The sequence below is a fragment of the Miniopterus natalensis genome, chromosome 12, assembly GCF_054644295.1.
Source record: "Miniopterus natalensis isolate mMinNat1 chromosome 12, mMinNat1.hap1, whole genome shotgun sequence".
NCBI lineage: Eukaryota > Metazoa > Chordata > Mammalia > Chiroptera > Miniopteridae > Miniopterus > Miniopterus natalensis.
The window spans coordinates 46,446,424-46,507,371 of record NC_142092.1 but is presented as its reverse complement, the minus strand read 5'-3'; the positions used below and the strand labels follow the sequence as shown (position 1 = coordinate 46,507,371).

General features: G+C 43.8%; 4 protein-coding genes across 4 annotated transcripts; 2 read left to right on the top strand and 2 right to left on the bottom strand.

The window, feature by feature from the left end:
* Window positions 1-982: 982 nt before the first annotated feature.
* On the bottom strand, window positions 983-15,508 carry CHMP5 (charged multivesicular body protein 5). Its single transcript, XM_016223030.2, has 8 exons — window positions 15,381-15,508; window positions 14,417-14,521; window positions 13,874-13,920; window positions 11,242-11,335; window positions 11,041-11,112; window positions 6,724-6,832; window positions 4,673-4,785; window positions 983-1,344 (listed from the first exon to the last, which is right to left on the bottom strand). The coding sequence occupies exons 1-8, from the start codon at window positions 15,447-15,449 to the stop codon at window positions 1,294-1,296; spliced, it is 660 nt and encodes a 219-aa protein (XP_016078516.1). The 5' UTR covers window positions 15,450-15,508; the 3' UTR covers window positions 983-1,293.
* On the top strand, window positions 6,971-7,464 carry LOC148091837 (proteasome maturation protein). Its single transcript, XM_087822744.1, has one exon. The coding sequence runs from the start codon at window positions 7,019-7,021 to the stop codon at window positions 7,442-7,444; it is 426 nt and encodes a 141-aa protein (XP_087678870.1). The 5' UTR covers window positions 6,971-7,018; the 3' UTR covers window positions 7,445-7,464.
* A 534-nt stretch (window positions 15,509-16,042) lies between the features above and the next one.
* On the top strand, window positions 16,043-27,939 carry BAG1 (BAG cochaperone 1). The gene is made up of 7 exons (XM_016222788.2): window positions 16,043-16,386; window positions 17,775-17,903; window positions 19,717-19,799; window positions 21,937-22,050; window positions 24,006-24,113; window positions 24,936-24,998; window positions 25,516-27,939. Exons 1-7 carry the CDS (start codon window positions 16,122-16,124, stop codon window positions 25,603-25,605), a joined length of 852 nt encoding a protein of 283 aa, XP_016078274.2. The 5' UTR covers window positions 16,043-16,121; the 3' UTR covers window positions 25,606-27,939.
* A 1,046-nt stretch (window positions 27,940-28,985) lies between these two features.
* On the bottom strand, window positions 28,986-35,377 carry SPINK4 (serine peptidase inhibitor Kazal type 4). Its single transcript, XM_087822547.1, has 4 exons — window positions 35,317-35,377; window positions 32,323-32,411; window positions 30,459-30,571; window positions 28,986-29,076 (listed from the first exon to the last, which is right to left on the bottom strand). Exons 1-4 carry the CDS (start codon window positions 35,375-35,377, stop codon window positions 29,031-29,033), a joined length of 309 nt encoding a protein of 102 aa, XP_087678673.1. The 3' UTR covers window positions 28,986-29,030.
* Window positions 35,378-60,948: the final 25,571 nt, after the last annotated feature.

Sequence of the window (60,948 nt, the reverse complement as noted above, 5' to 3'; positions counted from 1 at the left end):
ATTAAAGACCCTGAAATCAGGCAGGAATTTGGACTTGCTGTAGCACTCCCAAGAAAAGAAAGAAGCCCTTGCTTTTTTATTGTTAATAATCCCTCATATGAAAATAGCATGTTGCAGTTAACAAAGTACTCATGACAATTACCTCAATTATTCCTCACAAGAGCCTTGTGAGGTAAGCACAATTTTACTAATAATAAAGAAATAGAAGTAAGCCTGTTCAGTGTGACTCAGCAGTTAAGCATCGACCTATGATCCAGGAGATCGCAGTTCAATTCCCAGTCAGGGCACATGCCCGGGTTTCGGCCTTGATTCCCAATAGGGGATATGCACGAGGCAGCCAATCAATGACTCTCTCTCATCACTGATGTTTCTATCTCTCTCCCTTCCTCTCTCGGAAATCAATAAAATATATTAAAAAAAAAAAAAAGAATAGATAGAAGTGAGGAGGCTACTTAGTAATTAGATGGCAGACCCAGGGCGCAAGCCTGGATTATTCCTCGCTCTTTCCTCTATACCACAATGCCACCGGGTAAATTCAATTCTTATAGTGGAGTTTTTAGGCTGAATCGACATTAAAATTGTGTTCAATTTGGTTTCTGCAGTGGAGGTTTTAGGCAGAAGTGATAGTGTTAAAGTTATATCCTTTTGAAAAATATTTATTGAATATAAATAAATGTCCTATACATTAAATATCAAGAAATATTCATTATTGATTACAAGTCAGGCTGTAATACTGAGGGAACGATACAATAAAAAAATCCACCCATGACATAGTGATAATTCCATTCCAATATTGGACACGGTAATGATTTACTCACAAGACACACAAAAACCCATCAAAAAAAGGCCATCACTTTAACCACCTATAATACCACAATAGAAAATGATTTTGAATCATAATATGAACAGTCCCAGTAATGCTATCTGCCTTATCAATATATCAGGTTGATTTGAGATTGTGGAGTTATACTATCATAAAATCTAAAGAGTCCCATTTCCTTAGTTTTATTTCAAATTATTATTAAGTAATGAAATCATACATACCCATCGATACTTTTAAGTAAGTTAGTTTTCATAAGAGAAAAGGAATAAAAATTTAGTACAAAGAAAGCATTCCCCAAACGTTGAGTCTTTAACGGAAAAACAAAACAAAACAAAAAGAGCAATGTAATTAGCTTTTCCTTCAAAGAAAGGAAATAAACCATAATCTTTTATGGTAAATTTGGAAAGATAAATATTTCCTAGTCCCAGAATATGTGTTTATTTTACATGATGTACTTGAATGATGCATGTCTATGAAGCAGGGATCTGTGGCAATCCAAATTCATCCACCAGGACTCCATCCTATAAAAAAAGAAGTAATGTTTAGTGCCACTGTTTTGTTTTTTAATTTTTATTAAATATATTGGGGTAACACTGGTTAATAGTATCATATAGGTTTCAAGTGTACATTTCTGTAATACAAGATCTGTATACTGCACTATGTGCCCACTACCCAAAGTTAAACCATCTTCCGTCACCATGTATTAGGCCTTCTCCAGCCCCCACCACCTCCCCACCCTCTTCCCTCTGGTAACCACCACACTGCTGTCTGTGTCCACAAGTTTCAGTTTTATATCCCACACATCAGTGAAACCATGTGGTTCTTAGCTTTTTCTGATTTATTTCACTCAGCATAATATTCCCATAGTGCCACTATTTCTCAACTGATAAAAAAAAGATTACAAATATTTAGTAGTTAAAACTCATCTCCAAGTGTTTAATCAATGAAAATCAAAATCCCACTCAGAAGACGAGAATGACTTTTATGAAAGGTAAAGAAGAAAGTGATGAACCTGGAAAAGAACTGGAAGAGATCAAAATGGGATATTTGCAGGGTAAAGGAAGAGTAAGAGAGAAAGAAAACCTTAAGTATAAATCTAGAAAGTGGAAAACGGGGCTGGGAGGGTCCAGGAGGAAAGACTGAGGAGTTAGTCCTTGCTTTCAGATTCCCATTTTCACTCTGATCCCTAAAGTGAACAATCAACTTTTACAAGCCTCCCAAATCTTTGATGAAGCAGTGCCCTAGAACAGGCAGTTACTGCTACATCACACTGTCCTACAAACTTATAGGCAGTGATACCACTATCAATTAAGAAACCATATCCCAACAGCACTTCAACTCAGGAACCTGTAAACTTCTAGAAGTGGACATAGCATACATGCTCCTGGGAATTTAAAAGGTGGGCTATGGTGATATTAATAAAGATGATTTCACATGTGCTGAGAAAAACCAACCTATGCACCTGGAACCTTGAAGTGGCCTGAGGTGTGGAGGTGGTGTGGGGTACAGAAAAGTAAGACTACCTCAGGCTCAAAGTAAACAGGAGGGGTACAGTGGGGGAAGACAAACATTCATAGAAATCAGCTATAAGGGGTCTGAAAAATTACCTCCTCACCACTTTTTGCTGCCCACATTTTACAGGTGGAAAAACACTGATGAGATTCTGAGAGAAGACACAAATTGCTAATTTGCTCAATGTTACACAATGAATAAAGGCAGAGCTGAGACTGGTTCCCACTGAAGGGTTCTGTCAACTACATTATGCATACTCAATGTGCATGTTGGGAGATAAGGCAAACACCAGGACTGTAAATGTCCAGTGGTAACAAAAATTAAAATAAAATAAAATAAATTTAAAAAATAATAAATAAAATAAGGTAAAATAAAAATAATAAAATCAAATAAATAAAATAATAAAATGAAATAAAATAGATTAAAAATAAAATTAAAAAATAAAAAACAAAATAAAATAAAATATAAAATAAAATGACACATTACACCAGGAACCAAGATGGCGTGAACAGGATTTCATATGCAGCAAAATTTCTTCTATTTACAGTGATAACCATGTTGCTTTGGACAGGGCCTTAAGCTTGCCAAGCCCTTTTATTTATTTTATTATTGTTGTTTTTAATCCTCACCTGAGGATATTTTTTCCATTGCTTTTCAGAGAATGGAAGGGAGGAAGTGGGGATAGAGAAACATCGATATGAGACAGACCCATTGACTGGTTGCCTCCCATTCGCACCCCAACAGGGAGCGGGGGAATAGGGGAAACAAACCTGAAACCCAGTTACATGCCCTTGACCGGGAATCGAACCCAAGACCCTTCAGTGCATGGGCAGGCCTCTAACCACTGAACCACACCTGCCAGGGCTCACAAGCCCTTTCACATACAAGATCTAATTTGATTGTACTTGTATTTTATAGAAACAAGGGACAGAAAAGTTCAAAACAGCTAAGTGACTTGCCAAGGTCTCACGGTCAGAGGCAGAGACTTAAACCCAGGTGTCCTGTTTCTTTTACTGTATTGAATTAGTCTTTCTTTGTTAAGTTTTATACTTAAATTAGTAATCCCTAGTTCAAAAACTTCCACCCTCTAATTAACCAGTGTGCCTGGAGAGTAGAATTTTTACACTGCTGCCTAGCACGGTTCATGTATGTGTTGCTGATACTTTTCCAGGAAATGTCTAAAACCTATAAATGGCACTTAGTGCAAGTTCACAACAAGGGTAATTTGTAATATTACACAAATTGTCATTGTATGAAAACATTCCTGGCATACAAATGGCTAAGAGACATATGAAAAAATGCTCAACGTCGCTAATCATCAGAGAGATGCAAATTAAAACCACAATGAGGTATCACTTCACACCTGTCAGAATGGCTGCCATCAACAAGTCAACGAACTACAAGTTCTGGTGAGGGTGTGGAGAAAAGGGCACCCTAGTACACTGCTGGTGGGAATGCAGACTGGTGCAGCCACTATGGAAAGAGGTATAGAGTTTCCTCAAAAGATTAAAAATTGACCTGCCATTTGACCCAATGATCCCACTTCTGTGAATATATCCTAAGAAACCCAAACACCAATCGCAAAGAACTTATGCACCCCTATGTTCATAGCAGCGCAATCCACAATAGCTAAGATTTGGAAACAGCCCAAGTGCCCATGAGTAGATAGATAAGTAGATAAAAAAGCTGTGGCACATTTACACCACGGAGTACTATGCAGCTGTGAAGAGGAAGGACCTTTTGGCCTTTGGCATAGCATGGAGGGAACTAGAGAGTATTATGCTAAGTGAAATAAGCCAGTCGGAGAAGGACAAGTACCAAATGATCTCACTTATATGTGGAATATAATAAACAAAATAAACTGATGAACAAAGTGGATCCAGTAACATAGAAGCTTGGAACTGAGGGATTTCAGAGGGAAGGCGGGGAGGGAGGTGTGGGTGAGGAGGGATTAATCAGGGAACTTGTATGTTTATGGGCATGGCCCATGGATGGGGACATTGGTATGGGGAGGGCCTGGGGGTGGGATGGATGTGGGGTGGAGGGGAATCAGTGGGGTTAAAAGGGGGACATCTGTAATGGTCTCAACAATAAAGATTTAAAATTTTAAATTAAAAAAAAAAAACAACACACAAAAAAACCCATTCCTGGGTTTCCGTGACACTAAGCCTGTCCATCGTCCAATGTAGGAAAACTGGGCTTTCAAGGGTACCCAAAATAATGACCGAGACAGTCTTTCTTTGTTCTAACTTAAGGGTACCTTTTAGATTCCCAGACTGGTGATCAAGCATAAAGCTTTATATTTGCATAGAAAATATAAACAGAAAAAGCTGTCACCTTATTCTTTGTGTCTGTGGGAACGCCTTCTGGAATTGCAGGTGCAGATGCTGCTTCATCCAAGTAAGAACTGTCTTCATCAGCCAGAAGCTCATCACCCAGTGCATCCAACTCTGAAATTGAAATAGTCAACATTTCAAAACTATGTAATGAAGAAAACTGGGAGCTAATGTTGAGAAAGCCCAATTATTTATAAGAGGAACATTTAAAAACTAAGGGAAAGGGATTACTAATTTCTATTTTCAAAATCAAAGATTAGCATTGTAAGAAACTTTCAAGAGAAATGATGTGGTAAAATCTATGAAAAACCAAAATAAAAATAAAACAAACAGCCCGGCGGGGCATGGCTCAGAGGTTGAGCGTCAACCTAGGATCCAGGCGATCGGGGTTCGATTCCCGGTCAGGGCACATGCCTGGGTTGTGGGCTCAATCCCCAATGACTCTCTCATCATTGATGTGTCTGTCTGTCTGTCTCTCTCTCCTTTCCTCTCTCTGAAATCAATAAAGATATATTTTTAAAAAATAAATAAATAAAAATAAAACAAACAAAACCACCATTCCCTATGGGTTTAAAAGGCCCCCAGTCTTCACGAGAAGACTCTCTAGTTATCAACTGGCCAATTCAAATTATAAATTCCTGATAATTACAAATGCAAAAAATTCTCTCTCATTTATTGATGAACCTGAAAGAGGATAATGAACATAAGTAGAAATTGTTGTATACTGAGTGATCATTACATGAGTCAGGCTTTTAAAAAAAGTCTATGGCAAAATGAGTAGAAAGTGACCAGGAGGAATGGCAATAGCAGGCAGAGACTCATAGAAGAAACTCTAGATGGGAAGTAAGAAAATAAAGAAATGAATGGAGGAGGGGGAGGTTCCAGGCAAAAACAGGACATGGAGGGGACAGGGAGAAGGAAGCAGTTGTAATGTTTTACAGGGACATCACGTGACAGAAAATCCAGTGTAGGGTGGTTCTGCCATCTACCCAGTTACTCATGCTAGAAACTGACAGACATCCTTAATACCTCCCTCTCCCTCCATATCCAATCAATTATTAAGTCTTGTCCATTCAGTCTCCTAAAATTTCTTCAATCTGTTCACTTCTCTCTGTTTCTGCTACCACAACCCATAGTTTCTGCTACCCATAGTCTCAGACACCATCTCTTAAAGATTACAGCAATAGTTTTAATGTTTTTATTAATTTGAGAGAGAGAGAAAGGGAGAGGGAGAGAGAGAGAAACACTGATGTGATACTGATGGGCTGCCTCCTGCACACCCCCTACTGGAGTTCTAGCGGGCAACCTGGGCATGTGCCCTGACAGGAAATGGAACCTGTGTGCGAACTTTTGGTACATGGGATGATGCTCAACCGAGCCACACTAGCCAGGGCACAGAAATAGTTTTTAAACTACTCTCCCTAAGGCCATGCAACAACCCTTCTCATTTTTCCTACTAACTCCTACTTGTCCTTCCGGTCCCATGCCTGTCCCCCACTCCCAAATGTTAGATTCCCTAGTTATGTGCTTCATGGTACCCCATACTTCTCCAACCATTTGTGCTCTTGTAATTAACTACTTGAAAGAAGCAGTTTCTTACCCCTGCTCAAGGGGTCATATTTGTTTTTTCCAATGCTGAATCCCCAGCACCTAACACAGTGTCTGGTATATAGGAGATACACAATAAGTATTTGCCAACTACTATTTCTTGATCTATTTTGCTGTTCCGAGAGAGAGGAGTCCAAGTAGCAAAACAGGGAGAACAAAATCAAAAGGAAAACAGCAGGGAAAGGCAGTATTTAGATACCAAGCACTGGGTTAGAAAAGGCCTTTGAGTGGACCTCCCTTCAGAGCCTGTCCATTCCGGAGTTGTTGGTGTAGTATGCAAGTCCAATGTGGCTGCCTCACAAGTTCTCTTCCCACAGACTGTACCATAAACTGTCTCTTAAGGAACCCTCACAGGAATTTTCTCTAGCACTTGGGAGAAGGTCCCAGGCAATTGCTCCTTTCAAACTCAAAAGCTACATATGCACTGCTTTTTCCATAACTTACCTGCTTCTAGGTCATCTTCATCTAACTCTGGGGTGCCATAACTACGACTCAGTGCTTCTTGGATTTCATTTGCATCTTCCATCATATCCTCTAGCTGGTCTTGTAAATCCTATAAGAAGATCAGACAAGATTTTTACTCATTTCTTACCATTTTCCTATACCCCTAGCTTGTACTCTCTCCCTGAATCTTAAAAAGGAGCAATTTTTAAAAAGATGATGTACAGGGAAACGGAAGTGAGCAGCGGGGCTAGCTGACCGTAACAGGTTGAGGGGCTCTTCGCAGAGTGAGCTGAAGATGAATACCAGAGGACTTGGATCTCAGCTAAAGGACAGTATTCCAGTTACTGAGCTGTCAGCAAGTGGACCTTTTGAAAGTCATGATCTTCTTCAGAAAGGTTTTTCTTGTGTGAAAAATGAACTTTTGCCCAGTCATCCTCTTGAATTATCAGAAAAAAATTTCCAGCTCAACCAAGATAAAATGAATTTTTCTACACTGAGAAACATCCAGGGTCTGTTTGCTCCTCTAAAATTGCAAATGGAATTCAAGGCAGTGCAACAGGTTCAGCGTCTTCCATTTCTTCCAAGCTCAAACCTTTCACTTGATATTTTGAGGGGTAATGATGAGACTATTGGGTTTGAAGACATTCTTAATGACCCATCACAAAGTGAACTAATGGGAGAACCACATTTAATGGTGGAATATAAACTTGGTTTACTGTAATGCAGTGAGCTGACCATGGAAATGGAGGGGCTTTATCTTGTTTACAATCGTCTTTTTACTATAATTTTATGTATACAACATTATAAGTACTGACACATGAAAAAAATAAAAAATTAAAAAAATAAAAAAATAAAAAGATGATGTACAAAAAAATGCAGAGAACATAACAAATTCTCAACAACTGTTACTCCGGTCCTTGGCTAGTGACTATTTTTAGTCAACACCTGAGTAGGTGCTCCTCTAAAGGACAGGTTTGAGTAACTCCTGAATGTTCCTTCTAATTAAAAGTATAAGAAAGTGAGCTTACAGAATTATTTAAAGATCACAAGTTTGAAGATTTTCCCTAACAATAACTATAAATATCACCAACCCATATAATCCTCCTCCTGTTTTTGGTGGTGAAAATGTAAACTTCAAAATAAAGAGGAACAAAATTGGTGATCTTGCATTTGAATTTAAGATATCTCATGGAAATTCAAAGTCCTATTGCAAGACTAGATACCCATCATCTCTCTGTCATTACAGATGTTTACCTGAAACATTACATCAAGCAACAGCTACACTATCAACATTTTTCTAATTAATGGAGAAAAAGAGGTAATTGAGACAAGCAAATCACACTTCTTGAGTTAGCCAAACACTGACTACACTGTGTAAGGAGGCAGTAGCAGAAACTAGATGGTATAAAAAGTTATACCGGGTCCACCATGGTTGGGGAAACAGAAATGGAAAAAGGAAAGGCTTGAGATCTGAGACCAGGCTGATGAAAATCATTGACTGAGGGCATAAATCATCTGTGAATAATCTACTTGTACTTAACTGGAAGACTAATGCAAAGCCAGAAAGAATGTACAACAAATCTGAGAAGGAGTGTAGCATAATTAAGGGCAGTTAGCATAATGGTTTAGAGATCTAACTCTGGAGTCAAAGCCAAAATTTTGTCATTACTCCATGAAAAGTAATGTCTCTAAGCCTTAATTTCTTCATCTGTAAAATGGTATTATTTATTTTATTTTTTAAAAATATGTCTTTATTAATCTCAGAGAGAGGAAAGGAGAGGGAGAGAGAGAGAGAAACATCAATGATGAGAGTCATTGATGGGCTGCCTCCTACACGCCCCCCACTGGGGATCGAGCCCACAACCCAGGCATGTGCCCTGACCAGGAATTGAACCCCGACCTCCTGGATCCTAGGTTGATGCTCAACTGCTGAGCCACGCCCAGACAGGCTAAAATGGTATTATTAATAGCCATACCTCATAGGGTTATGTAAGGATTTATTGCAATAATGTATGTCAAACACTAAGCACTTAATATTATGTGTCTTCTACTATGTTAATAATGCGCAGAACAATATACTCGTCACATACTGAAAATTCTATATAACAGGGTAGTGCTGATACTGCAAAAGGCTCAAATTAGCATCACTTATCCTTCAGAACTTCTAGAGCAACGCAAAATATTTGAAAAGTCCTTCCTGGTCCCCAAATCAGAAGTTTGTTTTTCCAAATAAAGGGTAGAAAGTAAAACGGAAAAAACACTAAAAAGAAAAAAGAAAACGCTCTGCTTTCCTGCATTTGCAAGTGTCAAACTACTACATTGTATATATGTAACATTTTGCTAAACAGAGAAACACTGGCTGAAACAATAATTAAAAGAGTGAAAATAACATAAATTAATCAAGTTAAATTTATACTATGCTACTACTACATATGAAGACAAGACATTCTCTCAAAATTGTCTATGAATAGGGTTCCTAGCAATAGACTCTATGATACAGGGGAAAAAAATCTTCACACAAAGAACTGGTAGATTCAGTACTAGATAAACAAACAAAAGCAATATAAACAAGTACAAGCACTTGATGTGCAGAAACTAAAAAATAAAAAAGGCAGAGCTACACACATACAAACAGAAGCAAAATTTAAAAATGAAAGCTATAAAACAATGAAAATATTTTACAAGTATTTTAGGAAAACAAATTAAATTCAAAACATATAACCCGACCAAAGAGACACACACACCCCCTAAAAGAATTAGAAAGAGACTCTCCTCCTGTCATGTGGGCAAGCCTATTAAGGGACAGAAAAAGGGTAATTAGGTAGACAAACAGCCAGCCACAGGTGAAAGATGGAGAGACATACTAAAAAACCCAGAAAGAGCAAAGTTTCTATTTTGTTTTTTACATAGCTCTAATTAAAACACATGGAACCCTAAAAGCAGAAAATAAAATTCAATTTCATTATATATATATTTTAAATATGTTTTTATTGATTTTTTTTTTTTTTTTTTTTTTTTAGGGAGAGTGAGGAAAGGAGAGGGGGAGAGAGAGAGAAACATCAATGAGAGAAAAACATGGATCGGCTGCCTCCTGCACGCCCCCTACCAGGGATCAAGCCCCAAACTTGGGCACATGTCCTGTACAGGAATCAAACGGGCCACCTCTTAGTGCAAGGACATTGCTCAACCAACTGAGCCACACTGGCCAGGGCAATTTTATCATCAAATAGTATTATATAAATAAGACAAGCATACACAGAACATTTTTCTCAGTAAATCTGGAAGATATCACTAAGTTTAACTCCTTATAAGTAGAGACTAGTGAAGAATTTGATAGATGGCCAGAATTTGAAGAATTTGAAGAATCTGATATAGGCAGTCTAAGGAGGAATGCTCAAAAAAAGCAAGATGGAGGAATGCTGTCACTCCTCACTCTTATGCAATACTGGGACTCCCAGAGAATACCTCTGCAGAGAAAGTAAAATGCTGGGTACCTACTAAGCACTCAACTAACAAATACTTCTTGAATTGGACAGAGTTACTTTATGTGTTTTAATAGCCTTTCATTCGTTTGTTCATCAATCATCAAATACTTTGTGAGCACCAACTATGGCTAGGCATCGTTCAAGGCACTGGGGATACAACAGTGAACAAAATCAAGTCCCTGCTCTCATAGAAAGAGACATTCTACTCAGGATGTAGGTGTAAAGGGCTCCATCATATTTTCAGAAAAGAAGTCTCTTCAACTCTGGACAGTCACCACTCCCTCCCTCTGCTATCCCTGCTTGCCATCTGGGCTGTTCACATGATGGAGGTGAGAGGAGTTCACCTCCCACCCAAAACATGATCTCAAACGAACTGCTAATTTTAAGGACCCAATGACATTATTAAAAATATAGAGAGAATTACTAGAAAAAGGAACCAACTCCATCCCAGGAACTGTTTTAAGCACTCGTGACAATCCTAGGAGATAGGCAGCAAACAACAGTACTTTACAATTGAGAAAACAGACTCAAAAATCATTGAATTAGAAGTAACAGGAAACTGCGTATTTATTTATTAGTGCTTATTATGTACCAGTCATTGTGCGTGTAGATACACCAGCTCATTTATTTCATTTTCATAACCATATGTGGTATTAGGAGTCTTGCATTAACAAGGAAAGTGAGACCTTTGGTACTCTTTCCCAAAGTTACTTATTAGTAAATGGCAGGCCTAAGATTCAATCCCTCTTCTGTGCCCTTCCCATCACATACACATTCATTTGGATTCTTTCAGAAACCAGGGCATTCTTACAGAAACCAGTACACATCTCACCTCAATCTGGTCAATTTTTACTTGCTTGTATGCTTTCTTCATTTCCTTCACTCCCAGTTTCATAGCATCAACCTAAAAAAAGATTAAGAGAAAACACAATGTCTTAAGAAGCCATGCTGGTTAAGCTGTCTTTTAAAAACCATAGGAAAAGAGCACAAGAGTACAAAAATAAAATCATGGGAAAAGGTGCTATGGAAGTACCGTGGTCTTGGTGTCCTTCAATGACTGGATAGTGTAATTGGCTTGTTCCATGTTAAATGACTGTTGGGCGAGATTGTCCCGCTGCTGCTCATACCTTTTTAGAGTGAATTGAGAATGGCAAATGTGAGCCAGATATAAATCCTCAGGAAGAAAGTATCTCTAATACTAAATAAGAGAATTTTCTTTCAAAATTTGTTAAAAAATTAAATATACAAAAAAAAAAAAAAATTGGCCAAAATAATCACTCTAACCCAGCTGTTTTCAACCTTTTTCATCAATGGCACACATAAACTAATTACTAAAATTCTGTGGCACACCAAAAAAAAATACATTTTTTTTGGTCAACTTTACACAAAAAAAAAATAGGTGTAATTTTGATTCATTCACACCAGATGGCTATTGTTGTGTTGGCTATTGTCATTTTTTTGACAATCTAAGGGAAAAGAGGTCAGTGCCCTTGACTAGTCAGGTATTGCATATTTTAAAAATTCTTGGAGCACACCTTTTGAAAATCGCTGCTCTAACCAAATACCATTTGATGTACCCCCTCCAGTCTTCTTCTTTTGTATGTATTTTAGTTATAACACTATTTTCCATTTAATATCATAACATTTTTGCTACAAAGTCATAATATATATGTCTTTATGTTTTACATTATTTCCTATGCTAAATTCCCAGAAGTGGAATTCTGGGGCAAAGGGTAAGACAATTTTTTTTTTAACATATTTTTATTGATTTCAGGGAGAGAGAGGGAGAGAGAGATAGAAACATCAATGATGAGAGAGAAGGGTAAGACTATTTTTAAGGCTGCTCATACATAAAGTGAAACTATTTTTCCAGTAGACTAAACTCCTTGAGGACAAGTATTATATTTTATTAATCGTGTATCCATAATTAGGTAACCAATCTGACCTAACATAATGCCTGGCACTCTCAAAATATGTTTTTTTAAATAAAGTTTTATATCAAAGTGTAATACTATCCCAAAGACTTATGTCATTATATTCTTTATACAATATTTGGAAACCATCTAACTGTCCAACCAGGAGAAAAATGGTCAATTCATGGTATAGGCAAACAGTGGTGGAATATTAAAAAGTATAAAGTTTCCAAAGAATATTTAAAAGGACAAAGAAATGGTCACGATATAACGTTAAATGGGAAGGAATACCTATATACACACCATTTGTTTTCTTCTAAATTATGTGCCCATACACCACGTATGCTCAAGCACAGAAAAGAAACTGTAAAAAGTAAGCATTTTAAATGGGTTTTTTTAAGTTGATTTCTCAGAGAGAGGAAGGGGGAGAGAGAGAGAAACATCAATGATGAGTCATTGATCTGCTGCCTCCTGCAAGGCCCCTACTGGGGATGGAGCCTACAACCTGGGCATGGGCCCTGACTGGGAATTGAACCGAGATATCCTGGATTATAGGTCAATGCTCAACCACTGAGCCATGCTGGTTATGCAAGAAATCAGCATTTTAAAGATGGTTATTTATAATAGTAGGAATCTAGGTGGCTTTTCTTTTTTCTACTTATGTTTATATATTTTCCAAGTTTCTACAATGAACATATATCCTTTTATTTAAAAAAAGTTACTTAAGCCCTGGCTAGCATGGCTCAGTGTTTAGAAGGCTGAAGGTTGATCCCCAGCCGTGGTTGGGGCCTGTGTGGGAGGCAACCAATAGCTGTGTCCCTCTCACATCAATGTTTCTCTCTCTCTTTTTCTCCTCCCTTCCCTTCCACTCTCTCTAATGAAAATCAATGAAGATAATATCCTCGGGTGAGGATTAACAAACAAAAAAGTTGCTTAAAACTTGCAGCGCTACCAATTAAGGAGGCAATGGTTTTACCACATTATCACCACTCTAGCGCATTACATTTTCTTTTTCCAATTTTGTCTAATCTAAAAGGAGTAAGATGGTATCTGATGTCTTATAAAAAGTTATTTTATAAATAGGAAAAGAGTATCAGCAATCTTCCTGGTTTCTTATTAGTTGATTCCATCTGACCTCTACAACCCTGCAGAAAGTCTCTTTAGCTGGACAGCCTACAAGGGTAAGCAACAAAGATACTATTTGGCTTCTGCTTAAACACTGGAATATTGCCACCTAAAACAAACTAAGGACCCTTAAATCTTCCAGTGGGAGAGAACAAATAGTCAAGATTCCCAATTTTACAAACAAAAATTAAAAAGGCACACTCTAATTAAATAAGTAATGAGAGAACCAAACCCTATAGATCTGGGCAGTCCAATACAGAAGTCACCAGCCACATATGGTTACTTAAACTTAAATTGTTAAAATTAAATAAAATTAAAGCTTCAGTTCCTAATCATACTAGTCACATTTCAAATGCTCAATAGCCACCCATGGCTAAGAGATTCTGAACTATACAGCATAAATACAGAACATCACTATCATAGCAAAAAGTTCTATTTAAATGGATGGTGCTATAAAAGGTGTTGCTGAATACACAGTAGGGGAAAAACCAGCTAACTACATATGTAAATGAAATTTGTAATTAAATGAATAATGCTTATAAAACGGTATAAAAACCTAAAGGAATGGAAGATCATTTCTCTTTTGGTCAAACCTGTGGAAGAAAGGAGATTATGCCTATAACTTACATCCGCTTTTGCTTTAAAACCCGCAAGGCTTTCTGCTTGACCATATTCTGACGAGAAAAAACAGATTTTAATAAGTAGAAAATATACATATGTAAAAGAAATCTCCCATATCCACAAATATACATATCTACTTACTTAATTTGAAGAAATTCTTTAAGTTAGCAGATATAGTGGCTCCTGGATTGTTCTTCACCTCCCAAGCACAGTCTTTAAGACTCAGTTCATCTCTGCCTTTGCATCTCACATCTCAGTGTATTAACTGCATGTCTCTTCCCTACTGCATATTAATTCCACCCCCAGCCCCAAAGGTGCTGATTTTTTACATTCAGTTGCCTTAGGAGATCTCCAACTTGGGCATCCTGCTATCCACTCAAACTCAACATGCACAAAGTCCTCAATCTGCTCTCTCCTTGGAAACGACTAACAGCCCCACATAGGTTTTTCTCCTTATCAGACTGTGAGCATACCTTTTGTATCTCTCACCAGCCCCTACTTCCACAGGTGCTTAAGTTAGGCTGTCACAGAAACTGCAGCCTATCTTACCTTTGCCGGACTCTCTCTCATCTTCTTCATCTGATCCTTATACTTTGCTAGCTCAGCATCCAGTCGAGAAATCTTCTTGTCAATAGATTCTGCTCTGCTGTCCACCTTGAGGGGGGAAAAAAATCAAAGGCACTGGTAGCTATTATAATATACTTACATGAGAAGGAGCAGGAGAGGAAAGAATATGGAGGAAGAAAAGAAAAATAAAGAGGATCATATGGTGAGGGGTGGAAAACTGTGGTTCCCAAAGGGGGGGGGGGGGAATTCCCAGTCAGAAACGTTGAGGGGCTTTTATAAACTATATTCCACCCTCCAGATTCTGATATTCCAGGGTCTCCCTCAAGTGCGTTTGGGCAGAAAAATAATTTGAGACTCCCTTGGGTAAGTTGCAATTTCCCTAGAATCAGAAACTAATCAGGCTTGGGACTCAACCAGGAGGTCTGTGAAATGAGCTAGTGCCCCGTGGACCCTGGATAGGACTAAAGATCTAATGCTGTTCTCTAGATAAGAGGGTGGTGGCTTAATGTGCAGGACCAGGGTTCTGAATTTTGTTACTGAGATCCAGGATCTAGTATAGACATGTTGAGCTAGGATATCAAGCTGAGGGTCCTGACGTGGAAGAGGGATGAGGGATGAAAGAGGGGTAATGGACAAGGTTCGAAGGGTGTATGGGCCTACGTTTACTTGAGATGAAGGGATAAGGAAAGAGCGAGTGGACGCGGCAGTGCGCATCAAGGGTCCGGTGCCAGTTAGGGGAGAGAGTGATGGGTTAGGGGTCGGGTCCTGGTTTGTGGCGTCAGGAATGACCTGGGTAACAGGAACAGAGGTGGAGTGGAAAGGGCCGAGGTGTAATGGGCCCGGAACCGGGAATGAGGTGGAGGAGTAGAAACCGGGAGGAGGCGGGGTGGGTGGGGTGAGGGGTTTCAGAGGCCCCGAGCCTAGTTATGTGCGGTCGAGCGCCCACCGTGCCAATGCAGTCCGTCAGGTTGGGCGGCGGAGCCTTGGGTTTCGCTTTTCCGAAGAATCGGTTCATCTCGGACGGCCGCGAAGAACACCCAAACACTGGAGCAAAACCAGAAACGGAAGCAGAGACACCACCCCCTCAGCCCTGACTTCCGGCTCCCCGTGCGCAAGCGCAATGTGCCTATTGGAGTTTCCCTATCCTTTTTCCGGGTTTTCAGCTCGGCCTTCAGGCGAAGGAGAGCTCTGGGAGATTGGAGGTGCTGGATAGAAAGTCAGCAGGGGGCGTGGCCACGCTGGGTGATGTGAGGGTGTGACTTCAGATCAGCAAGGCGGGGCCTCACCTGAGTGGGTGGGACTCGGGCGGCTTCCGGGGTGTAGGGCGGGGTAGGAGCGGAGTTTGCCCTGAGGGGCGTGGCCGGTTGGCCTGGGCGGGGCGGAGCGGGACGGGAGAGTAGCCCTGCGGGGTTGCACCGAGCGGAGCTTAGCTCCCCCCGCTGGGCCGCCAACAGGTGCGGGTCTGGCGGAGCGCGGTGGCGCGCGGAGACCGAGAGGCGACCGGAAGCGGCTGGGCTCCCGGCGGCGCGCCCCTCGGCCAAGCCGGGAGTCGCGTCAGTCGGTGCCCCCGGCCGAGTGCGGTCCGCCTCCCTCTCAGCGATCATCCCTCCGGAGTGCGGCCAGAAGGCATGGCGCATCCAACAGGGGCGCCGCCGCCGGTGCTCGCAGGCCGCGGGTGAAGAAGAAAATGCGAGCTCACTCGACCCGGAGCGAAGAAGTGGCCAGGAGCGAGGAAGTGGCCCGGAGCGAAGAAGTGGTCGGGAGCGAAGAAGTGGTCCGAAGCGAAGAGGTGACCGAGAGCGAAGAGGTGGTCCGGAGCGAAGAGGTGACCGAGAGCGAAGAGGTGGTCCGGAGCGAAGAGGTGACCGAGAGCGAAGAGGTAGCCCTAAGCGAAGAGGTGGCCCAGAGTGAGGAAATGGCGGCGGCTGGACTCAGCGTGACCGTCACCCACAGTGAGCACGGGTGGCCGGGTGGGTTCCGTGCCGGACCGTGAAAATCTGGCACGGTCTGTAGGTTTGGCCACATGTCCTCCGGAAGCGCGTGCCCTTGTGTTTGTCCTGACGTCCGGAAGTGTGGGTTCTAGTTTGTGTCCATGAGGCCGGTTTTTGTGCGGGTCTTGTGTCAGCACACCTTTTTCTGTGGCCGCAGTATTCTGTTTCAGGTCATTGTTTAATCTTCGATGCCGTGCTTCATGTCATGATCCTAGTTGTAGGTGTTAGTGTGTGCCTGCACAGTTATTGTGAGTCTTTGTGTCAGGCTTGTATTTGGCCATGTGTATGACTGCTGTGTGTCTGAATACCTGTGTGTGTATCCAGTCTGAACTCATGTACACAGTTTGAGTGGGCCATGGGTCCAAGCATACACTCTGGGCACCTTTTGACTCTGCCTACTGTTGGAGTTGACACAGAACTAAACAGTCAGTTCACCGGAGAGCTGAGTCCATGAGGTTTCCTCAGGACCAACAGTGGGTGATTTCAGGGCTTGGGATCTGGAGACCAGGAATCTAGATCCTGTAATTTTGAATGACTTTGAGATGTTTCCTGTCTAGGCATCTGGTTTGTTCTCTGTGAAGTAGAGTTGTTAACATCTGTCCCATTGACTTCACGTCTGTTGAGCAGGCTCAAGGCTTGGCCTAATGCATGGTAAACAGGCTATCTCCTTATTGCCCACATACTTGGAAAAGAAGGGGCACCTCTGCTCCAAAAAGAAATTTTCTGCTCTTTTGAGTTTATTCACTCATTTGTCTCTTTACTGAGCACCAACCATGTATGTGTCCAGATGTGACCAGTGGGAGAGACTTGGAGGAAAAACAGTTCCTTGCCCATTATAGCAAAGAAGACAAAGGCCAGTACTATACAGAGTACAGGGCAGTCAGGCCATAGCAGGCAGATGGCTTCTGATAAAAAGCATGGGCTTTGGAATCAGATCTGAGGTCAAGTTCTGACCCCACAGTTGGGTCTCCATAGGCAGGTCTTAAACTGGACTGAACTCAGTTTGCTTATCTGTGAATGGGGAATAATAGGTGGTACCTGCTTAATAGAGTTGTTCTGAGGATTAAATAAGATAATGCATAAAATGATCCTAGTCAGCCCCTTGTGCATGTTAAGTGCTTAAATATTAGCTGATATCACTAATATTGTCAGTTATAATAAAGGAAACAAAATCCTTGAGCAGGTCACCAGAAGAAAGCTAGACAGGTGTGGGGGGATGCTGTTTGGAGTAAGTGGCATATGAATTGGGCCTTGAAGGCTGAAGGCTGGGTACATAAATATGATAAAGTATCAGCCTATATTGGTTTATGTGGAAGAGTTTTCCTAATTGAATGCTTTTCTCTCCCCAGGCAATGAGAAGCACGACCTTCATGTTACCCCGCAAGAGGGCTGTAGTGAACCAATTGTCCAAGATTTGGCCCAGGTTGTTGAAAAGGCCACAGGGGTCCCGCTACCTTTTCAAAAACTCATATTTAAGGGTAGGCATTTCTCTTCCAACTTTGAGCTCTTATGGCTAAAGGACCTATTTTAAACTGTTTAACCCTACCTAATAGTAACTCTTAGCTTTCAAAATTGGACAATTCTTATTTGCTATTTATTTCTTCAGCAAATATTTATTGAGAACCTGCTATGTACTGCACACTTCCAAACATTTGGACAGGTATTAGAGTTGATGTCACATGAGGGCGGCAGAAATCATACCATTTCTGATGAAGCACGTGAGCAGTCTTCCCTGGCTAAGTTAGGTTCCTTTTCCTATTGTATGTTCACATGACACTCCCTACCACTTCAGCATAACTTGTATTGAAATTACTATTAGATAATTGTTTTCATAGTTGCTGATTATCTGATTTCTCTGTTAGAATAACAAACTTTGTGAGGGCAGAGATACTGCTATGTGTTCATGCTCAGCATAGTGCTGACGCAGAGGGTGTTGAATGAACAAACTTACCAGGAGCCTGACTGTGGCAGGCCCAGTGGATGATGCTGATTTCTGCCAGGACCTACCCCCTCCAAACCCCCATTCTCTGTCTTCCCATTCCCATGGGAACCCATTATTTTGGTATCTGATGGGGCCAGATTTATCTCACCTTGTGCCAGTCATAAAGAATTTAGTGATGGGAAGTATTTTTATTTGTACTTCACAGTGTAACTCCTTGTTTTTTCATTAAAAAAACAACAACACATTTTACTTTAGAATTATAAAGGCAGTACAAATTCATGTTTCAAAATAGAGAAAGCACAAAGAAGGAATGTTCTCCTGGGTAAAACCCCTCATAACATTTCAGCATATTTCTCTTCAGCCTTTTATTTTGTTTGTTCTGGCATCTAGGAGTGTGGGTTCTTGTCTGTGGGTTGTTGTTCCTTTTTAGTTGGCAAAACCAAGACCATATTGATTATATAGTAGTTGTGTTTTTAAAAAAATTTTTAATTGATTTTTATTTTATCTTTTATTTATTTATTTTAAATATATCTTCATTGATTTCCGAGAGAGGAAGGGAGAGGGAGAGAGAGATAGAAACATCAATGATGAGAGTCATTGATTGGCTGTCTCCTGCACGACCCTGACTAGGGAATCGAGCCCGCAACCCAGGCATGTGACCTCACTGGGAATCGAACCCCAGTCACCTGGATCCTAGGTTGACGCTCAACCACTGAGCCACGCCCGGCCAGGCTTTATTGATTTTTAGAGAGAAGAAGGGAGAGAGAGAGAAACATCAATGTGTGAGAGAAACATTGATCAGTTGCCTTCTGTACACACCCTGACCAGGAATTGAACCCGCAACTTGGGTATGTGCCCTGACTGGGAATCGAATCTGCCAGTTTTCGGTGTGCAGGACAATGCTCCAACCACCTGAGCCACACCAGTCAGGGCTGATTATATAGTTTTTATAACATTTTTTTCTTATAATACTGGTTCATCAACATTTATTGTGACTTTGAAGTTACTTGAAAAAATGAGCTTTAATGCCTACAAAGTCTTCTGTTGTAATGATGTATAGTTCATCAGCTCCCTATTCCTGAATTTTTGTCTCTTTCCTGTTTCTCACTATTGTGAATAAAGTTGCACTGAAAATTATTGTATAACAGTCAGTGTGCAAGCACATGTCCAGTTATTTGTTTTGGTTAATAGCTGAGTGAAATTACTGAGTCAAGACACTTCTAAAAAGGTTACACCTACTTATACTCTTCTCATTAGTGAACACACTTGTCTGTCTCCTGTACCCTTGCTGAAATCTGTTTTTAGTGTTGTGCAGTTGTTACAACTTGGCATAACTTTCTTCTCTTCAGGAAAATCTCTGAAGGAAATGGAGAAGCCATTGTCTGCACTTGGAATACAAAATGGTTGCCGGGTCATGTTAATTGGGAAGAAGGTAAATTGCTTTTTCCACCAGAATACAACCGAAACAAACAACTAAGGTCTTTTATGCGTATTTCTGTGTAGTAGGCAAAATTGGGGATCTAGATTCTGCACTGGTGAAGCACTCTCTAAACAAATGTAGTCTCCATTTGTTTGATGGGGTTGCCAGTTTTGTTGTTCTTATGCCCTCTGGCTTCTGTTGGGTAGGTCTCTCACTGTGAAAGTTAGGAGCAGTTGTGCTGCCTCAGTAACACTGCTTTTGCGTTGGTGGTGGAATCTCAGTCTGGTTAAAAGGTGCCTAAGATAGGCCTTACTCACTTGGAGGGGATTTGCAACAGAACATTGTTAAAATAAACTTGTAGATTTAAAAAAGAAATACTCTACAAGTTTTAGGCTCTCTCCCTTTAACCGCCATTTTTACTAGAATCTCCCACAAAGGAGAAAACTCTGGCTGGAAAGAAAGGTTGAGACTAAAGAAAAAGAGCCAGTTGGTGACGGGTGAAAACAATAATAGCCTCTTGGGTGATGAGAGAGGGCCATAACCAGCCCTGCATTGTGACACAGTAGAATTGTTGTTCATATGAAGTTCCCTTACTTTGAGTGGGGTGGCTGACTCAGAGTGGAGAGAGGGTGAGATTAGAGGCAAAGAAAATCTAGTCCAGACTTGGAACTGCCAGGAGACTGGCACTCAGGATTTCACCACAAAGGACAATAATTGGGAATAGTGTAAAAGCAGGAAGATGCTGGCTTTGGCTACCAATTGTTTAGGTGAGAGAAGGGAAATACTCTGGATTTCTTGCTCAAGGGTCAGGAAGAATGATGATGGGCAATGGGCAGAACCCAAAAGTTGAGGTTGAAGAAGCTGTAGGACCCCGGGTTAGAGCTGTCCTGGGGTGTGTGGAGCCAAGTCTGATTCAGGTCTCAGCTCTACTTCTTTTGGGCTGTGTGACCTTAGGTTACAATAACCTCAATTTCACCAGTTGATTGGGCATCATCCCACCACCATAGGGTTGCCAGTTCAATTCCCAGTCAGGGCACATGTCTAGTTTGCTGGCTCGATCCCCATTGGGGGCATGCAGGAAGTGGTTGATTGATGTTTCACTCTCACCTTGATGTTTCTCTGTGTCCCTCTCCCTTCCTTTCTCTCTAAAAGTCAATAGGAAAATAGCCCTGCCAGGCGTGGCTCAGTGGTTGAGTGTCGACATAGGATCCAGGTGATCGGGGTTCAATTCCTGGTCAGGGCACATGCCCTGTTTGTGGGCTCGATCCCAATGACTCTCTCATCATTGATGTTTCTGTCTATCTCTCTCCCTCTTTTCCTCTCTCTGAAATCAATAAAAATATATTTTTAAAAAATAAATAAATAAATAAAAATAAAAGTCAATAGGAAAATAAATAAATAAAACAGTGCCTACCTCATTGGGTTTTGGTAAAGCTTAAAACAGTAATACAGGTGCCTGGATGATGTGGCTCAGTAGTTGAGCATCAACGTGTGATCCAGGAGATTGCGGTTTGATTCCCAGTCAGGGCACATGCCCAGGCTGCGGGCTCAATCAGTGAGGGACGTGTAGGAGGCAGCTGATCAATAACTCTCTCATTATTGATGTTTCTCTCTCTCCCTCTCCCTTCCTCTCTCTGAAATCAGTAAAGACGTATTTAAGAAAAAAGAAAAAGCAGTAATACAGGTAAAATGCTTCAGATAGTGCCTGGCATAGAGGGAATGCTCAATAAAAGTATTCATCATTGTCATGTTGGTGGGTGACATTTTGGAATTCTACTTAAACGAATAGAATTCCACCTATCTAGCCATTCAGGACTCTTCACAGGTGTTCATTGTAATTTGTTCTCCCCCCAGGGATCATTCTGGCTGTGAATGATCAGCCCCAGGCTGAGGTTGAGTCTGGCTCCGTTCTCTGAATCCAAGTTGTCAGGCCTTGCCAGAATGTTTACCTAATACCTTCTCTCTAGTCTAGAGTCTTTGTACATAGAAAACCTAATGTATATCCTCTGGCTTGCTTTCCAAGAAGCAACAGTGTTAAGACCTTTTTTTGGTGAGTGGGTTAGCCCAATTGTGGTCAATTTTGTTTTTTACTGACAGGGGATGCTGTTTTTAGTAATTATTGGCTTCATTTTATTCTTAAACATTTTAGAACAGTCCAGAGGAAGAAGTTGAACTAAAGAAATTGAAAGATTTGGAGAAGTCTGTGGAGAAGATAGCTCACCAACTGGAAGAGTTGAATAAAGAGCTTACTGGAATCCAGCAGGTAACTCTTTGTGGGCTTTGACTTTTTACCTTCTCTTAAGAACTTTGTGGAGATACAAATGTGTTATTAGGGCAGGCTTTGTAGTCAGACTCCCTGGATTCTGATTATGGCTCTACCTTTTCTGTCACTGTAGGCAAGTCGGCCTTTGTCTCAAGTTCCTCATTTATAAAAAGGGGAAAATGATGATACCTCCCTCTTAGGGTTGTTGTGATGATTAAATAATGTGGTATGAACCTGAGACATGCTAAATGCTTTATAAGTGTTGTCATTGTTATTTTCAGACACCAGCCACCATCCATTTGTGCTTCTAGGAGAGCACCTGCTGTGCTAGGATCATATATTTATTGTCTGAAATAGAATAGGTAACTTCTCTCACTCTAGTCCAACGATTTTCAACCAGTATACAGCAGTAGATATACTGGCACAAGAATTTTTAAAACCTGCAATACCTGACTAGTCAGGAGCACTGACCTTTTTTCCCTTAGACTGTCAAATTTAAAAAAATGACAACAGCCAACACAACAATAGCCATCTGGTGTAAATGAATCAAAATTATACCTATTTTTTTTATCAGACTGGCAAAGAAATATATTTTTTGGTGTGCCGTGGAATTTTAGTAATTAGTTTATGTGTGCCATGGGATACAAAAGGTTGAAAATCTCTGGTCTAATCTCTGTTATAATGTGTTTAGCAATGCAAAGGATATTTTGTTGATTCATGGAAGATACAAGTTGAGCGGATCTTAGTGGGGTGGTCATCCAATTTCTTATATTAGAGATGGTGTACTGAAACCAAGTAAGGATTAGAAACAGCCCCAACCTACATTTTGTCTTTGACCTCCTCCTTTTATAACTTTAATAGATGCTTGTTTGTGTTTTAATTATAAAAGTAATACATGCTGACTGTATATAGCTTATAAATAAACATGGAAAATAATGTGGAAAATAAAAATTACCTGCAAGGCCCCGACTCAAAGATAACCATTACTAAAGACTGGAATCTGTTTTGCCATCTTAAAAAAATATATTTGGTGTGATGTTATGTACACTTTGTAAATTGTTCTTTTATTGGATTAAAAAGTTGAACATTTTCTATGTCATTAAAAATGATCATGCTTTTCAAAACTTGCATAACATTTCATCATATATGAAGTAGCATACTAAACCGATTCTCTATTGTTCTTCACTTAATGTTATTTTACCATTTTTCCTAATGCTGCTTTGAAATCCTTGGACATACATCTTTTTTGACTATTTCTGATTTTTTTGGTAGAATAAATTCTTTGAGTTGGAATTGCTGGCTAATGTTTACCACATGTTGTCAAACCTGCGTCTGTAACTCTCGGCTTTGATAAACATCCTCAGAGATCCCTGTTGTCACCAGCTAACTGGTCATTTGCCAGGCAGTGTGAATAAACAGCAAGACAATAACATAATGTAAATGCTGCCACTCGTTAGCACGTCTGTGTCAAGAATTATGTTCAGGGTCTACAAGTATCCCTTTTGTTCTCACAGTAACCCTGTGGGGTGTGGGTATCATAATCTCCGTTTTAAAAATGAGGACACTGAGGCACAGATAGGTTAAGTATCTTGCTCAAGATCACAAGCCACTTAATGGCAGTCAGAATTCAAGTTTAGACCTATCAAACTCTAAACCCTGTGCTCTGAACATCTGCCTCTTGTGTGTAGATATACTCTTCTGGCTTCACCAAAGCCAGGTCTCAGGAGGCATTTGCAGCCCCCTTGGGTTATTATAGAGTGGCCTATTACAGTGCTTGGGCTGTCCCAGGGCTGGCTTTTCTGTTTTTTCCAAGAGGTGAAGTTGTGGGTCTGAGGTCTGGCCCAGCCTGTTGTGGGGAATGTGGATTCAGGGTGTGGCTGCTTCATCAGTGCCTCAGCTTGGAGTTTTCCATCAGCCTCAACGAACCTTTGCAAGAATGCATTATTCCTCCACAGGGTTTTCTAGCCAAAGATTTGCAAGCCGAAGCTCTTGGGAAACTCGATAGGAAAGTAAAAGCCACAATTGAGCAGTTTATGAAGATCTTGGAGGAGATTGACACGCTAGTAAGTAAATATTCACCTGAAAAGAACTAGTTTCCTTTTACTATATTTCACTCAGTTTCACTTTCAGTAATGCAGACTTATTGTCTAAGAATATCGAGCATCTGCTGTATGCCAGACACTGCTAGGTCCTAGGTGAATGTACAGATAAGACCATTCTTAATTTCTAGGTACCCACATCCCACCAACATAGGGCCTTTGTCATTAACATATGCTAGTAGCACCTAATCCTCATGAAGCTGGGATCCAAATGGTCCATGGTCTCATGGTCAGAGAAACACAGGGCTTCACTTTACTGATATTCATGGAACTGATATTCCATTGAGTTCATTACCTGTACAGAATTCAATCAGAGCCAGTTCTTGTGAGGCTGTTGGGAATCATTGACGCCCATTTTCCCTTTTACAGATGACGATAATGATATTTCTAGCCCAGTGCCTCACTCTTGAGGGTGAACTACTCTGCTTGGGATTCGGGGATGGGGTGGTGATGAGAGGGATTGTGAAGAAGAAGCAAAAGGTGCTTTTCCTGCCATAGTGAGCTCATGGGATGGCCACAACACAGTATCCATACATAGGAAACAGTCAGAGAACAAAGTCTGTGTCATGGTTCAGTTTCTATGGCCCAGACACTGAGGGCTGGGGGAGCTTTTATAGGGACAGAAGCCATAGAAGGGTCGTGTAGGACACAAACCCAGAGAAATGATTCCTGACATTCATTTACATTGGTGACCCATGACCTACTTGATGTACTATAGGTATTTCTGATGTGTTCTTACATTATTTTCACTGAAGATTATTTATATGTCAATTTATTCTTCCATAGGTTCTGCCAGAAAATTTCAGAGACAGTAGATTGAAAAGGAAGGGTTTGGTCAAAAGGGTTCAGGTGAGTTGTGTGATATCACAGTCCAAAGTATAAAGTATTTGTGTATGTGTTTATCTCTTCAAAGAAGGGTATAGTAGAAGTGGGTGTAGCTTTTTTGTTGTTACACAACATCAACCCAGAACATAAGAGAATTGTTCCTTTTGTGTCCCTGTAATTATATTTGAATTTAAACTAGCTGGGAAGGAAGATCACTGGAGAGCAGATAGGGCTGACATGTTATACAATTCCAGGAGACACCATTCATATGTACAGTGCCCCCTGAAATTGTGCAGTTGCAGTGTCAAGGCTTCCTGTCCTCCCCACCCTTTGGGAGGGTTATGGGCCTAGAGCATTGTCAGAAACCCTGGTCTTGCGCTTCCCTCTACCTCCCCATCTTTACTTTGGAGCCCAGGCCATCCCTGCACAGCCTGTTTCTGCATGAGTCAGTCACCCATGGAGTCTTCAGGATGGCTGAGCACAGAGCCTTGGGGTTGGCCAGCGCTGGATGGACCCTTACTGCCCTGCGTTTATCTTTCAGGCATTCCTTGCTGAGTGCGACACAGTGGAGCAGAACATCGGCCGGGAGACTGAGCAGCTGCAATCCACAAACTTGGCCCTAGCCAAATGAGGTGAGGCGGAGGAGGCTGTGCTGCCCTGAAGAGCAGTACCACCAGCTCTGCCCTCTCTGGAACAGAAGTTACCTGATTTCTCCAGGGTTGCTGGGGGCAATTGGACAATTGCTAGTTTTCCTTCTCCTGCGCCTGTTCTTAATGAACAAGTATTGTCTTTATAATCTTAAGTAGAGATCTTACTTGTTTTCTCGTTCTGTCTCTGAGTGGCTGTGCTGTTCAGCAGCCCACCTTGTCTGTGGAGGGCCCAAGTCTTCCCAAGTCTTTTGACTTTTGGGTGCTCTCATTTGTCCTCGGGCAGTATAGGTTTATAGGCCACCCTGGTCTTCAGATATATGAGGCCTTTTTGCCCTTGTGGTCCCATAGAAGTAAATCAGAATTATTGCAAGGTTGTATCTAGTCAGGAATATTGGGAATGGCTTGGAACAGGGGTTTGGCACACAGTAGTCTAAGTATCCCTTGTTGTGGCCTAATTCTGTAACAGCTGGCTGGGTTGTTGGTTCATTGACCCTGTCCTTACCTCCCCGTGACCTTGTACAGCCACAGGCCAGGAGATTTTAGGGGGCTATTCCTGGGGGGGGGGGTCTGTGGTTGATGTATGGGCTTCCTTGTCCCCTAACAAATCTGTAGGAGGTTAGAACCTAGTGTTGACATAGTCTCTGCTTGATACCAGGTCAAAACCATGGCTCAGGAAGGGCAGAGAGGGCAACAGAGTGAGTAAAGCAGGCAGAGGGTGAAGACAACCATAAACTTCTCAGGAGTCCCTTCAAAGGAGTTTTGTTAACTACTGTCCTGAGATCTATATTTCCTTCAAGGCTGTTCCTGTCTGTCTGTGGCCTTCCCCACCCCATACCACTTTTTTTTTTAAACTTTGTAGTTTGTATACACATCAGCAAGCAGAAGAGTGTTTAAACTTTTTAAGATTTTTTTTTAAATCCTCATCTGAGGATATGTTTGTTTATTTTAGAGAGAGAGGAAGGAAGAGAGAGAGAGAAGCATTGATTGGTTACCTCTCGTATGCACCCTGACCTGGAGTTGAACCTGAAACCTTTTATTTGGTATATGGGCTGATGCTCCAATCAACTTAGCCACACCAGCCAGGGCTAAACTTTTTTTTTTTTTTTTTTTTTTGGATGAAGCATGAGAAGCAAAAGCCTCTGTGGTTCTAGTAGTAATTTTAATAAAGGTGAGAATGGTTTTGCATGCTAGAACTCGTAAACTGGTCAGCTGCTGTCACCCCATTTTTCACACAGTGCCCAGGAGACAGGCTCCCAACAGGCCACTCTGAGGCCAACCTTATTTGTCAGAGAGGGCATCACTGCAGTCCCAGGAATTTAGGACTGTGTGGGTGAGACTAGAACAAGGTGGTGATAAGATGGACAACTGGATGAAGCTCAGGGCCCATCCCATCCCACCAGTTCAGTACTTATCTGTTTTTATGTAGTAGCTATGTCACCTGGGGCCATAATATTTAATGAAAAGTTACTGTGTGCCAGATACTATTTTAATATTCTAGATGTATTAATCATTTAATCCTCATACAGCCTAGGAGGTAGACAGATCCTAGCCCATGTTAGAGATGAGGAAACTTAGAGCTTAGGTAATTTGCTAAAGTCGTGGAGTTAGTGATGAAGCTGGGACACCAAGCTGGGCAGTTTGATTCAGAGTCCATGCTCTTAATCTCTACTGTACTGCCTCCCAGTCGACACAGGGTTGCATGTTCTCATTTTCTCTTCCTCTCCCTTCTCCCATGTTGTTCTTCCCACTTGCTCTCTGGTCCTCTCCAATTCACTCTCCACGGAGCATTGTGAGTGATTATAAAGTACAAATCATGTCAGTCCCCTGCTTAAAAACATCCAGTGGCTTCCCTCTCTCATCTTATCTCGGGCCACTCTCCTGTTTGCTCTCTGGTCAGCCACTCTGGTCTTCATTCCGGTCCTCAACTGCTCTGTACCCTCTCCTGCCCTGGGGTCTTCGCACATGCTGTTCCTCTGTTTGGACAGCTCCTCACCACTCTTCCACCACTGCCACCCCTTTCCTAGGTAACTTCTATTTATTCTTCTGAACTTAACTCAATTTCTCTTCCATGGATTGTCTGAGAACATATCAAGCCTCCCTCACAGCTTGCTATAACTTTTCTTTCACGGCATGTATCATAGTCTGTGATGATTTATTTATGGGATTATTTGATTTAATATTTGCCTTTTATACTTGACTGTAAATTCCTTGAGTTAAGGAGCTTTGTCTTGTTAACAGCATATTTCAAGCACATTGTCTGGTTTATAATAGATGCTGAATAAATATTTGGAGAATAAATGAATGTCAGACACACATATCAGTAGTGAAAGTCTCTATAATAGTTGTGAATCTGTCAGCATCAATTCCTGCTTAGGTTCCCATTTCTGTGGTTCAGAGAATGTTGGTTCCTGCCTTCTCTGCCCCTACTTTCCTCTCAAATGTGTGTTTTCCCACAGAGAATTTTCTACCTTATCTGCCCACCCTAGAGCAGGAATCTGAGTCCATGTGAAATGCTCCCATCTAGCCAGGCCCCTCCACACTCTTTCCCCCACCACCATTATCAAGAGGTTCCTCCTATAAGCTTTGGCCTAAAGAGGGGGTACTTGACATATATCATAGGCCAGGGCCTTTGTGGTCAGATTTCTGAATGCTGTGTGTTCCTATGGGCCATTGTGTGAGTGCATGTGTGCTGTGTGTGCCTGGGGTTGTGTCTAATGTCAACATATTTAACAACCAGTCAGAGTGGGTGTTGACCAAAAGAGAGCAGGATCTAGAGTCATCCTGCTGTGGGTGAAAAGGGTGCAGGAGGACATCAAGGGCTTGAGGCAGCAGCTATTTCAACTGTTATAAACCTAGTTCAATATTATAAAAGCAGTTCAGTTGTACCGTGTACACTACCTGAATATCAGCTGTGGTTGGGTGTGTGTGTGTGTGTGTGTGCATGTGAGAGAGAGAGGCTTAGGATGTTGGATCGGTCAGGGAGAAAGCCATGAGGGATTGTGGAACCCTCACAAAGGATTCTGAAGCTGGGCCATGCACCCTGGCAGTGGCAGAGGGCATAGATCTCACCTAGGTTCTTGGCCTTATTCGGACAGGAGCACTGAGCAGACAGAGCCCTAAAGCCAGGGGCTAGTGTCTCAGAACCCTGACCTCAGAAAGGGAAAAAGGACCTGGGATCTCTAGGGGAGCATGTGACAGGGTTGAGGAGCATAGGAGGGATGGAGAGGACATAAGTTTCAGAGTATGGAAGATGGGGCCAGATCCATCACACCGCCTCCCCAAAGCCCCCAAAGATACTGGCCCACTTGGTGGGTTGGGCTGGATCTTTTATTTCATGTCACATCCTTCCCACTCCCACCACTGTTCTCCAGCCCAAAGCTTCATGGCTTATGAGGTTCCTGTGGGATCAGCATTTGCCATCCTTCACGATCTGGATGTCCTGTTTGGTTTTCCTAGGATCACAGAAGACAGGGATGAGGCCACCTCCTTTGGAACTGTAATGTGCCCTTCAGGGACTTGGTGCAGTCCATCCAGACACCCTACTGAGCCCTACCCACCCACTCAGTGTATGGTGCAAGGCAGATCTCAGAGGTACCTGAGCACATCTTTCTTCAGCTTTTCCCTCTTGCATACCCTCCCCTGGGAGATTTCAGCTTCCTGGGGCTTCAGTCACCACTGCATGCTAATGACTACAAACCTATCTCCAGCCCAGACTTTTGTCCTAAACTCAAGCCATATTTCCATTGGGTTGTCCCAGAGGCTCAACTGTCCAGAGACATCATCACCCCACAAACCTGCTATATCCCCCCATTCCTCATCTTGGCACATGGCACCACCAACTGCCCACGCCCACAAGTTAGAAACCAGCATGTTGCTTTTGCCTCCTCCCTGCCCCCATCATCCCTCACATACAATCTCACAGCCTATCAGTTCTCCCCCAGTATAATCATGAGTGTTTAGTCATGATCGTTAGGACTGTCCTGCTACTCTCTTGCCTATCTGCCTAGAGAATTGTAGCTTCCAAAGACTTTCTTCTCTTCCATGATCTCACTTAGCTCTGGCCTACTCAAGGGTCTTATTAATGAAGACATGAGACCAAATGGGTGATCAGACATACCAAGATCTTGTTTTGGCCCTGCCCACCTCTCTAGATTTGCCTCTCCTCTATTCTTTAAATTTTATACTTCAGCATATCCAACTTCTTATATTTCCTCAAATATAAACTTTCCCTTCTAGATCTTTCCAAGCTTATTTCTCTACTTAGAATTACCTCCCTTGTTTCTTCGTTTTCATAGCTAGTTTCTAGTTATCCCTCAGAGCTGGGAAATCTTCCCTGTCCTTGCCCTGTACCCGCAGAACCCTGTGTGCTCCCATCTGAGCCTTTAGCATTCTTTTCTGCAGTTGGCTAACCATCAGCTTGGCTTCCACCTTAGACTAACTGTATGCCCCCGAAGGCCAGTGATGCTGTCTAGCTTATTATGCCCTGTTGTATCCCCAGTGCCTACCACATAGTAGGTGCTCCATAAATAATTGTTGACTGGATGAATAAATAATCAAACGAGGCCACCTAATCAGTTAGGGTCAGAACAAGGAAAAGGACCCAGGATTTTTGCCTTCATTCCCGACCCCCCACCAGCTGTGGCTTTCTGCTTGGAACCATGTGCATGAATTACACTTGTGCTCATTCTGTTACAGGAAAATGTTGGAGGATTCTTCCCAGGTCAAGTGTGTTTGAAGAAAGAGGCAGGTCAAGTCTTGCTCCTTTCAGACTTGTATGCACCAGAGATGGCTCCCCACACAAGCAAATATAGGGAAAAATGGGGAGTAGACTTACATCCGGACTAAGCAAAGCTGGCATTCATTGTCATATGTAACCCCATCAGTGCCGCAGACTGGGTTAGATGTCTGGGAACACTCTGGAGACTCTGCCATATGCTCACAGATGGGCTGTGAAAGAGAAGACGGGAGGGAGGTCACTCAAGGATTCAGAGGCAGTGAGGAGGACCTCAGGGGCTCTGCTTGGAGCCCCATGGAGGAGCCAGATTCAAAGGCCCCAGTGTGAGTCCGGTGAGCATGAAACCAACCACTCAGGGCCCTGGCACATTTGTTTGTGTAGACCTGCATGACTGTGTCTGTGGCTATATATACATTAGTGTGTACCTGTGTCTGCTGAGCCCAAATATGCACACTTGGATGAGTGTGTACCTGTGTTTATGTCTATGTGTGTGGAGTGAGTGTGTGCCCCCAAGCTCCTAGGGATAGGTTCATACACTCCTCAGAGGGTCTAACTGGAACCTTTGCTGCTGGCTCCGTTGTGGACCCCAGGAGATAGAACCACCCATCATTCCCAGGAGGCCCTTCCTCCCCTGGGGCTCTCCTGAACTCACCTTGGCCTGCATAACCTATCCTGTCCCTGGTATGGGAAAGCTGGAGAAATAAGACAGGGCTTGGGACTTAATTGAGGCTCAGTCTGAAGGGGTTTCAGGCCAGGCCTGAGGTCACTCAGAACTGGTTCAGGATGGGATCAGGGCCTGGGATAGGGATAGGGCTGGGAGGTAGTGTGGTGTAGCAGTGAAGGCCCTAGGCCTTAGAGACCCAAGTTCTTCACTGAATAGGTGTGTAAACTTGGGTGAGTACATCTACTCTCTGAGCCTCAGTTTCCTCATCTGCAAATACTCTAATAATAGTAGTCTTCTCACATATGGTAATTGAAATAATGTATGGAAAGTATTTGGCTCTTTGGCACAGAGCAAGTGGAGCTGGGTTCTGATGGGTTGACAGTGAAGATGCTGAGGCTGCTGGATGGGTAGGTGGCTTTGAACCTCTCATTCACCTATGTGAAGGGTGTGTTGAGGGTCTCCAGGAGGCCACCACCACTGCCTCAAGCCCAGGGCCAAGGTGGAATCAGGGTTCAGGGAGAACTTGATGTCTATGCATCAGAGTGAAGGAACAGATAGATGATGGGGTATGGTTGGAAGAGGCTGGCATCTCTGCAGGGCCATTCAGTGTGCCAGGATCACCTCTTTGGCTTGGACCTTGCAGCCTATCCATCTGCACTGTACAAAGCAGAGAGTGCACTTGATCCTGCTGAGCCTGGGTGGGGGGAATCTCACTGCTGGCAGGGGCCTTGATGCCAGTTTTGGAACTTTGGCAAAGGGGCTGGACCTGCTCAGCCTGGAAGGGCTAGCCTGGGGAACATACGGGCTCAGGAGACCACCCTGACCACCATAGAGCGATGGGAGTTATCTGAGCAGGAGTATAAAGGAAAAAAACGTTGGTTTTCCAGCATATATGGGAGGGCTCCCCTCTATAGAGGGAAGACCAGAACTGCAAGCAGCTGCCTTACCATTCTTGAGAAAATGAGCTTTTCTGCTGACACTGGCACATCTGAAAGGCAAAACAGCAAGAATTAGGTGATATCTGCTCTAGGCCCCAGGTCTAGGGATCTGAGGACTGCTTCATCGGAGGACGTGTTTCTGCCACTAGCCAATCTCAAATTCCTCAAGGAAAGGTAGTGAGTCACCAGACAGTGAGGCTCCCAGGAAGCTGATGTGACCTTGGGTTGCATGAACAGAGACAAAAAGTCTAGCATTAAGAATAGTCCAGCCTGTTCCTTATTAGTCAGATTCCACTGGAATTATGTCCCATGTAATAATAAAAATAACAGTTAATATGTGCCAAGCATTGAGAATACATACCTGAATGAAGGGGACTTTCTCCAGAAGTGGAGAGTTCTCCATCACTAGAGGTGTACAAGACACTGTGGTTTTAGCTTCTCTTGATAATGCTATTATAAGAGATTTCCGAGGTAAAGAGGGAAAAGGGAGACTAAGGGACCTCTGATGTGCTGTTTAAGCCTGGCGTTGGGGCATCAAAATGCAAATCTAGCCTTGTCTCCACACTGCCCAAAACCCTGTCCATGTCATAATTTCCAAAACTGGAAATTACCAAGTGTTCTTCAATAGTGAGATACAACTCAACAATAAAAATGAGCAAACAACTGATAATGTAACAACATGACTGAATCTCAAAAACATGCCGAGCCAAAGAAGCCAGATACAAAAGACTATACATACTGTGTGGAGGGGGGCACCTTGGGTCAAGGTAAAGGGGCAGCCTGGGGAATAAATGCAGCTTTCTATGTGACATTCTAGAACAGGCCAAGAGAACCTATGGTAGCATAAAGAGCAGTGGTTGCCTCTGGGGATGGGGCCGGGATGAGGATTGACACGGAAATTTCTGGGGGCAATGGAAATGTTCTGTATCTAGATAGTGGTCAGGGTTACACATTTATATGCCTTGTCAAAATTCATTCAATAAAATTCATTGAGTGATAAGATCTGTGCATTTCATGGTAACTGTTAGGGGACAAAGAAAGCATTAAAAAAATATAAAGCCCTTCTAGGCTACCTGTTATGATCACTAAGCTCCTTCATTTTATGTTCAGGGCTCTGCATGAGCTGCTCCCAAACTTGTCCCTGGACTCACTTCCTAGCACTCCTCTCCATGTCGCTACATCACAGCCTACTCTTCCTAGAACAGGCTCTACTTTGGCACATACTGTTCCCTCTGCCTGAAATGTCCTTATTCCCCTTCTCCTATTGACACATACCCTTTTTTCAAGGCTCAGATATACTTTCCAGAGAAGCCCTCCCTGATATCCAAACATTTGGGGAGCATTTGAGATCTTGCTCCCAGCATATGTCATCGAGTTTGGCTCAGATAAACTATTAACAATTTAAAAACCCCAAAAAACAAAAAGCCCCACATTTATTTCCCACATTTCTGGATGTGGGAAGTTCAGTGTCATGGTGCCCGCAGATTTGGTGTGTGGTAAGGGCCTTCTTCCTGGTTCATATGCTGTGCCTTTGTACTATGTCCTCAATGGTAGAATGGTCTAGGGGGCTCTCTGGAGCCTCTTTATAATGTACTAATCCCACTCATGAGCGCTCCAGCCTCATGACTTACCTTCTCATCACCTTGGGGGTTAGAATTTCAGTATATGAATTTGGGGGGCCACAATCATTCAGACCATAGCACCGTCTTCCATGCCACTGTGTGCTGTCCCACTGGGTCACTGCTGCCTTCCCATGGGCCTGAGCTCCTTGGGGCTCTTGCTTCTGCCTCCATGTGGCAATTCCCCCATACAGTGAGTGTTTGGGAATTAACCATTAAATTGCATTTTGTGGGGAAGAGTTCAGAACCCTGTAGTGTCAGAGTTTTTTCCTGGAGGATGTGGGAAGAAGTATTTTTCCCCAGGCTGCCCTTGACCTTGGCCCAAGGTGTCTCCTCACTCAGCCAAGGCAGGAATCTGAAATGGGCACATGGATTCTCTACAGGGCAGGCTGCCTCAGTGTTCCCAACAGAAGTACTCAGGGAAAGGAAGCCAGGCTGGGAGTAAGCAGGCTGTACTGGGCCAGAGGCCCCAGGCTCTGGGTCTGTGTCCCCCAACTGGGGAAATATCTGTAGGACTGGCCATGAGGTCAATGGCCTTGATGTCCTGAAGGCCTTGCCCTGTAGCATCATGACTTTGTCGAGGTGGGTCTTAAGTAGCCTCCCTGCTTCCCCCTTTAGTCTTCTCAACAGTAACCAGAGCGAACCTATTACAACATAACTCTCCTGAAAACCCTTCACTACCTCCCATTTCACTCGGAGGAAAAGCCAAGTTCACATTGGCCTTCAAGGCCTTACGCACTACAGTTCCTGGTTGCCTCTAGTCCCCTGTCCCAGCACTCTGAACCCTGCCTCTCAGTCCCCTTCGATTGCACTGGCCTCCTTATAGTACTTCAAACACTCCAGGCATGCTCCTACCTCAGGGCCTTTGCACTGCCTGTTTCCCCTGCCTGGAACCTTCTTTCAGATATTCACATGGCTCACTTCACCTCCTTGAAGCTTTGTTCAAACATCAGCCTCTGAGGGAAAACTCCCCTGACTTGTCATTACAACCCCATCCCAAACCCCATCATCCTGCCGCATATTTTTTCCCTTAGCCTTTATCACCTTCTAACATACTATTTAACATACATTACACCTATCTTGTTTTTTGTTTATTCCTCACCCCCCCCCTTCCCCATTGGATTTACACTCACTAATATGTCCTAAGGGCCCAGAACAATGAGAACAATCCCTTATACACAGCATGTGTGAGACTGCAGAGGTGCCCCAAGCCCTGAGAAACCCCATTTCAGCTGCACGTGTCCAATCCGGGGCAGAAGCTCCCAAGAAGAGGGCTCCCATGTGCTTACATGGCTGCTCTCAGTCCCACAGTGATAGCCTGTCAGAGTGGTTAAAAGCTCAGAGGACCCAGGCTAGGCTTCCTTCAGGACCCACCACCCTGCAGCCAGCAGACTTGTATATCGCCCTTGAGATAGGCCAGCTCCTTTCTGCCCCCCTGATCTCTAGCCCAGTAGTTGCTCATTGCAACTTTGAACTAGAACAGTCTCCTGCTTTACAGCTGGAGAAATACAGCCCCAAGAGGGAAAGGATTTTTGCAATCCTAGGCCAGAGTCAGAAATTGAACCCAGATTTCCTTTCTCCTAGCCCAGGACTTTCCCCACCATGGTGGAGGGGTGCAGAAAAACGTTACATGCAGAAAACAGGCCTCACAGGGTGCTCCAGGCCCATCCTCTGCCCCCACCTCAAGCTCACCTACCAATGCCAAACCACAGAGAATCCAAGCTCTGCCCACTCACCCCTGTCCACAACGAGGAGGGCAGCCAAGGCCAGGGCGACCACCCACATACGGACAGCCATGCTGATCCTGGGCTGATGTGGGCTCAGCTAGCTGAAGCCTGGGCCAGGGGAAGGATGGGAGCCTGTTTATAGTGCTGGTCCCTACCCTTATCTTATCTGGGGCCAGATGGAGAAGCCAGGAGTGGCTCCCAGAGTTAATCTCTGCACGCTGGCATCTGGAAAGGGCTTTCTCTGTGCAGAGATGCTGAGCGGGGGCAGGAGGGGGGTAGGACTTGTAAAACTGATGCCAGCTTGCAAAACTGATGCCAGGCTGAGGGCTGGAGCACGAGGAAGAGGGAAATTGAAGTAGAAAGAGAAAAACAGAAAAACCAAGTCAGGAGAGAGAGAGAGGCAGATCAGAAAGAAAAACAAAAGCAACTGGGAGGTGGCAGGAGGCAGAGAAAAGGGGCTGGAGTCATGGATTCCTTTCCGCGTGCCTCCACCAACCAATTTTGTGACCCCAGAAAAGCTACTTTTTAAACTGCCTCAGTTTACCCATGCACAAAATGGGGGTGATAATTCTGGCTCTGGCTCTGGCTCCCTCATAGGGCTTCTGTTAAGATGAGACTGGGGATAGGAGATGGGAAAATATTTTGCAGAGTATGAAATGAGGTATAAAGGTAAACAAAAATGTTTCCTTCCTTCCCCCTTCCCTCCCTCCCTCCCTCCCATCCATCCATCCATCCATCCATCCATCCATCCATCCATCCATCCATCCATCCTTCATGATGAAGGTACAACTGATGGAGCAGGGAAAGGGCAAAATAAAATATTATAAGGAAGATGCCCTCATGCTTTGCATGTATTATCTGTCTATTTGCATTTTAATGGATTAAATGAAGACAAGATTCTTTTCAAGAAAAATCAGTTCCTAAAACTACTTCATATTTATGCAGTATATATGAATGAAATAATTTGGTTATCTGCTTTCAAAGAATTTCTGATTTATTAAAAGAATAACGGCCCTGGCTGAGTAGCTCAGTTGATTGGAGCATCATCCCAATAAGCCAAGGTTCAATCCCCGATCAGGGCACATACAAAAAGCAACCAATGAATGCATAAATAAGTGGAACAACGGGTCAATATTCCTCTCTCTGTCTCTTTCTCAAAACAATAAATTTAAAAATTTTTTAAATGAATAACAAAATTTTATTTATATATATATTTCTTTAATTCACTTGGATCAGTGATTTTTAGCTCCATCTGCAGATTAGATTTCTCATAGGAGAATTTAAATCTACAAAAGCTGGACCTCACTCAAAAATATTTGAATAAAAATTTCAGTGTTGCCCAGCCGGCGTGGCTCAAGGGTTGGGCATCAACCTGTGATCCAGGAGGTTGAGGTTTGATTCCCAGTCAGGGCACATGTCTGGATTTGGGCTCCATCCTCAGTGGGGGGCGTGCGGGAGGAGCCGATCATCAGTGACTTTTCATCATTGATGTTTCTATCTTTCTCTCCCTCTCCCTTCTTCTCTCTGAAATCAATAAAATCATATTTTTTAAAAAATTTAGGATTTTTCCCAAAAAACCTTTTTTTAAATTCAAGCTTACAGATAAAAGTTGTGAGAATAGTTAAATGAGTCAATGGGAAGGATTCTTGTTCAAGAATAACCCCTTGGGGGTCCCAGCAGCCAGACAATCACCCCTACACACCAACAGAAGCCCTGGATCTGCAGCCCAGCCCGATGGTCATGACTCAGCTTCAGGATCCTCCTGCCCCTCCTCAGGAACCTGCATGGCCCTCAGATGCCTCTGTGGCAGGTGGCAGCTATACTTCCATTGCTTAGCCAGGCAGAGCAAATATTTAAAGATAATTTCCTGTCCTAGAGCCAGAACATCTCATAAAAGGAGAACATTAAAGGTCATCTAGGTCCTGTCTCCCATTTTTTTTGTTTGTGTGGGTGTTTTTTTTAATCCTCATCCGAGGACATTTTTTCCACTGATTTTTAGAGAGAATGGAAGGGAGGGAAGGAGGAGGAGGGGGGAGAGAAAGAGAGGGAGAGAGAGAAAAAAACATCAATGGGAGACAGACACGCACACATAGATTTGTTGCTTCCTGAACACACCCCAAACGGGGCCGAGGATTGAACCTGCAACCCAGGCACATGCCCTTGACTGGGAATCGAACCCATGACCCTTTGGTGCATAGGCAGACACTCTAACTACTGAGCCACATCAGCCAGGGCATGTCTCCCATGTTTTACTCAGGCCTCCCTATAACAGGCCCACCAGGAAGTCATCCTCCACTGATGAGCTCACTACCTGCCATTTTCATTGTGGGATGGCTTTGAACAGAGTCCTTCCTCACACAAGAGGTTGGCTTCCCTGAGACTCCATGCTTCTGGGATGCTGTGAGAGCCCAAGAGAGGCTCCTGACACACACCAGACTACAGATGGCAGGCCTGGTCAGAGAGCCTGGTGTGTCTCTGGCAAAGGAACAAGAGTGCTTTCTTCTAGCCTGAGCCAACCCCTCCCTCACTATCCCCCTGCTCTGGATTCTCTGGGGTGCAGAGAAGTACAGAGGGAGAGTTCTGAGACAGGAGTGAGGTGATCTGGGTTTGTTCATTGCTTCAACAAATATTGTATCTACTATATTCCATGCTGTTCTAGTCACCAGGGATTCAGCTGTGAATAAGATAGAGAAGGTCCCTGCCCTTAGGGAGCTTACATTCCAGTGACAGACAACAAATAAATATAAAATAAACACATGATATGTAGAAGAGAAATTAAGTGGTATAGGGAGAAAGTGACAAAAGGGAAGGAGGCTGCTCTTTTAGATAGTGACACAAGCAGGAAGGAGCAAGTCCTGCAGGAACCAGGGGGAAGAGCCTGCCAAGTGGAGGAACTGCAGGTGCAAAGGTTCTCGGAGGGTTAACAAGCTTGGCATGCTCAGGAGGTGAATATCAAGGAGTCCATTCTGGCTAGAGTAGAGTGAACAAGGGATTGAGTAGCAGGAGGTGAGGGCCAGCTCATGCTCAGGTCCCAGCCCAGCCACCAACTTGGGTGAACGTGGGTGCATCCCTTCACCTCTTTGGGCCTGCACATATGCTCCCATCTGAGAAGTGAGCACACTGTTAGGTACCAATACCAGCCTGAGTCCCAGGGCAGCTGTGAGGGCCTGGGGGAAGAGTGTGAGGTGAGATGTGTGCAGCTAATGTGATGCCAGGAAGCACCTTGATTGGAGATTCCTGGAAGTAGGCAGAGGCCAAGCCTTAACAGTCCTGGGCACCTATACAAGTGCTAGGGATCAATACATAAAGACAGAGATGGTCTAAAACGCTGAAGCAGGGGAAGCAGGTGATTCCTCCATCTCCTGCCCCACATCAGAGTGAAGACTGGTACATGTGAGCTGGCTAAGCCAACCCACTAGCCTTCATGCTGTGTGCTAAGACTTGGACTGGTGCCCAGCTCCTCCAAGAATACAGCCCCTCCTTGATGACAACACAAGATCCATTAGGTCTGAGTCACAAGCCTTGTTGATAAGTTGATCGAACGGTGGCTTTGTTTGGCTTAAGGTGGGTGAGCTGAGCTCAAACAGGCCTAAGTCTGCCATATGGCAGAGACAACATGGTCAGCTTGCCTCTGGACTATTGCTGGCCCCTCAGCCCACATCCTGCTCCACCCTTCCTCCAGCCTTAAGTGCTCCCACCTGCCCATCTACCTGCTATGAGCAGCCCAGGTGTGGTCACCCACTCCAGAAGGCCTGGTCTAGGTACAGCCAGTTCCACAGCCTGTCCTCTCCTGTACTCCTCGGCCACCTGACTCCATGTCCCAGCTCTGGCCACTTCTCATTCTACCTGGTCCAAGCCTGTGGGGACCCACAATAGCAGTGGGAGAAAAGGGCACCCCTCTACTTCTTCAAATGGAGATATCACCTACTTGTTTGGGATCTGACTCCAAGGAAGACTCAGCGATGGGAATGACTGAAGTCATTCTTCCATGGGGACACCCACCTTGCCATTCAATGGACACTTATTGAGTACCTACTATTGGGTACGGGTCACTGTGCCAGGTCCTGGGGCCACAGAGATGAGTGAGAAACATCCCTGTGCTCAAGGAGCTTGCAGTATACAGTGGTGGTGAAAAGGAATGGACACATGAACACTTGACAGGTATTTATAGAATGCTGTGGTTAGAGCAGTCATAGAAATAGTGATAGATATTTATGGACATTCAATATGTCCAAAAGTCAACTTACCATCAACTTACCCACCCAAAGATAGCCTACCTCCCAGTTCCCCAACTGGGTGGACAGCACCACCATCATCCAGGTGCCCTAGGCAGACCTGGGCATCACCTTGAACTACTCTCTTCTGCATTCGAGGAATCAGGTCTTACCGATTTCTCCTCCTCTCCATCTCTCACATCCATCACCTCCTTTACATTTCCTCAGTCATTGCTCTAGTTTGGCTTCCATGATCTCTCGCCTTCCTTACTCAGATTGTCTCCCTGCCTAAGGCCTCACCACCTCAAATTCATCCTCCATTCTGCTTCCAGAGCAATCTTTCCAAAATGCAAAAATACCCACTTGATCCCTCTGCTTAATATTATTCAATCATTACTAGTCAATTCCATTAAAATTATTCAATCTCTATTGACTTAAGTATGAAAACCAAACTCCTTGGCAGAGCATACACATCCTCCATGACTGCTTTTGCTGGCCTCTTGAACTTCATCTCTGGCCACTTAACCCTTCACTCCACTAGATTAACCACCCACCAGGCTTTTTTGCCTCCAAGCCTTTGCTCATATTACACCCTCTGCCTGGCATGCCCCTCTATCACTTCCTTTGGGTTTTTGTCCAGGGACCTCAGCCCTCCTCATTTTGAGCCCCTCATCTGTACAGACATCTAGCTGCACCTGTCTTGCTCTGTGGCTTTTTCTTGCCTACATGAATATCTCCCACACTTCCTTAGAGAAAGAGTGAGAGGACATCTGATCCACCTCATATACCAAATGCTCTGAGAAGGACCTGGCATGCATGTGTTGACTATATGGATACATCCAAGACTGAATGCAACTTCAGGAAAGCAAGGAGCCCAATTGCAGATTCTCGGTCAGCTGGACCCGAGGGCTTCAGAGAGCTGAGGACCAGGCTGGGCTCCAGTTGGCCCAGTGGGTCCAGTCACTGATCACTCTATGCTGTGTCCATATGGGAACAGAGGTGGCACTCTATTCCAAGGACCACATTTTTCTAGTTTTGGGCCCATCTGGTGGTGCCCCCAAGAATCCAGCATCTCCTCCAAGACCTAGATGTGGTGCTTCATTCCAAAAGTCATCCCAAACCCATCTACTGGGCTCAAAGACATCAGCTTCAGTACCTGGCGTCTCTCTTGGCGCATGGAATCCTGGCTTGATCATTAGCAACTAGGAGGAATTTCTAGGCCATTCCTCGCCCTAGGAGTGATGTGGGAATCACAAGAGACCTGGTATTCTGGGGCCATGTATCATCCAAGCAAGCAGTTCCATTCATAGGCATAGCTCAGAGTTCAAGTCCTCTGAGCCTATATATGAAAAACTTGTAACAAAGACTCATGAGATACTCTCTCCTTCTAGAGCTCTGATGACCTTTAGAAAGATGACCATAGATTATTACAGCCAGGTGCAATGTGACACTACCCCAGACTATTAATTCTGATGGGGTCCATGGGTTGCAAGCAACAGAAACAGAGTCTTGCCAATTTAAGCAGAATAGGAATTTTCCAGAAGAGTACATGGTTGACTTAGGTTGGGCTCATTCAAGAGAAGACCCTAAGATATTAGATTCCAAGTAATTTTCTGGGAGGTGATTCCAGGTAGAAGAGTGAGGATAAGTCAGGGAAGGGAAGGAAACCAATAGTGTACATTACTGAGGTTACCATTGTGGGAAACCAGACCTCAGTCCTACCGGGGACAGCCAGGGAACTGTAGAACACATCTCAGTTATCCCCACTGAGGGGTGAAGGAGCTGGTATATATATCCACCAACTCCCATAGTCACTGGTAGAGCTGCTGGAGGGAGGTCCTTAACTCCCTGCACTACTGGCCTGCCTCTCTGGTATCCCTGGGCATCCAGAGAAAGCGCTCAGCCAAAGGACTGCAGGGTTTGTGGATGGAAGTGCAGATATGTATAGGAATGGTGAGTGCCAAGGAGATGTGGGTGGGGCACTAACAGTGCCTGCTACCAGAGCTGCACAAAAAATTAGGTGAAAATCTGAAGAACTAGGCCCAAGAAAGAATTGGGCCCCCAAAGCATAACAATAGTCAAGTATCTGCTTCCTGAGCAGGGAAGGTAATACATTTTGATGGAAAGTCCCACAAAGATTGTATTCCATGGGGGAGAGTAGGTCTCCAAAGCACACTTGGGATCCTGTTACCAGAAGAAGGGGGAACATTGCTGGTCATACAAAGGCCACAGATGTCACAAAATTTTCCCATATGCAAATCCCTTACCTGTGGGATGGATTCACTCACAGGACCCAGGGCTTCCTAAGCTGGACCAATTAGGTACCCGCAAAGTTACCTGCATACGGGAGTGCTACACAGAACAACAGTTCCCAGGCTCATGTGGCTCAGTTGGAGGGCTGAGTGATGGTTACCCTCCAGACTGTGCAGTGCCTTAGGGGTCAGCGTGGAGGCAGTGGGGCCATCAGAGTCTGGGCTGTGGAGTGTGGAGACCTTGCCTATGGGACGTGGGTCAAGTAATTTCACTTCCCAGCCTCAGTTCCTCGCCTGTGATCAGGGCTACCACATGTGGTTGTGTGCAATGTGCTCATCTCCAGGGGATGCAGTTCATGTGTGTCATAATTAACGCTGTAGTGTTCAGTGAATTGGAGTGGTGGCAGGTAAGGAAGCCAGCATCCTTAGTGGCAACCACCACAGGCCATGCAACATGCTCACAGGATCCTGGAGTGTGCTGGGAGCCCCAGAGTTTTGTTCCAAATCTCCCACTCCCATGTATCTCTTTGGAGGCTGCTGCCCCACTCTCCTGAGGTTGCATTCAGTCCCAGATGTATTCATCATCTCCTGCTACAGACAGGCTTACTACACTCAGTCCCATCGCAGCAAGCTTACATCATCTTAACTTTGGGGACTAAAAAAAATTGAGGGGGCTTCTCCACAGCCTCCTTCAGTATATAAAAAACCCAAGAGGAGACTCTGATTGGACTGGATAAGTCATGTGCTCATCTCTTGGACATATCAATGTGGCCAGGGGATTGGGCTTCGATGATTGGCCAGGCTGGTGCTACATGTATCTTCTTATTGCCAAAGCAGCAGGATAAAACAGTTAGTGACTGGCTGGGCAAAAGGTGGGACCTAAAGGCCCCAAAGGCTAAAGTCCTCAGCACAGGTCCTGGGAATCCTGGACATTCTTTCCTCCCCTCTGTGTCCGGTGTGCCCCTGGTATTGGTGCACACCTTCTGGAGGCAGTGTGCTCACTCCCAGCCAGGCACTCTCAGCTGCCCATGGGTGTGGGCCCAGACAAGTGAGGGAGAGTCTGGTTCTTAGGCTCAAAGTCACTTGATAAATATTTGCTGTGCCTCGGTTTTGTTGTTACCCGGCAATACACACACACACACCCTTTATAAAAGAGGAAACTAGCCCTCAGAGACATTTAGGATTTACCCAAGGTCACACAGCTTGTAAGTTCTACAGCAGGCAAAGCTTATTTTTAGTGACATAAAGGAATCAGTGGTTGCTTCTAGGATAGCGTTTGGGAGGTTTTCCTGGAAAGGACAGGAGGGAACTTTCTGGGGTGATGGAAATGTTCTACATATTGTTTAGAGTGATCATTACACTTATGCATATAATTATCAAAATTCATCAAATTACGTATTTAAGATATGTACATTTCATAGTATGTAGATTATATCACGTTTAAAGAACTGAATAACACCTCAATTTTAAATTGCTACCACCAGGTGGCAGTGATGCCTAATGCCCAAGAGACTATAAAGTTTGTGGGATGACTAAGATTCCTGAGTGTTCTTGAAAGCTTGATGCATTGTTTTGTGGGCATGTATTTTTAATTTCAATCAATTGAATTATGCTGGCGATCTCTTTCTGTTCCTTACTCCACCCCCACCCCCACCCCCATTCAGCTTTGTGTTTTAAAGATCTATTTACATTACTATGTAGGTATCTAGTTCATTGCTCATTACTGTGACAGAATATTCCAGTGATGAGTGCCTCATTGGGTCCAGCTCTCCAACCATCACAAACAGCTATAGATAAAATACCTTCTTACTTGTCTCTTTATGGACCTGTGTGAAAATCTCTCTAATTATATGGCCAGAATTGGGATCCTTCCCACCTCTACTCATATTTATTTATTTGAACTTTAAAAAACCCTTTTACTTAATAAATTTCCCCAAAATTTCTTGTGTGAAAACAGCTGAATCAAAGCAATATCTGAAACTTTTAAATTAAAGGAAATAATTGCCGAGAGTCCTTTATTTTGCACGTCTCTTTGCAAAATGTAGTGTTGTTTATGATGTGGTTTAAAATTGAAAAATAGTATTGTTGACAAAGATTTGGACTTCCAAATTGATAATCATGGATTTTATTCTACTGAATAAATTTCTCCCAATTCTTGTGGTAAGACAGGTTCAAGCAAAATCCTAAATTTTAAATTAAAGGTGATGTTTTAGGACAACTTTTAAGGCAGACTTTCCCAACAGTGGCACTAAGGACATTTTGGGTCAGATAATTCTTTGTTGTAGGGGGCTGTCCTATGCATTATTGGATGTTAAACAGCGTCCCTGGTATTACACACTAGATGCCAGTGGCATTCTTTCTCCCAAGTTGTGGCAACCAAAAATGTCTCCAGGTATGGTCAAATGTCCAATGAGGGGGGCAAAATTGCCTCCAGTTGAGAACCACTTTTTAAATAAGGTAGATGAACTCTGAGATTCACTTGGGGCCTTTTTCTAGGCTTTTTCTCTCTTTTTAAAAAGACATTTTAAAAATATATGTTTTTCTTGATTTCAGAGAGAGGCAGGGAGAGGGAGAGAGGGAGAAAAACATCAATCGGCTGTCTCCTCCATGCCCCCTACTGGGGATCGAGCCCAAGACCTGGCCAGGAATCAAACCGGCGACCTCTCCATGAATGGAACGGTGCTCAAGCAACCTAGCCACACCAGCCAGGCCATAGACTCTCCCTTTATTTTTGTCAGTTTTTTTCAACCTTAATCTCAGCTACAGATTTGCATTTGTATTCCGGGTTTTTTTAACAACCCCAACCCCCTACCCCCTTGCTTTCTAGCTGGACTAAAGCTCTTCCTCCCTGGCGATCCTTAGCGTGTAGTAGACTGAGCACCAAGCAGTCCTCCAGGCTCTCTTCTCTCTAGGTTTCCTGGCCTCCCTCTCTCAAGCACTATAGTGTGGCAGAGGAGGAATAGGGAGTCAGAATTCTCCTGTGTCCCCCTCCCTGAGAAATCCAAGAGATCTTGGAGAGCCCCACAGTGGCTGCTAAAATCTTAAAAGTCTGATGGTTTGGTCTAAAAGGGGAATAGAAGAGGGGATCTCTCTCTTCAGTTGGCACATCTTCTCCCCTCACCAGGTAGCTACTTTCCCCCTAAATCTCCTTTGTGGCTTCATTTTTAAATTTACAATTCTTGCATAAACACCCAGAGTGATGACTGTCCTATTCCTCAGCATACTAGCACTGTAAGATGCTTCTCTATGAGGACCTGTAACCCTCCCTGCCTAGGTGTCTGCCACGACTGAGTAGGCATAATGGTATGACTGGGAAGAAGGGAATGAGCAGGGTCCACGGGGGAAAGGCATATTTTCCTCTGGACTGGGCAAGTGGCCAGCCTCAGGTCCACAGAGCCCAGGATTCAGAGCTTTTAGTTTCTTCCTATTGATTCTCGACACTGGTACAGGGAGGGTTTGTGGCAGCCCGAGCCATCGGGAAGCAAAGACATTCAGGGTGAGCGCACCTAGAGGCTGAGCAGCTGGCCTAGGGTTTCATTCTCTTCCCCTGCCAGCAGGGTGTGCCCTGGGCACTGGTGGGGTGAGTTTTGCAGGCTATCGTGAGACTCCAGGCAGGCTGGCCATGGGGCGGGGGCCTTGGTGAGAACTTAGGGAAAGGCTCTCTCCACAGACTTGGCTATGATGTGTGAAGGGTGACTAGCCCAGATTGGGGGGAACTAAGGGGAAGGAAACCACAACATCAATAACCACAATGAAGGGTGGTAGAACATGCCACCCCAAAATCTACTGCTTTGGTATACAGTAATCCCCACTTCTCTGCAGTTTTGCCTTTCATGGTTTCAGTTACAGTGAACTGCTGTCTGAAAATATTAAATGGAGAATTTCAGAAGTAAACATAAATTTTAAATTATGTGCCATTCTGAATAGCGTGATGAAATCTCACTGTCCCACTCTGCCCCACCGGGTGCGACTCATCCCTTTAAGGTCCAGCGTATCCACACTGTACAGTGGATGCTCCCTGCCCATTAGTCACTTTGTAGCCACCTCGGTTATCAGGTCAACTGTCAAGGTATCACAGTGTTTGTGTTCAGTAACCCTTATTTTACTTAATAATGGCCCCAAAGCACAAGAGTAGTGATGCTGGCAGTTCATATATGCCAAAGAGAAGCCATAAAGTGCTTCCTTTAAGTGAAAAGGTGAGTACAGTATAATAAGGTATTTTGAGAGAGAGCACATTCACATAACTTTTATTACAGTGTATTGTTATAATTGTACTGCTTCATTATTAGGTGTTGTTACTCTCTTACTGTGCCTAGTTTAGAGATTAAACTTTATCATAGTATGTATGTATAGGAAAAAACATAGTATATGTAGGGTTTGGTGCTATCCACAGTTTCAGGCATCCACTGGGAGTCTTGGAACATACCCCCACAGATAAGGGGGGGCTTCTGTATTGATTATTCTGAGCTGAAGGCACTTGAAATGTAGAGAGAGGCTTTCTCTGAACTGTCCTTTTTGTCTAAAGATTGATCCTTCAAAAGGAATTCATTTGTCATAGATCTCCTCCCCAGAGGTATCATCAACCAAGGAAGATTAACTCTTACTGCAGGAGAGAAGACTAGAAGTAGACATCACACACAGAAGATAAACTTTGTCGCAAACCATCATGTAGCCCATCTATTTTTCTAAAAGCCCATTCATCTTTCCTAAAAATCATTTTCTCTCTCTTGAGAGGCCTACATCCCTCTCCCCTTTCCTTATTAAAATAGTATTTAATCCTGAATTCTAAGCCACCTGAGGGAGTCACTCATTTATCTCCCATGTATACATGAGGTATATATGTTTAAAAACTTCTGCTTGTTTTTCTCAAGTTAATCTGTCTTTTATTACAGGGATCTCAGCTAAGAACTCAAAAGCGTGGAGACAAAATTATTTTTCCTCTCCTACAAGAGCAAAACAAAACAAAGTACGGAAATAACAATGCCTTTCAGCTTATTTTTTGCCCCTGACCCCAGGAGATCGTATGTGTGATGCATCCCCCAGTTTGGGCCCTCCAGAAGGCCAGGACAGATGAGGCCAGGCCCCTGAGCATCCAGTGCCTGAATCCAGCAAGATGAAGACTTCTTGTTACTCTACCTAAATACTTCAAAGGTAGGTCGGACAGGAATCAGGTAGACAGAGATGGGATAAGAGAGATGGCATTTCAAGTGGAGGTAAAGGCCCGAGCAAAGGCCAAAAGGCAGGACCATACTCACCTGGGTGGGAAGAGGGACATCAACTTACATGTCTCCAGCCAGTCCTGATTAAGCTGGCCCTATTGTGTTCTCCACTCTCCAAGGACACCATTCAGTGCAGGTCACTGGTGGTAGAGTTCCATATTTGTTCCCCAAGGACAGGGATAGTTCTGACTCAACTTGGTTCCTAATGTCTTACTACAGGTGTCTCAATCTAACCCTGACTGAAAGACTAAGAACTCCCCATATCTCCACATTAGGTGCTCAAGACAATTGGAATCACTGGAGCAAACCCACTCCTACAGGAAGCCCTAATCAGAAGGGTTCTTGCATTACCACCTCCCACTCGATTCAGAAGGAGTTGTTTGCTGAGCTTCCTGACACTAGCCAGGACAAGGCATATCCTTGGCTGGGACTTGCTAAGGTCAGTCTGGTTTGTTCCTGATAACGTGGTCAGAACATGACGTATGTGTTCCCTTAAAAATAAATAAATACAAATCTGGCTACAAAAATAATTCATGCTTATTGTAGAAAAATTGGAAAGAAATATATATGAAAAAATAAATACGACCCTTAGTCTCGTCAACTAAAGACAACCTCTTTGTACATTTTGGTGAATTCCTCACAAGTTTTCTTTTTTTCTGTGCATATGTGTGTACGTATTTAACATAACTGAGATCAAAATAATAAGTTTCATGCCTTTTTTACTTGGCAGGTGAGGAATAGAGTGAAGAAATAAAAGGGAGTCGCTATTATCAAGCTGCTAAATTACTAAAATTAAGTAGGTTGAGGCATGAGGAAATGATTCTATTCTTGTTGTAACTAGCCTAGTAACTATATCTTCTGAACTCTCCAGTCCTGTGCCAATGCCTAGATATACATTAAAACTCCAGATAACCCTCTGATAACCCCCCGAAGAACTTAGAAAAGAATGGTCATGTATCCAGCCAACCTGACATTCATTATCTAGACCATCTGTTATCTAGAGGATTTCCATCTCAGACCAGTCCCGGGGCTAAGAATGCAGGACTGATTCTTCTCAAGAATGTACTTTTTACTATGAGAACTCTTAGTTTTTTGTTCATTTTTGGAACACTCTGGATATTGCTTAGTTGTGTTTCTTGTTTGCAAACCAAAGACCCTTGAAAAAATCTTTCTCATTTATTTCTAGCCAAAGCCTCCAGACTCTTTTTGAGTTTGTGCAACAGAGGTACTTGGCCAGCCAATAAAAAGTAAAAAGAACTCTAAAGAATATAGGAATAGCAGCTATAAGGAGCAGCTGCTCCCACAGGGGCTGAGATAAAACATTCAAGACAGAGACTTCCAACCCCCACCCCCATGGCTGAGATCCAGACCTTGTTGGGGAGGGCATGGCTGTGGTTCACTCTATGGTAGAGAAATCCCTATGGTGCTGCAATGGCAGAATTTGCTGGAAATCCACCTGCTATGGTGTTTGGGGTGTGTTCACTGGAGTCACTCCTCTACAAAACCACCTGTAGGGAGTATGCCAGGGGAAGCTGTTGGCCTTTGGATGATGCTGGCCACCATGCATTGTAGGAGCTGGATGCTAAAGAAGCCATTTGTCCTGAAAGAACCTGAGGCAAAAGAAGGCACTTGCATTGCAGGAGCTGGATACTGGAAGTCCAAGCTGTTCCACACACTACAGGGCCTGCTGAACTGAGCATACCAGAATTAGGAAGGAAAATCTCTCCTACATTGTCTCTCCAGCGCCCTCTACTGAAAAGTTTAACATCTGTCAGCTAGTGAAGGAAAAATTTTTCAGATGGTCCACTACATTTTTTTTTTAATCCTCACCTGAGGACATTTTTTCCATTGCTTTTCAGAGAGAGGGGAAGGGGGAGAGAGAGAGAAACATTGATGTGAGAGAGACACATCAATTGGTTGCCTCCCAATTGGGACACGCAACTGAGGTTCGTGCCCTTGGCCAGAATCAAACCTGGAACCTTTCAGTCCTTAGGCCAATGCTCTAACCACTGAGCCAAAGTGGCTAGGGCTGGTCTGCTACATTTTTGCAGAGCAGACAACGAAGGTTCAATTTGGAGCTGAGAGGCAATAGTTTGATAACTAGCACAATGCCAAGTCAATATGCCCAGAGAAGGTGTGATGATTGGTCCAGCTGGTGCCACCCTGGATTGGTCAGTTACCTGTACTAAAAATGGCACTGCATTAATAAAAAGGGAAGCAGTGAGCATGGAACAGCAGGGATAAGAAAGCAAACTGGTCACCAAGCAGTCTGCTTTCCAGGGGAGAGAAACAACCACTTTAGTCACTAGAGAAAATTGTCTCTCCTATAGATCAGACACATTTCATCAAGCCTCACCACGGTTTTATTTATTTATTTTTAAAAATATATCTTTATTGATTTCAGAGAGAGGAAAGGAGAGGGAGAGAGAGAGAGAAGCATCAATGATGAGAGAGTCACTGATCGGCCGCCTCCTGCACGCCCCCCACCGGAAATCAAGCCCACAACCCGGGCATGTGCCCTGACCAGGAATCGAACCCCGATCGCCTGGATCCTAGGTCGACTCTCAACTGCTGAGCCACGCCCAGCCGGGCAAGCCTCACCATGGTTTTAAAAAGTATTCCTCCAGCCCTGGCTGTGGTTAGAGCGTCAGCCTGTGAACTGAACAGTCCTGGGTTCAATTCCGGCCAAGGGCACATACCTCGGCTGCAGGCTCCATCCCCAGCCCTGGTCGGGGCACGTGAAGGAGGCAACCAATCGATGTATCTCTCGCACATCGATGTTTCTCTCTTTTTGTCTCTCCCCTTCTCCCCACTCTCTCTGAAAAGCAATGGAAAAAATATCCTCAGATGAGGATTAAAAAAAAAGTATTCCTCAAGACTACCATATGCTTTTATTTAAACATTTAGCTCACCAAACAACTTTCTTTTTTAAAAAAAAATGTATTTTTATTAATTTTTAGAGAGAGAGGAAGGGAGAGGGAGAGAGAGATAGAAACACTGATTGGCTGCCTCCTGCATGCCCCCTACAGGGGATTGAGCCCAAAACCCAGGCACCTACCCTAACCAGGAATCAAATATAGTGACATCTTGGTGCATGGGTCAAGGCTCAAACACTGAGCCACACCAGCCAGACCCAAGCAACTCTCTGATTTTTCTTTCCATCTACCCCAATACCAGCTGGACAACAGGTGATTTTGAGAGTATGTTTATTAAAGCTGGGGACAGTGAAACAAAGGAAGGGCTTAGGAAAGAATAAGCAACAGGAGATAACCTAGGTGGTGCTCTTCTTTGGCTCTCTAGAAATGTTATAGAAAAGAAGTGAGCCATACTGTGTTGGGTGGGCTCACAGAGAAATAAAAGTCACACTGACAGATGTGAGCCAAGGCAGGGCTGCTGTTAGCTTACTGAAAAGTCAGAGAAAAGGGGCCCTTGGGGACAGGTTCAGGGGGTAAGCTCAGGATGAGCTGCTGCTGCAAGTCTTGCCAGGACTCTTAGAACTGGCAAGGTTGGTTGCAGGATGGTTGCAAGTCTTGCCAGGACTTTTACAACTTTGGAGAAAGATAGCAGATATATACACCTGAGAAAGGGAGAAGAAAGGTGTGGCCATGCTCCAGAGAGAGCCCGAGCTAGCTTTCTTTATCTTGAGGGGTTTTATCAGTTTTCTAAAGGCAAGAATTGTAGTGGAAGTCTCAGGGAAGGATCTCAATAAAATATTTATCAGCTTTCCAGGTGCTAGAGGAGGGGTTTATTAGTCATTGCATCTGGTCCTGATGTCAGCCATGACGTAGCTCCATCTGGTTTTGCTGCTTTTCTGGTGCTGGAGCTGAAATAACAACTAAGGCCTACATGTCATCTCTAGTTTGAGCAAAACTCTGTCTCCGTGGTCAGCAGAGTTCCTAAAATAATTGGATATGAGTCAGGACTTCATTTTCCTGAGGGCCCAATGCTTAAGGGAGTGGTCATGCAAGGGCTTATATGGGAGTCATATGAGGCTATTTTCCAGCCCCTTGTTCCTCCTCTAAGAGGGTATAAAACTGCATAACTAGCAATATGCCAAGGGAGGAAAGGTCAGGGGAGGGTCCAAACTGCAGAACCAGTGATATGCTAGGGGAAGAAAAGTCATCCTGGGGGTGAGGTGCTTGTTTTCCTAGTTTTTCCCATTGCCAGGCACCTGGGGCTTTCCGCTGTGGTGACCTTCTGTACCTGCCCATCATCCTTGCTCTGCTCATGTTTATCTGTTTACCATTCTATGACTGCTTTGCTTATATTGAATACTCAACACTTGATCCATGTCTGGTACACAGTAGACATTCATTGAATGAATTAATAACTAAGCACTGATCATACCCAGGAGTGATAATTTCTTGCACTAAACCAGTGATATTCAAAGTGTCATCCTTGGACCAGCAGCATCAAGAACACCTGGCAACTTGTTGAAAGTGAAAATTATTATTTTTTTTTAATTTTATTTTTGTTTAAAATATTACAGATGTCCCTTTTCCTCCCCAATGACCCATTCCACCCTGTCCCATCCCTCTCCCTACCATTGTCCATGTCCTTGGGTTGTGCATATATGCATATAAATTCTTTGGTTACTCTCTCCCCCTCCACCCACCCGCCCTCCTCCATCCCTCTGACATTCATCAGTCTGATGAATGTTATTGAATCTATTCTGTTCATCAGTTTATTAGGTTCTTTAGATTCCACATATAAACGAGATCATGTGATGTTTGTCTTTCTCTGCCTGGCTTATTTCACTTAGCATAAGTTTCTCCAGGTCCTTCCATACTGTCCCAAATGGTATGAGATCCTTCCTCTTTACAGCTGCGTAGTATTCCATGGTGTAAATGTCCCACAGCTTTTTTATCCACTCATCTACTGATGGGCACTTGGTCTGTTTCCAGATGTTAGCTATTGTAAACTGTGCTGCTATGAACATAGGGGTGCATATATTCTTTCTGATTAGTGTTTCAGTATTCTTAGGATATATTCCTAGAAGTGGGATCAGAAAGTGAAAATTCTTGACTCCACCCCAGACCAGAATTAGAATCAGAATCAGACTTAGAATTAGAGTTAGAGTGGAGCCCAGCAATTCATGTTTAAACAAGCCTTCTGGGGGAATTCTGATGCACACTAAAGTTTGGGAACACTGTACTGAATAAATGACCATTTTAGTCTACCTCAAACACCTACAGGTTTTAGCAGATAGACGAGAGAAATTATGCCTGAATTGGAGAATATTCAAGGGAAGGTGATATTTTCAAGGAAAACTGGAACTAGATGAGCCAGGGGAAGGCAATTCAAGCAGAAAACTGTATACCCAAAGGCCCATAGACCTGGACTAGCCTGGCCTTTGGAGGGGTCTGTAGGGAGTTCAGTGGGAGGGTACTGTGCATAGCAGGGAATGGCTTGAGATGAGAATGAAGAAGTAGGCAAGGGTCTTGAATGCCAAATTTTAAGCTGGGCCCTGGAGAGGGGGTAGCTCAGTTGTTTAGAGTGTCCTCCCGATGTGCCAAGGCTGTGGGTTCGACTGGTTGGGCACATGCCAAAGTCAACCTATGAGTGCACGAATAGGTGGAACAACAAAATTCGAGTTTTTTTGGTTTTCTCTCTCTCCCTTCCTCTCTCTATAAAAATCAGTTTTTAAAAAAGAATTTCACGCTAGGAGGTGACTCGGCATCCCCTTTCCCTTCCCTACTGCTGTCCTGACTGGCCTGAGTCAGCTTCTGAGGGCTCAATTCCCGACCGCCTTCCTCCTTCCTCTTTCCCGCCCCCTCCCGCTCCTCTGGTCTCCTCCCTTCCCCTGAGAGCTCTGCGCCCAGTCTCCCAGGCCGGCCCCGCCCCGCCCCCCGGCGGCCCCGCCCCGCCCCGCCCCCCGGCGGCCCCGCCCCGCCCCCGGCGGCCCCGCCCCGCCCCCCGGCAGCCCAGCCCCGCCTGTCTGCTCTGCAGCTTCGAGCCAAGTCTGGCCCAGCCTCCCGGCTTTGGGGGAAATCCCTGGATGCCGCGGTGCTCTGACGAAGCCGCGCCCTCGCACCTTGCAGGGTGGGCACCGCGGCTTCCAGGGCTCAAGAGAAAGTCTCTTCCTCCGAGATATCTTGTTCCGGGGGAGGGAACCGCGGAGTCGGAGCTGTGGTCTCTCGGGACCCAAGCGTGCGTCACTCAGCGCCACCCACGCCGGGGGAACTGGCTCCAGGCCGTGCCCCCTCCAATCGCACCAGTGACTTACAGCCGCACTGGTCTCCACGGTCTTCAACTAAATTGTGCCTGGAGGTGACAAAGGGTGATAGCAGCCTTGATAACAATAGTACTATTAATCAAGCATATAATGTGCTGGTACTATGAGTCACCTTAGAGTTCTCAACTTTATGTAACCAGTGCCCCTTATAATAAACGTTTTTCTTTTTCTTTTAAAAAATATATCTTTACTGATTTCAGAGAGAGGAAGGGAGAGGGAGAGAGAGAGAAACACCGGTGATGAGAGAATTGTCATTGATTGGCTGCCTCCTGCAAGCCCCTTGCTGTGATGTTGTAAGTAACAAAAACAATGAGTGACCTAGTGCAAGTTCTTCTCAAACTTTAATATGCACAAAGAAAAACTTGGGTGGTCTTATTAAAATGCAGATTCAGACTCAGAGGGTCTGGGATGGAGCCTAATATTCTCTATTTCTAACGAGCTCCTAGGTAAGGCTGCTAACCCTGGAACTTTGACTAGCAGGGACCTATGAAATCTTTCCAGGTGCTGGGGAAAGAAATGAGACAGGAGAAAGGACAGCTGATAGCAGAGAGGAAAGAATTTAGGAAAATGATAAACGAGAAGTTATTTAGAGACTCTTAATTCCAAGCAGGTTAGTAATTACCAAAGGCAGGAATGGTGCATACTTTATTTCACACTTATTTTACAGTTGAGAAAATAAGTGGAAGCTCAGAGAAGTTAAGGGATGTACTCAAAGTCACACAGTAGGTCAGTGGAAGGGATAGGATTGGGACCCAGGTTTTTCAGAAGCCAGAGTGCCTTTTTTTTTCTTTTTCTAGGCACCCTGCTAAAATTCCAGGTGAAGCTTACTCCTTTTGCTGAATTCTTCTGCCTCACCCAGGAAATTCTGGTCAGTGGAGGAGGGTAAGGCCACCCTAGAGAACCAGGGCCACCAGTATTTGAAACTGTTTGGCTCAGCTCTTATCTATCCTAAAGGCTTTCTATGGCTGCTAAGCTTTGTTTTGAAACACTGGGGCCTGAGAGTGGGGAAGTGGGAGGGTTCCTGATGGGATGTTTACAAGTTTTGTTGGACAATTTCCACTTTGTAAGCCCAGTCTCCTTCCTGGAGGTTGCCACATTCCAGAGCAGCAGGAGCATGTCCCAGGAAGTGGGAGCCACAGAGGTGAGAACAAACCCTGCTCAGGCTCTGACCTGGGACCCTCACTTCTCCCTGAGATCTTTAAGGGACTATTGAAACCTGATAATTTGGCCCAGAAATCAGCAAACTGGCAGGTGCCAGGCCCCAGTGAGGACCCTCACTTCCTCCAAGACAGGAGATAAATGGGTACTTTGTGGTCCCACAAAGGGTCAGCAACTCTGCAACAGTCTACCACTGCAGGAGCTGCTCCCCGGGGCTCTGGCATAAATCTGAGCCATTTCCTTCTCCAGTTTCCTACATGTGACTAGCCTTTGTCTAATTTCAGCACCATGGGGAGCTGGGGAGGGTTCCCTGCACAATAAATCTTTGATTGGGAAGGTAGTTTTATCATTTGAAAGGATGACTGATGTTAAAGAGAAGATGTAAGTGACTAACGTGTTCAGGGGTGATGAAAAGGAAGGGCTCAGGGTGATAAGAAAGGGATAAGCCTGGGATAGCAGAGTGGGGTTGAGGAGGTGCAGGTGGAGAGACTCATGGAGACACATCAGGAAAGACAGAGGCCTGATCGAAAAATAGCTTCCCGGTGAGAATATAAACCAGACACACAGGATGTGTTTTCCTCTCCTCTCCAGAGGACAAGCTATGGTCTGCTTGGAAGTTAATTCCACGGATGTGCTGAGGCTATTGGATGCATTGGTTTCAGGCCTGGGATCCAGCTATAGCAGCGGCCCCAGAGGCGGTGAGAGAGGGTGCAGTGCTCTAAGGCAACCTAGTGTGGAATGTCTGAAGGAGAAAAGACTTAACAACATCTAATCTGGCTAAGCCAAAATCATCCTCTAGCCTTCATTTCTTCAGAGACCCTTTCTATTTCCAGGCTCCCACTCTTCCCTCATTTCTAAGATAGCATCAGCATTTCCAGGGCAGTGAAGGCCGAAGCAACCAGATGGACTGCAGCACTAAATGGCGTTCAATATCCCAGATCACTCTCACTCTGGCTAGTTAGAGGAAAGTTAGGAAAACCCTCCCTAAAGCAACAGTGGCCTTCACTGTTTCCTGGCCACCACTATCTTCTGTGCCACACTACTCCAAACTGTTGACAATACTTGCTGCCTCCACTGTCTTCATTCCCATCCCCCCAGCACTCTATAGACTAGCTTTGCCTTACCTCACCTCACTGAAACTGCCCCTGCCAACGGCATCAAATCTGGAGCCAAATCCAGAGCCACTTCTCAGTTTTTACCTTTCCTCTGAGCTATTTGCCTGTGGATTGGAATCCCTCTCAAAAATCTCAACTCCAGGGGTTCTTAAGCAGGAATCCGTGAGTCCTTCGATTGTCTTCAGGAAGAAACATCATGCAGTCTCTTAAATTGTTACACAAGGTGTTGTACAAATGTGCATTTTTGTAGGGAGGATGGTCCAGGAATTTATTGGACTCCCCATGGGATCTGCCAAAAGGTTAAGAACCAGTGCCCTTGCCCTGGGCTGTGTGGTTCCGTGGTTAGTGTCGGCGTCCCAAATGTAATTTAGGAATTGACAATTAAATGAACTTACATGAGACTTGAACATGAAACTAAGTGGTGAGAGGCAACAAGTGAGGCATCCATTTTGCTGGTGTGGATCGTGGGGGCTTCTTTCCCGATCGTGATGGCAGAGGCATGACAATTCTGAGGGCTTACAGTGATCTCTGGAAGCTCCATTTTAAGTCTACTCTGCCAGTCCTTCAGCAGTGTTGTGTACCAGAGCTTTTCATACTTTACTGTTCATATGTATGGCCTGAAGATAGGCTAAAGGGTAGATTCTGATTCAGTAAATATGGAGTGAGACCTCAGACTCTGCATTTCTGCTCACCTGTGTTCCTTTCTGCTTTAGCTACCTAATGATGGTTTCTGATTGTCCTAATTCTGTGACTGTTTTTCCCCTGTCTCTCTTAACGGATCTTCTCCTGTTTGTCTTTTAGTATTAGTATATCCCAGGAGTCAGGCTTAGGATCATTCTACAGACTCTTCTTTAAAAATCTCCATTCTTGCCCAGCCGGTGTGGCTCAGTGGTTGAGTGTCAGCCCATGAACCAGGAGGTCACAGTTCAATTCTCGGTCAGGGCACATGCCTGGGTTTTGGGCTCAATTCTCAGTAAGGGGCATGCAGGAGGCAGCTGATCGATTGATGATTCTCTTTTCAATCCTCACCCGAGGATATTTTTTCCATTGCTTTTCAGAGAGAGCGGAAGGGAGAGAGAGAGAGTTGGAAACACTGAGGTGAGAGAGACACATCAATTGGTTGCCTCCTGCTCACTCACCAACCAGGGCCAGGGATGAGCCTGCAACCAAGGTACATGCCCTTGGTCGGAATCAAACCCAGGACCCTTCAGTCTGCAAACTGACGCTCTAACCACTGAGCTAAACCGGCTAGGGCTGATGATTCTCTCTTATCATTGATGTTTCTATCTCTCCCTCTGCCTTTCTCTCTCTGAAACCAATAAAGACATGTAAAAATAGATACATCTGTTTTTATTTATTTCAGAGAGAGGAAGGGAGAGGGAGAGAGGGCGAGTTAGAAACATCGATGATGAGAGTCATTGATCGGCTGCCTCCTGCATGCCTCCTGCTGGGGATCGAGCCCCAAACCCAGTCATGTGCCCTGACCAGGAATTTAACCTCTGTCTCCTGGATCATAGGTCGATGCTCAACCACTTAGCCATGCTGGCTGGTCTTTTTTAAAAAAATTTTAATGGCTCTGTCTCCCGCACCACCTTTGGTACTAATCCCCAGCACCTCAGATAAAGAACTGATTAACTGATAGATGAGAGTGCATGAGGAAGATGGGAAGGAGGGAATTCAAGTTTGTAAGTCTTCTGAAGGGAGGAAAAATAATTTCCCCTCTACTCCTCCTGGTTCTTGGCTGAGATCTCTGTAATAAAACACAGATTAAGAAGAGAAAAGCAAACAGAAGTTTATGAATATGTTTACCTCATGTAAACATGGCAAATACCCAGGGGAAAATTGGTGACTCCCTGAGGTGGCTTAGAATTCAAGATTAAATACCATCTTAATAGGGAAAAGGGAGAAAGATACAGGGCACTTAGGGGAGAGAAAATTATTTTTAAAAAAGGTAAATGGGCCCTTAGAAGAATAGATAGGAGATGTGATAGTTTGTGGCAGAGTTTGTCTGGGTGTGATCTTCAGTCTCCTCTCCTGTGACGAGTCAATCTTCCCTGGTTGGTAAAACTCGCTGGGAGAAGATCTATGACAATTGGGTTCCTTTTGGAGGATCTGTCTTTAGGCAGATAAGGGGAGTTCAGAGAAAGCCTTTCCCTCGATTTGCTGTTTTTTAAGCCTTCAGCTCAAAATTCAATATACCAAAGCAGGCAATTTGGGGGTGGCATGTCTTAAACTCCTGCAGTCATATTTTGGGGTGACATATTCTGCTACCTCTCAGCCTTCACCTTAATTAAGTAAAGAGGAACTATTCCGAGATGGTGAGAAAAATGTTTGCTCTGCCCTGGGTTAAAGTGGCTGGAAACCACATTTTAAAATCAGCTCTAAAGCACCACTCAAAGATTTTAATAAAGTGTTCAAGAAAGACTTCTGTCACACACTCCTACACGGGCACAGGCACCTGGCTTTTTGGGAAGCACTCACTTACAAGGACCTAGGAGTGACTGCCTCCTGAAATTTTGGGCACCTTACATGCCTCGCCCTAGTCCTGGCCCTGCAAGACTCAAGCTGGGACTCCCACTGACTCATGTTAAAAATCAGAAATTCATACCTGATATAAAATAAAGTTCCACTTAGGGGAGTGTATTCATTTCCTCATTTTGCCATAGCAATGTATCACAAACCAGGTGGCTAAAACAACATAAATTTATTCTCTCACAGTTCTGGAGGCTAGAAGTCTGAAATGAAGGTGTTGGCAGGGTTGGTTCCCTCTGAGGATTCTAAAGGAGAATCCATTTCATGTCTCTCCCCTACTTTCCCATGATAGTTGGCAATCATGGCATTCCTTGGCTTGTAGATGCCTCGCTCCAATCTCTGCCTCTGTCTTCACATGGCATTTTCTTTCCTGTCTTAACGTGGGTTTGAGGCACTTCCCACCAGGACTCCTGTTTGGAGAAACTGTCTTCATAGAGGGCAGTGGTCCTTAGGCTTCCATTTGGTTGCTCTTTTGAGAACGAAATGCTTGTTTGAGATCATCTTCCTGGGAAAATGCACTTACGAATGTAAGGAGATGAAACAAAATTGCTTGGTATTTCCTTTACGCTCTGTATCCTGCAAGTTCATCATAACCTAGGTGTAAGTCGTTCTTTGTTGCTGTTTGTTCTTCTTGGTGCTCAGTGGGCCATCTTGATTTGAAAACTTACGCCTTTCATCACCTTCAGGAAATACGCTGTTACAGTTGACTTGAACAACACAAATTTCAACTGTGCACACCCACTTATGCACGACTAAAAAAAAATTGTTTTTTTAATCTTCACCTGAAGGTATGTTGTTTTTTGTTGTTGTTAATCCTCACCGGAGCATATTTTTTCCATTGATTTTTAGAGAGTGGAAGGGATAGAGTGAGTGGCGGGGAGAGAGAAACATTAATGTGAGAGAGGCACGCCAATTGGTTGCTCCCCGCACGCGCCCCAGCAGGGGCCGAGATCAAACTTGCAACCCAGGCAGGTGTCCTTAACTAGGAGTCAAACCCCTTCGGTGCACAGGCCGATGCTCTAACCAGTAAGCAATGCCGGCCGGGGTGGATATGTTTTTTTACATATTGATTTGTTAGAGAGAGAGGAAGAGAGAGAGGGAAACACTGATGTGAGAGAGAAACATGGATCGGTTTTCTCTAGTATGTGTCCCAACTGGGAATGGAACCTGCAACCTTTTTGGTGTATATGACAATACTTCAATGAACTGAACCATCCGGCCAGGGCATAATTTTTTTTTTTTTTTTTAATAAAAAGAGCCAAAATTTATTGAGCATTTATTATTAGTCAGAAATTTCTCTTTGAGACCTGGCCGGGTAGCTTGGTTGGTTAGAGTGTCGTCCCTATACACCAAGGTTGTGGTTTGATCTTTGGTCAGGGTATATACAAGAATCAACCAATGAATGTATAAATAAGTGGAGCAACAACAACAAAATCAATGGTTCTTTTCTTCTCTCTTAAATCAATAAATTAAAAAAAAGATTAAGAATTTCTCTTTGAATTATCTCAAGTTATAAAATAATTTCTAGTATTATTTGAATTTCATAAATATGAAAGTGATGCTCAGATAACTTAAGCGAGTCACCCAGGGTCACAGGTTTCATGAGGGCTGAACCCAAGGTCAACATCTTATCTATTAGGCCATAAAGGAGTAAATGCATTGCAGCTGTGCCCAACAATATGCTCTATAAACAAAGCTATGCTTCAAAGTCTTTATGACCCTTTAGGGTGTCAAAACTAGGATTTAATTCACCTAAGTTGGCACTGAGACACTTCTTAGAGACTATCTAGTACAACCCTTTTGACTTTCTTTCAAGTGTGCACCCCAGTGACTAGACATTTCATAACTTACTAAGTGATCATCCCAATAAGTCTAGTACCCATCTAACACCATACATAATTATTAGAATATTATTGACTATATTCCCTATGTTGTACTTTATATCCCCATGACTATACTATGACAACCAATTTGTACTTCTTAATCCCTTCACCTTTTTCACCCTTCCTCCCAACACCCCTCCCACCTGGCAAGTGTCAAAATATTCTCTGTGTCTATGAGTCTGTTTCTGTTCTGCTTGTTCACTTATTTTGTTTTTTAGATTCAATTGTTGATAGATATGTATTTATTGCCATTTTCTTGTTTATACTTTTGATCCTTTTTTTTTCCTTCTTCTTCTTAAAGAAGACCCTTTAATGTTTCATATAATACTGGTTTGGTGGTGCTGAATTCCTTTAGCTTTTTTTTTTTTTTTTTTGGTCTAGGAAGCTGTTTATCTGTCCTTCAATTCTAAATGTTAGCTCTGATGGGTAGAGTAATCTTGGTTGTAGATCCTTGCTTTTCATCACTTTGAATATTTCTTGCCACTCCCTTCTGGCCTGCAAGGTTTCTGTTGAGAAATCAGCTGACAGTTGTATGGGTGCTTCCTTGTAGGTAACTAATTGCTTTTCTCTTGCTGCTTTTAAGATGCTCTCTTTAGCCCGGCTTGGGCGTGGCTCAGCGGTTGAGAGTCGACCTAGGATCCAGGGAATTGTGGTTTGATTCCCGGTCAGGGCAAATGCCCAGCTTGCGGGCTCAATCCCCAGTCGGGGGCGTGCAGGAGACAGCGGATCAGTGACTCTCTCTCATCATTGATGTTTCTATCTCTCTCTCTCCCTCTCCTTTCCTCTCTCTGAAATCAATAAAGATATATTAAAAAAAAAAGAAAAAAAAGATGCTCTCTTTAGCTTTAACCTTTTGCTTTTTAATTATGCTGTGTTTTGGTTCATCTTGTTTGGGACTCTGTGCTTCATGGACTTGTAGGTCTATTTCCTTTACCAGGTTAGGGAAGTTTTCCATCACTTTTTCACATTCCTCGCTCACTCTCTCCTCCTTCTGTCACCCCCATGATGCAAATGTTGGTACGCTTGAAGTTGT

What these genes read in the sequence shown, in the direction of transcription:
- LOC148091837 (XM_087822744.1), top strand. Translation starts at nt 7,019, where the DNA reads ATGAATACCAGAGGACTTGGATCTCAGCTAAAGGACAGTATTCCAGTT.
- CHMP5 (XM_016223030.2), bottom strand. Translation starts at nt 15,449, where the DNA reads ATGAACCGATTCTTCGGAAAAGCGAAACCCAAGGCTCCGCCGCCCAAC. An exon ending in TAAAAATTGACCAGATTGAG is followed by an intron (nt 6,833 to 11,040) that starts GTGAGATGTGTA and finishes ATCTTCTTATAG; the next exon opens with GATTTACAAGACCAGCTAGA. An exon ending in TGAAGATGACCTAGAAGCAG is followed by an intron (nt 4,786 to 6,723) that starts GTAAGTTATGGA and finishes TTTCAATTTCAG; the next exon opens with AGTTGGATGCACTGGGTGAT.
- BAG1 (XM_016222788.2), top strand. Translation starts at nt 16,122, where the DNA reads ATGCGAGCTCACTCGACCCGGAGCGAAGAAGTGGCCAGGAGCGAGGAA. An exon ending in TCAAAAACTCATATTTAAGG is followed by an intron (nt 17,904 to 19,716) that starts GTAGGCATTTCT and finishes TCTTCTCTTCAG; the next exon opens with GAAAATCTCTGAAGGAAATG. An exon ending in TCATGTTAATTGGGAAGAAG is followed by an intron (nt 19,800 to 21,936) that starts GTAAATTGCTTT and finishes TAAACATTTTAG; the next exon opens with AACAGTCCAGAGGAAGAAGT.
- SPINK4 (XM_087822547.1), bottom strand. Translation starts at nt 35,377, where the DNA reads ATGGCTGTCCGTATGTGGGTGGTCGCCCTGGCCTTGGCTGCCCTCCTC. An exon ending in AGAAAGTCCCCTTCATTCAG is followed by an intron (nt 30,572 to 32,322) that starts GTATGTATTCTC and finishes TCTCTTTCACAG; the next exon opens with CCCATCTGTGAGCATATGGC. An exon ending in CAGCTTTGCTTAGTCCGGAT is followed by an intron (nt 29,077 to 30,458) that starts GTAAGTCTACTC and finishes CTGTGATCCTAG; the next exon opens with GAAAACCAAACAGGACATCC.